The sequence below is a fragment of the Lynx canadensis genome, chromosome C2 (assembly GCF_007474595.2).
Source record: "Lynx canadensis isolate LIC74 chromosome C2, mLynCan4.pri.v2, whole genome shotgun sequence".
In the NCBI taxonomy this organism is placed as follows: Eukaryota; Metazoa; Chordata; class Mammalia; order Carnivora; family Felidae; genus Lynx; species Lynx canadensis.
This window is the reverse complement of record NC_044311.2, coordinates 106,710,296-106,782,384: the sequence shown is the minus strand read 5'-3', so window position 1 is coordinate 106,782,384 and position 72,089 is coordinate 106,710,296. Positions and strand designations below refer to the sequence as shown.

The following is a 72,089-nucleotide window of genomic DNA, read 5'->3' as shown; positions in this document are numbered from 1 at the left end:
CTCAATACACAATGCTACTTAATGCATTAGCACTGTGGTGATGTGAAGTCAAACTCAAGGTAAGATTGTTGCTTAAGGGACACCATGAATAAAATTCAATAAATTAAATGCCAGGAACGTATTTCAATCATGTATTGCTGCATGACAAATCACCACAAAATGTGGGTTAAAACACACACAATTTGGGCTGGGTGCTCATCTGGGCAATTCTTCTGCTAATCTCTTGTAGGGTCACTCAAATGGATGAAGTCATCAAGTGGCTGAACTGGGGCTGAAAGACACATGATAGCCTCAATCACATTTCTGATGACTGCTGCCGGTCTCAGCTGGTTCGTCTCAAATGCATTAGCTGCAATGACTCATCTCTGCTCCTTGAGGCTTTTCATCTTATGGTGGGCAAGACATCACATGACTTGACGGTAGTAGCATTCTAAGAGGTCCAGTGTAGAAGCTACAAGGTCTGCTGAGACCCAGGCTCAGGTGTTATACAATGTAACTTTCACCATATTAAATTGGTCAAAGCAAGTCATAGATGAGTCTAGATTCCAGAGGTAGGGAAATAGACTCTATCTTTTGATTGGTGAAGTGGTTAAGTCACATTGCAAGGGGGTGTGCATAGAAGTGTAATAAGGATTATTGTAGAAATCATTACAGGTAATCTAGTATAGAATTGATTAAAATTTCATCCTAAAATTTATAAGTATTAAGATGTCTAAAAATCAGGAACAGAATAATCACACACACTCACATACAGGCACGCACGTGTGCACACACACACACACACACAGCCTGCACACTAACACACAAACTGCTCTTTCAAATATAGGAAGCATTAGAGTCACCATTTCTTTTTACTTCCTATTCAAAGAGAAAGCACAAACCAATGTCATGCAGACATTCTTAGTTCATCTTTAACTCTGAAGTACATACTTAATGACATGGCATAGATAGGCATAGGTTGGATCACTCAACATTTTCAAAGATCGTTTCAAATGAATAGTTCAGAATTTTTACTAAATATACAAAACTGCACATGTACACATCTTTGGGTTTAAGAATTGTCCTCTCTGATGCTAAGAGTTTCTACTTTTTAAAACTCTATGCGAAGGCAGCTCAATAAATTTGTTCCCTCACCACCAGCAGAACCCAGCCACTGAGTTCCCTGCCCTCACTTCTCAAAGTAGATCACTACAGAGACAGTTTAGATTATAAAAAATGCTTATAAATATTTGTGGAATGAAGTCTTGGCCACTGTCTCTTCCACCACTCAGAGGAACTTACACTATTTACTCACCAAACTGTTCATGAGTAAAACCCTCAATCAAGGCCAATTAGCTATTTTTAGAGAATTCATAACACAGACTCCTTCATAAAAAGACAGAAATTAGAAACTCTAAGACTCAATTCAGAAAGCATCCTGTCAAGGTATACGTTACTGTATTTTTACTAATATTTTGTTTGTGTTGGCCTCTTAAGAGTCTGAAGCTACAATTCATTTTCTTGAAGAAGGTTTGTTCCAGAGAATGCTGGAAATAGATAAAATAGACAATGGGAAAACATTTTACCATATAGCTCTTCCTTTATTTCTCTATTACTGCAGTAATTTCAGTTTGAACATTGCTTTTTACCCTCACCATCTGGCATCTCTTTTTCCCTAAACCCAGGCATAATCATCTGTTTATAAAATGTCTACTGAAACGGAAAGGATCCAAATTCCAAATTCTGTGTTTATTTCCTAAACATTCCTTCTCAAGAGAGGAAATATAAAACTTAGACCTCACCTGATCCCAAAACATCAGAACAAGATTGAATCTGAAAAGCTAAATTTCTAGCAATGACCTGAAAAGGATGTATAAATACAAAGAAGGAGGCCTTGACACCTCCACCCACACATGATGACTCCGATCCAGTGTTAATATTATTTATTAAATATTAGCATGTTCTTTGATGCCATGTAATTCATAAGAGAAATCAGTCATTAGCCCAGGGCATGTATCTTCAAATTCTGCAAATGAATCCAGCACAGTGATAATATGAGTACAAATTTCTTTCCTATATGCTATATTGTGATATTTTCCTTTGTTAACATCTTTGATAAAATTTTTTTTCAAAATAAGAAAACAATAAGAAACCAAGAGTTTTGTGTTCTTAAAAAATTACATGGCTTTTCCACAGCTAGAAACACTGACTCAGAAAAATAAAGCTTGAGATTTTATATCTATTAATAAAATATTAGGGCCTGAGATGATGGATAAAAATCCAAAAGCTTTACTGATATTTCTAAAGTCAATGTAAGGGGCGCCTGGGTGGCGCAGTCGGTTAAGCGTCCGACTTCAGCCAGGTCACGATCTCGCGGTCCGCGAGTTCGAGCCCCGCGTCGGGCTCTGGGCTGATGGCTCAGAGCCTGGAGCCTGTTTCCGACTCTGTGTCTCCCTCTCTCTCTGCCCCTCCCCCGTTCATGCTCTGTCTCTCTCTGTCCCAAAAATAAATAAACGTTGAAAAAAAAAATTTAAAGTCAATGTAAAAGAATTAGCAAATAAGTTGTGGAATCATCATAGATTCTAACTGGAAGAGTTGACTTTGTTTTGTGGAATTCCCCTGCTTTCTCTCTTTGTCAAGACTTCAGCTCTGCTTCCTTTTAGAAGAGGAAGCTTCTGCATTGTATCATGTTCTGGGCACCCCTCCTACATCTCAAGAAGGAGACAGAACTAGCAGGAGTCTCAGAGAACAAGAATCTTTTTATAATTTGTCATGGTAAATGTTCTGAGTGAAGAAGAAAGATAGGAAATACAGAGACTGAGACTCTTTTTCCCTTTCATTATTCTTTCAAGTAATCACTAAAGAATCCTTAGGTATTTTCTTTTTTTAAGTTTATTTATTTATTAAGAGAGAGAGGGTGGGGGGAGAGAGGATCCCAAGCAGGCTCCACACTGTCAGAGCAAAGCCTGATGAGGGGCTCAAACCCACGAACCTGTGTGATCATGACCTGAGCTGAAATCAAGAGTTGGACTCTTAACCAATTGAGCCACCCAGGTGCCCCAAGAATCCCTAGACATTTTCACATACAAAGTAGGAAATATAGTCCCAAGGAGGTAGGGGTTGAGGTGACAGTTATGTGAAATAGTATGTGTTATTTGCTAATATCTCATTATATAGAAAATAATCTTCTATATTTTATACACAATCTGATTTTAAAGCAGTAGAACACAAAGATGGTATTTTTAAGTCAATTCTGAATGATTTCTCCCTTACACCCATGTGAAGGGTAATCTGTATGTTGACACTAATATTTACATTGAGTCCATATTATCCAGCAAAGTAACCAAGGATCCGAGGCCCATAGATCAGGCCCTAATCTATAAAAAGTTCTGGGCAACACAAGGATGGCTACAAATGTCCATAGTCCATCAGTTTCCATACCTCCCCCTAATAATGATAAGTCCTTTTGTCCTTATAATATTAGAAACATAGCAAAGTAATCAGTTACTAATTAGGATCATAACAGCATTATTTACATGCTATTTACCAAATATCAATTATATCAATAAACTGAAGGTACATACAATTTTGAGGTCTTTTTATTTTAATCATCGAATGCCTACTACTCTTTATCTTTGATTTGCTATATTTTGAACACGATATGCCTAGATGTACCACTTTTTCTCATCCTTCTGGGTGTTCTCTAAGCTTCTTGGATCTATGGTTTGGTATCTGAAATTAATTTCAGGAAATGCTCAGTCATTATTGTTTTGAATATTTCTTCTCTTCCTTTCTCCCTTTCTTCTCCTTCTGGTGTTCCCATTACACATATGTTACTTTTTTTGTAGTTGTTGCATTGTTCTTTGATATTGTTTTTTTTTTTTTTTTTCTGTTTGCTTTTCAATTTTGGAGATTTCCAGTGAGATATCTTCAAGCTCAGAGATCCTTTCCTCAGTGTTCAATCTACAAACAAGCCCATGAAAGACATTCTTCATTTCTGTTACAGTGTCTCTGATCTTTAGCATTTCTTTTAGTTCTTTCTTCAGACAGAGTTCTTTCTCTGTCTACATCATCCATCTGCTCTTTCTTGTTGTCTACTTTATTCATTAGAGCCCTTAACATATTAATAATCATAGTTGTTTTAAATTCCCAGTCCGATAATACCAACATCTCTGCCATATCTGAGTCTAATTCTGATACTTACTCTGTCTCTTCAAACTGTGTGGTGTTGTTTTTGTTTGTTTTTTGTTTGTTTGTTTTATCCATTAGCACACCTGTATATTTTCTTTATAACTGACCATGATGTACTGGATAAAAGTAGCTGCTGTAAATGGACCTTTAATAATGTAGTGTTGAGGTGTGAGGGGAGAGGGAGCATTCTACAGTCCTATAATTAGGTCTCAGTCTTTTAGCGAGCCTGTACCTCTGATTTGTGAACTTCACGAGTGCTTCTCAGGTTATTTTACCTTCCTTAGGTGGGACAGAGTGCCTACAGTGGGGTGAAGCTTTATTTTTTTCAGGTCAGTTAGGCTCTGATAAAACCCCAACAAACGACACAGGCTTTGGTTACATAGGTTCTCCTGAGGAAAGACCTTATAAAGAAGACTAGAAAGCTCTGGCATATTTCAAAATGGTTCATTTTCCCCTTCCCCTACTAAAAATTCATGGAGGTAAAACTCACAAAAATGTACCACCTGCCCCTATGACTCCATTCCCTGAACTTTGCAAGTCTCAAATTTATCCACACCGATCCTCCAGCAATTCATCAATTACAGTTCAGGCTTTCCTACCCCAACACTGTTTCTCCTGATATTTCTACTCTAGGGCTTTTGTTCCACTAAGTTCTGATCTTCTATATTCACCTGTTAGTCTCTCCAATTTTGGAAGCAGTGGTTTGTCCTGTGACCTAGTTCCCTTATGGGTATAAGAAGTGTTATTGACCTTTAACTTGTTCACATTTTCACTTGTTAGGACAGAGTGACAACTTCCAAGCTTCTTACATGCGAGACTAGCCTACGACTCTTTACTAAGCAATTTAAATACTTCATCTCAGAAAACTCTCACAACACTCAGTTAAGAAGTATCATTAGCCCCATATCAAAAAGGAGTAAACCAAAGTTTATGACAATTAATTATCTTAACCAAGATATCCAGGTGGCACCTGATGGAGCTCTCATCAAACCCAGGAATGCCTATTACTAAAACTACTACACCATTTCTTTGTATCCACCCTTGTCCAGCACTTCCACTGTCCTACTCCATCATTATCTTCTAGTTTCTTTCTTAAAGTGGTCCATGACTCAAGCTTTGGAACCACAAAACCTTCAAATAATATAGAGCTATATACAGCTTTAAGACTCATTGAAATTATTTCAAGCCCAATTTTCTTATATATAAAATGAGGAAAATAGTCATCATAAAGAGTCATTATAAAGATTAGGGAGAAACAGAGAGAGAGAGACCAATATATCAATTAAATGGATTCTTATATCTACATATCTATAATTATTTATTTTTTATATAATGTTTATTTATTTTTGAGAGAAACAGAGAGAGACAGAGTGCAAGCAGGGGAGGAGCAGAGAGAGAGAGACGGACTCTGAAGCAGGCTCCAGGCTCTGAGCCATCAGCACAGAGCCCGATGCGGAGCTCGAACTCACAAACCGTGAGATCATGACCTGAGCTGAAGTTGGACACTTAACCGACCGAGCCACCCAGGTGCCCCTATAATGATTTCTATAGTCATACGTGTGTATTAAGTGCTAAGTACACTTATGTTAGCCAGTATATGTTATATGCCACTTACTTACCCCAATCTGTATTGTTTTGAGAGCACTCATTTCCATCATTCATGCTTTTCTCCAAAGCAAAGTTGTTCTGCTATTACCTACTATGAGTCTTGTCTTACTGAGTTCAATGGCCTTTGGTAAAAAGCATTTCTTCTAGGCTGAGTGCTGACTAGAAGACAATTCTTTATTTAAAAAAGATAAATTTCTAGCTATCTATAAAAACCAAGACAGTTACTAACTGCCCAACCCACAGCTACAGAAGATCATATTATTATTAATACTATGTTTAAAAAATAATAATAATACTATGTTTAGTTAATTGCTGCCACTTATAAAGCACTTACTATTGACAAACAGAACGTGCCTCACTGAACAAATATTATCTTGCTTAATTTGTCCAGGCTGCTTATTGACTGATGGAGATTTTGCCATATAATCATTTCATGCCCACTTATGCTTGAATTACAGTAGAAAATCAAAGAGGAGGGGTAAGAAATAATGAACATTTTCATTCTCAGTAAAAAATCTTGGATCTAGAGCTTTAAGCAAGAAACTCTGCTTCTACTTTTGATGGACCAGATTCTCCAAAGGGCGCTGTTTTTTATTTTATTTTATTTTATTTTATTTGTTTATTTTAAAGAGAGAGAGAGAGCAGAGAAGAGGAGTGGGGAGGAGGGGAGGCAGGAGACAGAATCTTCAGTAGGCTCCAGGTTCAGTGTGTAGACTGTCACAGGGCTCAATCCCAGGACACTGGTGACCTGAGCAGAAATCAAGAGTCCAGTACTCAACCAACTGAGCCACCCAGGCATCCCCATAGGGCCCTCTTTTTACAAAACACTAGATCCCAGCTACATTGGAATAAACACAAGGTAGATTCTGGCTCCTGAAAAGAAACCTAAATTGAGAAACATGAAACTATGCTTTGACAATGACCCATGAGAGCTGTTCACAACCAGCCCTTATGATTACATCCTGCATTTGGTACTGGCCACATTTGTTGTCGTTTTGGCTCACTGAAATTCCAGAAAGGGACTTGGGTTTTATCTCTCTTACAACCTAGCCACCAGGTACTTGATTATATTTCACATGTCTGAAGTGACAAATTTGATTATGTGTCATCATATGTCTTGTACCCCTTTAAAGGCTGTGTGTTTCAACATTTGTCAGAGCTTTTATTTAATATATTGGTCAAATCATAATCTTCCTTTCCACAAAATTGTGTGATTGTTGGGCTTATTTTTTTTTAATTTATTTTTTTTTAATGTTTACTTATCTTTTAGAGACCAAGAGAGACAGAGCACAAGCCAGGGAGGGGCAGAGAGAGAAGGAGACGCAGAACCCGAAGCAGGCTCCAGGCTCTGAGCTGTCAGCACAGAGCCTGACACGGGGCTCAAACCCATGAACTGTGAGATCATGACCTGAGCCGAATTCTGTCACTTAACTGACTGAGCCACACAGGTGCCCCTGGACTTATTTTTAATACGTCTTTATTATTTCCAACTGAATTGCTTTGCTCTTACTTGATTAAAAAAACAAACAAAATAAACAAAAACCTGTAAAGCCTTAAACAGAAATCATTAAAGTCATACATTTAAGTGAAGGGATAGTCCCTAGCCCCTGGTTTAAAGAGAAAAGCATTTCCTTAAAGGGCAGTGCACTAACCAATTAGCTCTTCCCAGCTAGTTTGAATTTGTTAATCAGATTAAACAGGGCCACTGATTGAGGAGAAGGAGGGAAAGGGAAGAGAAAGGCAGAGAGAATGGCACACAGCCAAGAAGAGATAAAAACGAGGAGCTAAAATGTTAGACCTTTAGACGCTATGGATTGGCAATGTCAAAATAAAGGGAAGCACTAACACAAGATCCACAAAGATAATTCCAAATATTTCAAAATTTTGCCTAAGGCTAACTCTAAAAGACAAAAACATATCTCAGAAAGGTTGTCAACAGTGTAGGAGAATTTATACTTTATTTTACCTAATGGAAACAAGTGGGAAAAGGAGTGCTAAGCTGCACTGAAAGGATGTTTTCTTCCTCTACATCAAATAAATACTAAATTTTCATCCACCTTTTTTCTAAACATGCCCTAACTCCCTACTCAGGAGTCCTGTAGATTTCAAGCATTAATTCATAATTGTGGAGTCAATGCAATTCACAGGAAAAGCAGATGAGCTATCTTATTCTTATTAAGTTAATATCTTTAAAGAACAAGAAAAAATGGGGGTTGGCTGATTGTTAATACACATCATAAAGGCAAAGAGGTTGAAATAAGTTCTACTTTTGACAATGTTATGATGCATGTGGTTTGCACAGTATGTTGCTTTCAAATCCAAACACAGAGTACAGAAGGAAGGTGCGTTTCAAGATCAGAGGATTGTTAAGGGACAATCTGGTTCCTCTGTGTTTGCACTAACCCCAAATTAAATATCAGAAGATTCTGTCACATTGGTTTAAATTTTTGCTCAATTTTACCTTACTAGAAGGAATAGGCAGCTTGTTCTCAAAGTAAACCAGTAATGAAGAACACAGAAAAATCATAGATCTACTGATTGCCTACTGACTTAAAGACAAACTTCAAATTATAAAAAGTTATTTTGAGTCATGTTAAAAATTGTAATCACTTTCACATTTAGTAATGTAAGAAGTGGTTTTAACTTCCTAAACCAAAAGCATCGCTGGAGATTTCCTGACCCCTAACTTTAAGAGTATGTTTATTTCCTTTAAAAAATATTTGTTGAGTGACTACAATGTACTTAGCACTCTTATAAGTCTTGGGGATATGTCAGCGAACAAGAAAGTCTACATGCAAAGAATTTTCTAGCGGGGTGAGGCAGTGTGCTTGTGCATATGCATGTATGTGTGCTTGTGTATGTGTTTGTGTGGGTGTGTGTTTGTGTAGGAGTAACAGAACATGGACTGTAAATAAATAGACAAATGGGAAAAATACAAAATTTTAAAAAGTACTACTGAGGAGAGAATGACTCAATTACTAGTTAAGATTTGATGGACAGGGAAATTTAGATGCTATTTAAACTAAGATCTCAAGTGACGAAAGGAGTCAATGAGGCAAAGATTAAGTGGGACAGTTGGCCCATAAGCTTCTGGGTGGAAATGAGGGAGAGACATCCAGTGTGGCTTTATTGTATTGGCTGAAAAAAGGTGCTCCAAGAAAGCTCCTGGATTAGATGGGGCCTAAATTGTATAGAACTTTGTAGCTATTTGGATTCATTCTAATTGTGATAGAAAGTCATAGGGAACTTTAAAGGCTAAAATAACTTGATATATAATTTTAAAGCATCTAGTTTGTATGAATTGTTAGCTAAAGCACAATCAACATTTTATGATGAAAAAGGTACAGTAGCCTATCCATGGTGTCCATCATTTTTTGTTCATTCTCAAATAGTTGAGCGCCACTCTGGGGACAAACACTGTACTCCTTGCTAGAGATAAATGTAAGTTAACTCAAACATGGGTTCTTACTCTCATGGAGCTTACTTGCTAAGAAGAAACATAGACATTAATTAAATAGCCACACTAAAGATATATAATGACCATCTCCAAAAGTGTTCTGAAGAAAAGGAACAGCATTATATCTAAGCATGTAATAAAAGATCCAAATCCAAATAGGAAGTCATTGACAGCTTTATGTGGACCGTGATCAAAAAAATGAGTAGCAGTCAACAGATGATATTTACTTTAAGTGCAATGAAAGTTTTAAGCCAGCCTTAAGCAGAGGGATGACATGATTCAATGTGAGTTTTAAAGTGATCATTCACTCTGGCTTCAGTTGGAGGATAGATTGGAGGGAGAGCAGAATGAATGTAGAGGAGGCACATTAGGAGGTCCACTTAAGAGATAATGGTAGCTGAGAACAGAATGAAGGTAACAATGAAGAGAAAAATAAGATTCTATGGATATTGAGATGATAAAGGTAATTGGTCTTGGTGACAGATTAGATAGGAATAGTGAGCGATAGGAAGAAGGAAATGGCCTGAGCAAGTGGATAAATGGCTGTCATCTACTGTGAGAAAGATAGTGAAAGAGGAAGTTTAAAAAGAAAGACCATGAATCTGGTTGTGTACATCATGAATTGTGGTATCTTCAAAACATCCAAGTGATATGTCAAGTCAATAGTTGGATATACTGATATACCAGAGAAGAGCTCTGGGCTAGAGAAATAAATCTGGGCATCACCACGGTAACCAGAACTGGCAATGTGTTGAAATTTCCTAGCAAGATACTCCAAAAAAAAAAAAAAAAAAAAAAAAAAAAAAAGCCTATTTCTGACCTTTAAGAAACTCAGGATTTGATGACCCAGTAGAAAGAAACATCTTCCAGAGGGCATCTGATAGGCATGACAAGAGAACGTCAAATAATGTCAAATTTTTATCAAGAACTATGAAAGGTCTGGTAGTTCTCCCTAAAAGAAAGTTAATAAGCTAGTCTGTTACTGTCTTGTGAATACCGGCACAATACACAAGACTCCTGGGTTAGAGACAAAGGACTTTATTAGTCATAGCAAAAAGAGTGGTCGTAGGAGCAGCATGATTGTCATGCTGGTTCTCCATATGTTCTAAGCGTCATGGAGTGATGCGGAGTACCCATGATGGGTGCCGGCACATGCAGTGGGTTGCATTATAGAAGAGCAACACTAAGCTTGAAAGATTAATCACTTTCATAGTTAGATAGAAGCAAGCATGCTCTTTAACCGGAAGAAAATGCTACCTTATTCCTTAGCGTTTGCTGAAAACACAACCCTGAGAAACGTCACAAGAGTAGTCAGGGACTTGAATTCTTGGCAGAGTCAAGAAAAACTTCCAGGGGCACTCAGGCCTATGGAGACTGTATTTTCCAACAATGATCTGAAAAGACAAAACAAATTGAGGCCAGGAAAAAACGTCTCAAAAGGATTTAGCAAAATGGAGATCAGCGTTAGCTTGATCAGGAGCAATTTCATCAGCGTGGTGTAATGTGAAAACATATTATAGTGGAGTGAATGTGGGGTGTGGAAATAAGGTCACAAACGCAAAACTGTTTTTTTTAAGAAGTCCAACTCTTAGAATATAAAAACAGGAATGACAGCTTGAGGTGGTATATTAAAATGAGAGAGGATGTTTTTGTTGTAAGTCTGGTCTTTGTAACTGCTGATGGAAATAATCAATGAAATGTTCAAAGATCAGAATATAAGATGATGTTAAATTTTCATTAATCCTGTTTAGGATATTGCTTTGGGTTGAATTATGTCCACTGCCCCCCACCCCCAAAAGACACTGAAGTCCTTACCCTCAGTACTTCTGAGTGTTAACCTTATTTGGCAATAAGGTTTTTGTAGATGATGAAGTTAAAATGAGGTCATAGAGTGGGTCCTAGTCTCATATGACTTTTTATAAGCATAAAAAGGGGAACTTGGGACACAGAACAGACCCATAGAGGAAGGAAGATGTGAAGACATAGGGAAAATGTCATCTCTATAAACTGAGGACCCCCTCTGAGGCCACAAGATTAGGACAGAGTCATAGAACAAATTATCCTTCACAGCCCTCAGAAATGAACTTTGCTTACATTTTGATTTCAGACTTCTAGCTCCTAGGACTATGAGAGAATAAATTTCCACTGTTTAAGCCACCCAATTTGTGGTACTTTCTCAAAGCAGTCTTTGGAAATGAATATAGACATCATTTTCAGAAAGACTGAATTCTGATTATAAGAAACAAAAAACAAAGATTAAAACTTTCATACTGATGCATAGGGGCACTTATACCCCAAAGTTTATACCAGCACTCTCAACAATAGCCAAATTGTGGAAAGAGCCTAAACGTCCATCAACTGATGAATGGATAAAGAAATTGTGGTTTATATACACAATGGAGTACTACGTGGCAATGAGAAAGAATGAAATATGGCCCTTTGTAGCAACGTGGATGGAACTGGAGAGTGTAATACTAAGTGAAATAAGCCATACAGAGAAAGACAGATACCATATGTTTTCACTCTTATGTGGATCCTGAGAAACTTAACAGAAACCCATGGGGGAGGGGAAGAAAAAAAAGAAAAAAAAACGAGGTTAGAGTGGGAGAGAGAGCCAAAGCATAAGAGACTCTTAAACTGAGAACAAACTGAGGGTTGATGGGGGGTGGGAGGGAGGGGAGGGTAGGTGATGGGCATTGAAGAGGGCATCTTTTGGGATGAGCACTGGGTGTTGTATGGAAACTAATTTGACAATAAATTTCATATAATAAAAAAATAAATAAAAATAAAATAAAATTTGTTGGGATACAAATGTGAAAAAAAAGATTAAAACTTTCTGAAAACTTTATTTCACTGCATTTCAGTAAGACAACGATCACAGCATATGTCTTTTTCAAGAGTGAATCATGTTGAGAGCACTACTAAAATATTCATTCTTAGAGAAATCTCAAAAAAGGAAGTAAAAGAAGAAGGAACAAAAACTCTCATGGAAATCTTCCCTTAGCAAAATAAGAAGTCCCATTCAGACAGCTTAATTCATACTCAATTACCAACCACTTTGTATTTGTTAATATTTTTTTAAATGGAGAATACAACTTATTTTAAGTTGCCTGGAAAATGGTAAAGTGGTTAATTTTTCAAACTTAGTGTTGCTCTTTGGGAATTGGCTTTCTGAAATGGTCTAAGCCAGTAAGCAATGACTCCTCCAGACTTGAAAAAAATTACCCAACCACTATGGTTTTATGTTTACTCATCTTCACATAAAGAATTACATTAGATTACCTCCCAGAATGATTATAGGAATTATCTCAAAAACATATGTTTTTAGTATAAGTGCCTTTTCTTGTACAAATTGAACACATAACAGGCTTTCTTGCTGCTGAAATAATTCTTGATTACTTACCAGTAACCTTTATTCTTATATGTGATTCCTATGCTTTTGACACAGATGTCAAGAATTTTCTCTTTCTCTTAACTCATATTTTTTCTTACTCCAGTTTCCCTAAGTATGACTTTCTAAGGTCTGCCTATACTCATTGGGGCCCAGCTATAGTTAAAGGAAAAACACATTTGCACTGACAGCTGGTCAAGGGCTTTCCAGTAGGCAAACAATGGTCAATCTTATTTAATATAGCTCAGTTTATATGGTCTCTAGCTCCAAAATATTTTCTGTATCTTAACATTATTATTATCATTTTTTTGAGGAAGTGAAAATATCTCATACTTCCTCTCATGAATCAGTCTTTGGGATATTTCCATTTAGCTTTCCAAATGCCTACAGATATCACATGAGTTTCTACTTGTAGCAGGAATGAGACATAAGTCAAAGACTCTGACCATGTGATCACAGAAATATTCCAGCAAAACCACAGGTAAAGAAAATGCTCATGGAAAACCCAGAAGAATATCTACCCATTGGAGCAAATGGAGAAATAAAACTGGTCCAAATTGTTGAAGTCATTTCAAATTATTGCCAATTCCTCAGAACATACACTCCTGTGATGAAAACAAAATCAAACATTCATAGTATAGTTCACAATTACCTATCTTGGTCCCCTAGCTTTTTGGAAAAACATTCCAGAGTAGGCAGTGAAGGCTACACTCTCATTGTGCAGGTGAGTACTCATCAAATAAAAAAAAAATAGTTCAATCATCTGAAAAAATCTTCCTACAAAGAGCAAAATAGCAGGCATACCAGCCTAGCCTTGCACACTAGCTATGTGCACAGCATAATTTCAAAATAGCCTCTAGTCATAATAGTTCTGGAAATATGTTGTGGTATTATCAAGACAAATAAAACATGAAAAGTCCATTTATTTATAAAAATAAACCCATCTTAACTTTTCATTTATACAAGTATGCTTTTGTAAAGTGGTTTGCCTCTCAAAAAATAAAGCTTACATTTAAGAATTCTGCAATATCATTGGGGTGCCTGAGTGGCTCAGTCACTTAAGCAACTAACTCTTGGTTTCAGCTCAGGTCATAATTTCACAGTTTGTGAGTTCAAGCCCCACATCAGGCTCTATGCTGACAGCACAGAGACTGCTTGGTATTATCTGTCTCTCTCTCTCTCTTTCATCCTTCCCACCCCGTCTCAAAATAAATAAGCATTTTAAAAAAAATCCCTCAATATCAGGATCCTAAAAATTAGCTTTATATTTATTATTATCATCACTACTATTATTATCTAAAAGCTATTTGGAGTATTAGTAACTAAGAATGTAGTTACACACATATACACACTTCAATATAATTGTATAGTTTATAGTAAATTGTTTTAATTACATTATTTGGGTATAAATAAACTCCTAGAAACTAATATTAATATTTTCCCCCAAAGAGCAGTAGTTTGGCTTTGGGGGCAAAAAGAGGGGAAGGGATATTCTATATAAAAATTATTTAAATATTTGGGGGAAAAAACTTTTCACAGTTCAGTACCCTAGAGATTACACTCAATGTTCTTTCTTAAATTTATTTCTCTATAAATTAAATTCAGACAGTAAAGTACTATATCCATTATCAATTTTTTTCCAGTAGCTGAGCACATTCTCAAGAGAAAAACATACTATTAAAATTATATAGGGTATTTGATATATTTATTAAACGAAATGGTTATTTAATGCTCTTTTTAAATGCATGAGTTTTATTACTTAATTATGCTTATTTATAACATGAATATAATCAGTTTTAAGCATAGTGAAAGAATGTTTATAATACAATTCTATCATAAATGTTTTGAAATATAACTGAGGACTATCCCAGAGATCTTTTGATGTAATTAATAATAACATATTATCCTGAGATTTTTGGTTTTGGTTTTTGTTGCTTTTGTTTTTTAGCGGGGGTGAGGATTGTGATCTGCCTCTTACATTGTTTTCACTGAGAACTCCGACAAAAGTAAGGAATGAGGATCATTAAAATTAAATATACACTTTCTTAAGCTGTCCTGAAATGGAATCGGAGACGACTACCCTCACGTGTCATCATGAATACATTCCCTTTGGAATGTATTCAGCAATCAATTGAAAATGAAAAATCAGAATTAAGGAGGATGAAGGGACTGGGACAGATTTAAATGTCATTCAGATAACAAGGAATTGTTAAAACTCTGAAAAAGGAAGAAAAACCCCAAGAGAAGACATCATAGAAGAAAAACATTAGGCCAATGTATGAGGCTTGGGAAAATGTCACCTGAGTCAGGCAAAATGATATATCAGAATATGTATAATGTTTGGGGTATTTCAGGAAAATTTCCAGGGACCAGACTTCCATAACAAGTCAAAGTGTAATGAGTCTCTGAGGGAGGTTAAGCAAAATTGCCCTTTCTCCCTTTCTTAAAAAGTACAGATTTATTATTGATTTTAATTTTTAACACACAAATGCTACATTGGATTCATTTGGACAATGTCTACTAAGTATACAAAAACTGAAATTAATAAGATTATAATATTATTGTTTTTAACATGCCAGAATTGTGGATTCCAGCTCCATATGGTTATATTTATAGATGTCACATACATTCCAACCCTGCCACCAGTGCTCAAGATACCCTTAAAATAGCTCTCAAGCCTATAAGTACATTAAGTAGTGACAAACTTCCTTTTGAAGGTATGCTTGATCTTGGGGCACCTGGGTGACTCAGTTGGTTGAATGCAGACTCTTGATTTCTGCTTAGGTCATGATCCCACGATCAAGAGTTAGAGTCCCTCATTGGTCTTGGCATTGAGTGTGGAGCCTGCATAAGATTCTCTCTCTCTCTCTCTCTCTCTCTCTCTCTCTCTCTTTCTCTCTCTCTGCCCCTCTCCCTGCTCTCACTTTTTGTCTCTCTCTAAAAAATAAAAAATAAAATAAATTTTTAAAAATTGAAGGTCTGCTTGATCTTTTCAAACAACTATATAAACATAGTTTATAGTTTAAAACTACTATACACAAAACGCTTGTTAAAATCTTAAAAGTCCTCTCTTAAAAACTGAGAACAAACTGAGGGTTGATGGGGGGTGGGAGGGAGGGGTGGGTAGGTGATTGGTATTGAAGAGGGCATCTTTTGGGATGAGCACTGGGTGTTGTATGGAAACCAATTTGACAATAAATTTCATATATTAAAATAAATAAATAAAATCTTAAAAGTCCTCACCATTCCTTCTTCATTTCCCTTCTCATCCTGGTCTTTCTCCCCTTCAAATACCCAACTAGATGTTCTCAAACCTGGCTACACTAGAGTATTTAAAAAAAATACTTTTGCTGCAATGTACCTCTGGAGTCGGGCTCATACCCTGGTATTTTTCAAAAATTTCCACAGATGGCTCTTTTGTGCAGCCAATGTGGAGAAAAACTGATTTAGACAATTTTCTTCAATTGCCTCAAGGAGGGGATATGATAAAACCGACAAAAAAAATCTTGAGTCCTTTTCTACCTTTGTGCGTCAGAAGTCTGTGTCATTAAGAGAAAGGTTTAAAGAGTTGATGCCTCGCCTTGGACTAGTAAAAGATAGAAGATATGAAATGATGGTTCACACCTTCCCAGGAAGAGAGGGCTAAGACAAAAAAGACAAGTCACAACCAAAGGACAATGTGAGGAGGATAGAGCCAGCATTGGGGACTGTGTAGTCTCTTAAAATCAGTCTAGATCCCAGCTCCACACGATGGAAGCCCTTAATCACCCACAACAGGGATCACATTAGCTGTTTCCTCCCATCACATCCATTGGCAACAACCTTTTGTAGTACCTCATGCTTCTCCCGGATGAGCCAGTTTGTATCTTGAGAGCTGGGGTCTGTCCTTTCTCTTTCTAACTAAACCTTGCAGCTTCTACTTGTAAACCCCAGAGAACTGGATGTGATAGTCTTTTCCTATAGACTATCAAAATATCCTATTTTCAAAAGGATGAAAAAGGAAAAAAAGAACATTTCAATTTGGGGAACGTATCATGAAAGGTTTTTTTCTGTTTCTTTACTTCTGTCTTTAAAATGTATAGACAATAAAATTCTTTATAATTATTTAGTGCTTATATTACAACAGGTTATCTCATTTTATAGATGAGAAATATAGAGTGAATAATCAGGAATTATCCTTAGTCACAAAACAAAACAAGCCCTGAACCTATTCTTTAGCCTACAAAATCTCTCCCATTTGGGAACTGAATTTTATGCCATCTGGCTCCAAAATCCGAGCTTACAATGTCAGGCAGTACTTGGAGAAAACAGCTGCATACAGATCACTCTGAAGCCCTCATAAAAATATATGGTAGTAACATTTTTTTCTTTTTAAAAATGTTTTATGAGATCCCCCATAGTATCTTTTGCTAGTCTTGCTGTAAAAATAATGTTTATGGTGATTGAATATACTTTCAGTAAATAGCTTCTGTGGCTATCAAATGACTGTTTTTCTTCTGCATTTAATCACCTGGGAGGAAAGAAATGATGGCAAACAGATTTCACTGCCTTAAACAATATTTGTTAAAGAAAGACTTTTGCCCTGGAGCATCTTACTCAGAAAGTAATTTCCTGGTCACTGCTTTGGAGTCATTGCCTTATTATTTAGGATTTTCTTTTTCTTCTTTCTTTTTTTTTTAAAGCATGAATCAGCTCTCTTTTTTTCTTTGTCTTCCTCTATCTACATAGCTCTGAAGTGACATCATGGTCTCTTAATATCACAGTGAGTGAATAGCACTCCCAATTTGTTTGAGACTAACCAGGCTCAGATATTTCTGCACTGGTGATGTTGCAAGTATCATATTTTGTATTTTTAAGGGTCCAAAGATGTTTCAGTAGACTGTGGATTCATGTAGATCTATGTGGGTCAACTTAGTTATTTGGCTTTTGGTCTTTTTTTTTTAATGTTCATTTATTTATTTTGAGAGAGAGAGAGAGAGAGCAGGGAGGGGCAGAGAGAGAGGAAGACAGAGAATCCCAGTCAGGTTCTGCATTGACAGTATACAGCCAGACAAGGGGCTCAAACTCATGAACCCTGAGATCACGACCTGAGCCAAAATCAGGAGTCCGATGCTTAACCATCTGAGCCACCCAGGTACCCCTTAATCATTTGGCTTTTGAAATAAAACCTATCCTGAAACTTGTTATCCAGAATAAAATGTAATATCTTTGAAATTACTCATGAAGCAAATTGACACTAAACGTCAAGTAATCCATTTTTCAGTAGATTTAATATGTAAGTTTTCATGTAGACATCAGGTAGATTTTACAAGCTCTAGTAATAATATTAACAACAACAATGATAAAACTGCAGCAAATATTTTGGGATTTCATATAAAGTAGATTAAATATCATTAAAAGACAAAAATTGAGTTGGAAGAAAATATTTCCTAAGGCAAACCAAACGGGGTACCTGGGTGGCTCAGTCGGTTAAGCATCCGACTTTAGCTCAGGTCATGATCTTGTGGTCCGTGAGTTCGAGCCCCACGTCGGGCTCTGTGCTGACAGCTCAGAACCTGGAGCCTCTTTCGGATTCTGTGTCTCCCTCTCTCTCTGACCCTCACCCGTTCATGCTGTCTCTCCCTGTCTCAAAAATAATAAATAAATGTTAAAAAAAAATTTAAGGGAAACCAAACATTAGTCAAATGAAATATAAAATAAATGATAGTGTCCTGAGAAATAATCTGGCCTTGAAAAGAATGCTGTGAATATGCAAAATATTTAAATTAAAAGTATCGCTAATTAACCTTTGCAGTGGTAATCTTTCGGTTATTTGGATATTATCACTATTTTTCTGTACCAATTGCTCTATAAACACACTCTCAGGATGAGTTACAATTCTGCCCAGAAAAAAAATCATGAGAAAATTATTTTATTTATTTTATAGCAATATTTGTGAACATCTGGGTTGAAGAGAAACTTTACAATGATTTTATAGCCTTGATGATTCTGATCTTGGTTTGTCCTCTCTGCTACCCAGCTACAAAAATTAAATCCTGATTTTTAACTAAGTTCTTTCTCATCAAAAAATATGGGTTCACTTTTGCTCCTTATGAGTTTGCCCAAAATAATAGTAGAAATCCTAATAATTAGTGGCTTCAACTTGAGAACATTTATTACTTTTAAGAATACATGTAATGATACAGTAATATGTAAGGCAGAGTTTCATCCAGTGTTACAGTGACCTCTGAAGAATGCAAAGATCTTTACTAGCATTTCATTCTTTTTGCCATTGCTACACCATTTAAGTCTTGACATTCTGCCTTCGGGAAACAGCAAAGAGTTGGTTCTCTGTAGTGGTGACCCTAGCAATTCTTACAGTTGTATGGCTTTTGCAAAGCAATGAGGCTGTACTAAATTGAGTCCCCTGCCACATATTCATTGGTGCACTACATTTGCTCCTCTAATCTCTAGCAAGCAAGGAAAGGTGTGAAGGTCATCTGGGCACTAGTCTTTGGAGAGTAAGAAAAGTCAAAAATTAGCCACTGCCATTTACAATAGTGATTGGGTCACAAATGGACCTGGAAAGGAAGGATTTAGAATTAACAGGAAACAGGGTTTGGGGAAAATAAATCCTTGTTTCTTCTATTTCCCAATAAAGATAAGACGGTCTAAGAACCAAGTCCATTTCTGGAGTTTCAAAAGTGTAACTTTTAACTCTTATTTATTTTTGACAGAGAGAGAGAGAGAGAGAGAGAGAGGGAGAGAAAGAGACACAGTGTGAGGCGGGGAGGGTCAGAGAGAGGGAGACACAGAATCTGAAACAGGCTTCAGGCTCTGAGCTGTCAGCACAGAGCCCGAGGCGGGGCTTAAATCCACAAACCGTGAGATCATGACCTGAGCGGAAGTCAGACACTTAACTGACTGAGCCACCCAGCTGCCCCTCCAAAAGTATAATTTTTAATGAGGCAAAGAACAGAGTATTTGTGGCTTCCTAGTTGTTGTTTTTAAGTTTTACAGCATAGCATTTTAAAATGACAATCGCCAATCATACGTGTGTGTGTTTGAAATAGACATGCTTGACATTATTATACTGATCAACTATTACCACTTTTGAAAAGATATTTATTAGTCAAGTTACTGACAACTATTTTAATGCAAAATAAAACTGAGACTTTACAAGCCTGCTGTGTTTATACAGCACAATCAACATTATCTTATTTAGTTCCAAAATAATTCCTTGTGAGGGCAACACAATGCCAATTATCAATCTGTTCCCAAGTCAGTGTTTCAGTATCCAAAGCATACTTTAGGTAAGAGCCAGTATTCTCATAGGAATGTGTTTTCAAGCTCTACTTAAGAGTGACGATTGTGTTATGGTTTTTTTGCACATCAATATTAAACAGTAGCTACTAAAAGTAAAGGTGTGAGCAAAGACTAGTCATTAAAAGAATACACAGCTTGTGGTTGAAAGCAGGCCAGAGTTGACACGGTGACACTTATCATCAATATGAATAGTGCCAAATATGCTATGAAACACACAAATTAGCTATATTTTTCATTTCCACACTAGCATCTGACTTCTTATATAAATCCTATCCTCTATCAAATAATAATATATAACCAATATGGATTCACACTAAGATTAATGCTCATAAAATGCATTTTTTTACTTAAAAAAAGAATTTCTGAGGATGCCTAAGTGGCTCAGTTGGTTGAGCCTACAGCTCCTGAATGTGGCTCAAGTCATGATCCCAGGGTCATGGGATCAAGCTCTGCTCTAAGCATGGAGACTGTTTGGGATACATTCTCTCTCTCTCTCTCTCCTCCTCAGCTCCCCTCCCTCACCTACACTTGTGCACTGTCTTTAAAACATAAAAATTTTAAAAATAATAATAATTTCTGTAATTAAAAAAAAGACTAGGAAAGCTACCAAAAGCGAATTCCAATTTTGTAATATTTCTGCATATATTAATATTAAGTTAAGGACAATTGGCCCCATAAGCTTATTTTTCTTTCTTTTAAACATTCTACATTAGCCAAGATCACAGATAATGGTGTATCCACCTTATCATCAACCAATGTGTGGTGCTTGCATAGTCTTGAGGTGAATACAGAATGGAGTTTTAAAAAAAGTTCCTACAGGAAAGGGCATTTTTAAAATTAGGGATTAGGTTATGAATGATTTTATAGCCCACTTTAATTGTCTCAGAGATGTTATAAAAAGTTACATAAATTTGTAAAGCGCTTTCTAATTTTCCCTTTGCTACATTTTTTCCTCATAAAACTCTGTAAGGTAGGCGAGGCAGAAAGTGTTATCCCTAATGCACAGGTGAGTAGATTAAGAGTTAATAAATGTTTAATGATTTGCTTATCGTCTCCAGTTTTTTCAGTGTTGTCAAATTTGAATGCAAATGATAATAATGTAATACATCAACTTGCAAAAATATGACAGCATAACAGTCATTAACTTCTCATTGTCCACCATCCCAAGACTGTCAAATATACCCTCTTAGGTGGAATCATGGGTAAATTGACCCAGATTTCCTGACCCAAGAAAATATCTCAATGTATAACTAAGAGTTTATCATGAAGCAGATGTTCTACCTGATATCCTCAAAATGACTATGCTCTAATGAACAGATACAAAAAATTATTCAGAGAACATAAAACTATGAGGAGAATTATTAAAATAATTTTGGTGTGACCTTTCCTACCTTATTTACCCCTCTTCTCACACTTACGTTTCTACATTTAAAGCTCTCCTAGATGCTTGGCCACCTCACAGACAAAAACTGCTACACAGAATGCGCACCTGGGTGACTCAGTTGGTTAAGCGTCTGACTTCAGCTCAAGTCATGATCTCATGGTTCATGAGTTCAAGCCCTGCATCAGGCTCTGTGCTGACAACTCAGAGCCTAGAGCCTGGAGCCTGCTTTGGATTCTGTGTCTCACTGTCTCTCTGCCCCTCCCCCGCTTGCACTCTCTCTCTCTCTCTCTCTCTCTCAAAAATAAACATTAAAAAAAATTGCTATGCAGAAAAAATTGTCTGAAACATCCAGAACAAGTTTGTTCAGCCAAATTAAAAAAAAAGTGATAAACTAGATGTAAAGATACAAAAAGAATAAATGAGAACAAAATAAGTAAGGTTGTGAATACTTTGTGAGGGGAAATAAAAGTGTAAGAATGAAACAAAACAAAACAGAAAATCCTAATATCTAAATATCTTTCAGCATCCCCCAGTACTAACCTGCTCATCAAGACAAAATGGTTACTATTTTATCTGGATTAAATTACCTATCCCTTCCTCCACACCTTTCTCTCTCATCATTTTCCTTGTTTAGAATGTCCTCATGGTCATATTTAGGGATAGAAAATATGAAGCAGATATGCCACTGATCCTTTACCCTACACCTAGGCAGACGCAATGAAACATTCCTCTGTCTGCATTCTTAACCTAGGCTGTGAAAATAGCATATGTACATATACACATACACACACACACACACACACATACACACACACACACATATATATATATATATATATATATGCTTGAGAATAATAGGGAAAAATGCTTTTTCTTCAACCCCCACGTTTACCCCTTTCAAGAATTACTTGATCGGGTTGAGGTAAAAGACATTCATTGTTTATGCATGGCACAGCCTGTTGACTCCAGTTTTACCTCTGGAACTCACCTGCCTATAAAAGGAGTAGACTTCTTTTCTATTGTTAATATGTTTTTTTTTACTCTTGCTCTCTGAATTTCTTTATCTTACCTCAACAGGTTGTGAAGTATCTTGAGGCCCTCCAGGTAACTGGCTAGAAAAGGATCTGTTCTGTCTGCTCACGTTTCTCCATAGGTTAGGTTTTAAAGCTTAATATATTTTAAGTTTTTTTTTTTTTAATTTTAGAGAGGAAGCATGAGCAAGGGAGAGGGGCGGGGGGAGAGAGAGAGAGAGAGAGAGAGAATGAGAATCTTAAGCAGGCTCCGTGCTTAGCACGGATCCCAATGCAGCAGAGTCAGAGTCGGAAACTCAACTGACTGAGCCACCCAGTTGCCCTTCAAGGTTGAATTTTTAAGAAAAAAATTATAGGAAGTCATATTATGACCTCAAAGAAGACATATATTCTGCATTCCAATTTTCCTATTAATAAAGGTGATAGTTTTGCATATTGATTGAGTTAGTCTTACAATCTTTAATATCAGTCACAGGAAGCCACTACAAATTCTCACTCCAGTTAAATTTTATGTGTCAGTTCTGGTCTAGGTCATACTTTTCCTTTGAAGACCAATTTGTCTCTACCTTTTTAACAAAACATCCCCCAATACTTCAATTTATTTTAACCTGTCCCTACTAAATTCCAATGACCCTCATTGATGCTACCACTTATTTAGTACTTAGCACATCCTAGCTCATTATGTGAGCTATATTTTCAAATATATCTTCTCATTCTTTAAATGAATCAGAAGCCCACTCAAGGGAAGCCCTGCTTCTCATGCTTTTTATAACTCTGGAGTCTGACACGCAATGCTCAATTCATATTCTTTGACATTAATGATGAGATTCTAAGGAAATTACCACAACAGACTTTGGTAATAGTGATTTGTGTACTGAACTACCCTTGATCCATTTTATGCATATCTGCCTGGACTTCCAACCTTTTGGGCAGATTAAGTAAAGCAACATAAGGAAGACTTCTTTAGAGAAATCTCAGTTGTAAGGATGGCTAAAAGTTGCCTAAAATGGAAGAAGCAAATATATGTTCCTAAATATTTCATAGGGCATACACTGGTGTCTTTGAAATTAATGAATTAGAATTTCACTTTTATTCTGACATCTCTGGCAAATAGTAAGGAATATGATTTCCTGAGTATACGGACATTAAAAATGGAAAAAAGTTCTGATAAAAAATGAGTACATAGTTCTGAAATCTCTAGGCAATATCGTTCCATGTTTGGGCAAAGTTGTAAAAGAATGTAAAAATAAAACTTGATACAAGCTGCACTAAATATATCCAAATGAACACTTCTCTCGCTGACCTTCTCAAGTAAAATGTCATTTTAACTCAGATGGTCATTGAATTTGCCAATCCAAATCATCAGTTCTCCTACTAATTACTATATAACCTTGAGCAAGTCTTTCTACTTTGAGTTGATTTCTGTTATCTAGCTGTAACACAAAAATATTAATGCTTACTATTTGCCAGATTTCATGAAGATGATATGGACCTCAGATATTTTTCAGAAATACTTTGTGTTCTTCAAAAGAAATATGTTTAAATAATTACAAATCTTTGCTTTCAACTAAAAGATTAAGAGAATAATACTACCTATGAGAGATTAATATGTAAGCTAATTAGTCAATGGATTCAACATGTTCTAGAAATTTAAAAATTTAGTAAATATGTTTTGTCATTGTCATAACTTCTTCCTTAGTGGTTATCTTTGTAAATAAATCTATTGAATTCATTTGAACCCCTTTGTAGGTTTTCTATGGAAGAGAGGATTTATCCTGTAACTTGCATTAAAACAAGATAAGAGAAATTTGTGTCTTAAAAGCATAATAGGGTGCATTTTTACATGTTGACAGAACATGCTTCTGCATCTAGAATCTAAAGAATATTTAATATGCAAAGTTAGCGGCAAACAGAGAAAGTAAAGATAGTTACCAACCATGCATCACCTTTGGTATATTTAACTTGGATATTTACCCTTCTCTTAGTGACATGAATTCTTCTTGTGCAAACATTTAATAAATACTGTCCAAGGTTAACTCTAAACCTCACAAGCCAGCAGAATGAACTCACATACTTTTGCTCCTAAAATAAACCACATATTAATGCGATAGCAGAGGAGAAAAACAAAAAAATAAAATAAAATTCTTAACCACTAAATGAAAAACTCTAGAAACTTCACTCCCAGGTCTCTATAACCTAAATGATCTCAGAACATGAACATATCGACCCATACAAACATTAACAGAATGGAGAAAACCTCTACCCTTTAAAATTATGTCAGAAAAGTCAAAGTAAAAGACTTAGAATCAAATCAAGGAAATTTTGTAGCAAGATCTTAATAAGTTGCTTATTCATGGATTCTTTCTTTTTTATTCTCAAGTTAGTTAACATACATTATAGTCTTGGCTTCAGGAATAGGACCCAGTGATTCATCACTTACATTTAACACCTAGTGCTCATTTCAACAAGTGCCCTCCTTTTTTTCTTTTAATGTTTTTTGAAATTTATCTTTGAGAGAGAGAGAGACAAAGCACGAGCAGGGGAGGGACAGAAAGAGGGGGATACACAGAAACTGAAGCAGGCTCCAGGCTCTGAGCTGTCAGCACAGAGCCCAGTGTGGGGCTCGAACTCATACACTGTGAGATTATGACCTGAGCCAAAGTCGGACGCTCAACCAACGGAGCCACCCAGGTGCCCCTGTTTTCCTCTCTGTTTTTATCTTATTTTTGCTTCTTTTCACTTATGTTTATCTGTTAAGTTCTTGAACTGCTTATATCTGAGATTAGCATCCACCTCCTTCTGAAGAGTTACATTGTGCTCCTTTGCCCCCTTTTTAGTAGCTATTAAATTAATAACTGACCATTAATCTTTCTAACTCATCCTCATCCCTCAAAACAAAAGGGTTCTAATTTCACTCAAGTTGTTCTATAGTTGCAATGTTCCTAACCTGTTCCTTATCCTTCCGCCTCTTCTTCCCTCCCTTTCAATAAAATTATCACTTATAGCTGTAATTGACTTCCATGGAGGACCTACTAAGTGTCCAGTACTTGGAGTACTCAAATACTCAAATCATATAGATAGATAGATAGATAGATAGATACACAATCACATACATAAATCCAGTCACATATGCATATATATACATGCATGTACATATAATCACATGCATACCTTACATATATACATGCACATACACAATTATACACAATCCACAATCACATACACATATGCAAGCACTTATTTATCATAAGCACACACACAATTACACACATACACAATAACATAATCATATAATCACATATTCATATACAACTGCATACACACATACAATCATACATACATAATACACATTTAATCCTCCTATAAATCCTATGAGTTTGGTTCCTATTATCATTTTTCAAATAAGGAAGTGAGGTACAGAGACCTGTACAATATCAAGCAGCTTGTAAGTGATGAGGCCTGTTATTTGAAATGTAGACGTTTAACTCCAGGGTCCACATTCTTAATCAAAGTATGTTGCACCAACAAAGTATCTTTAGTATTTAACTCTAGTAACTTATTTCCCTGTCACTCTTCTGTGTTTAGCTCATAATCATTCATTGTCTGCAGTATATTTTAACCATGTTGCTAGCCCCCTATCATGACCTCTCAGATGGCTGAATCAGTTTTTATATAATTCCTTTTGTAAAATACATTTCCTTGCATTGATAAATACTTTGTTAAATGTATTTTGACCATTATTATAAATTTAGATAAAGGAACAATCATCTCTTAATGTTAAATATTTTCAAATTAATATTTTACTAAATTCTAAATATTAAATGATATGTATATACAAGCATATTCTTGCTTCTCCCATAATATTCCAGCTTTATCTTTTTCTTTTCTCACCCATTGTATTCTCCTCCCGTTTTGAGATCTACCTTTTCCATATTCTCTACTATTCCTTTTATTCAAGCGCAGAAACCTGGGAAACAGAAAAGGAATCATGTCTACCCTGAATCTTTGGATTCTGTGTCAGGACTGATTGATCAATTGATTAGAAAAAACAGTCAAACCAGTCCCTGGAATATGTGGTCCCATTATTAAACTGAAGGGTTTTTTTTCTTTGTTTTGTTTTTCTTTTTCTCTAGGGTAATTTACTAAATTGATTTTAGTAATTCTGGCTTCTTTTGTCTTATCTTTTTTTATAACACTTAAAGATTTTTAATGGCTGCCTTTATTGACATAGGTTTTCTTTTGAGCAAGAAACTCCCCTCCATTCCAAGAATATAATACATTTTATCAAATCATTTTACAAAAAGAAAATGGAGACTAAAAGAAAATACAACACTTTTTATAGGGCATTTTACCTCTCCAGCAATATAGTAAAAATGGCGGCAATAGGTTGTTAAAAAAAAAAAAAAAGGTCTTATCATTAACTTGTCTAAATTTCACTTATTTATAAAATTACCAATTGTTAGAATATTATATAGGCAATACCATAAAATTTATTTTCTAGCAAGAACAATTATATCCAAAAAAGAAGCCCTCTGAGTATCCATTTGGGAAGGAAAATATGTATTTCATGAGAGCAAGAAACTGTCAGATAACCAATTTGTAAACCTACAAAACTATGAAAAAGCATGAATTTAAGCTCAGTTTAAACCATCCCTCAGAAATTTACAATCCTATAAAAATAGACACTAAGCTCAAGTCATATTACTCAGCTCACTCTCCAGCTCTCTTTGTCAAGCCCCATTTTACAGACCAAGGAATCAATGTGCAGAAGAATGTATACCACTTGTGAATTTTTTAAGAAGTAGTCATCTATCCCAAATTCAATGTCATTATAGATTAAATTTCTTCCATGCTCCTTACAAAGCAAATCTTGCCTTAAAATAATATATATACAAATATATATAATATGTATATTATATTCAAACTACAAAATCTATAGAAAAGTCCAGATACTCATGAAAAAATCAGCAATGACCTCACTACAAACCTCAATGTAAATTATTAATTCATGACAATAATTTACCCCCACTAAATGTACCTTACTAAGGACACTAGAATTTTAACTGTTCTACTTATTGATACATATTTTTCTTCAAACAATAATGCATAAAGTTCCAGGAATATAATGCATTTCTTTCAAATCATTTTACCAAAATACGTGGAAACAGAACAATTCAAAATTCTTCATAGAGACAGTTACCTCTTTAGCAAAGTGGCAGTTGTCTTTAGTGTAAAAAAAGTCTGTAGTCGATTGCTTAATAAAAAGAAAAATCTTGTTTAAGAACTTGTGTCATGGGGGCACCTGGGTGGCTCAGTTGGTTAAGTGTCCAATTCCGGCTCAGGTCATGATCTCGTGGTCGGTGGGTTCGAGCCCCACATTGGGCTCTGTGCTGACAGATCAGAGCCTGGAGCCTGCTTCAGATTCTGTGTCTTCCTCTCTCTGACCCTGCCCCACTCATGCTCTGGCTGAACTGTCTCTCAAAAATGAGTAAAAGTTTAAAATAATAATAAAAAAATAATAATTTGTGTCATGGAAAACACTCAGGTTTCTAAGCTTCATGGAAATTCTGATCTATTCAAGAGCAAGTGATATTCTCTACCACCTACTCCTCTTTGGTGTTTTGGGTGTTTTCCCCTATGTCAGTCCAGCTAACAAATGGTTAAGAAACATTCTCTGGGCAAACATCTTTCTAGTTTAAGAAATTTCATTTCCTCTGTAGTTGAGGTCATGAACTTGAAACCCTTTCATAAAGGAAAAAACACTCTCAGAGCCACATAGGTGTGAATCTGCTTAATTCAGTGATAAAAACAAAAAAACAAAAAAAAAAACTAAACTCCTGCTTTGATACTATTTTTAAAATTTTTAATATTGCTCGAAATTTATGCTTATCACCCAGCTGGGTTTAGCAGAAAACTGAGGAGGTATACATTATTTCTTTCCAATACTTATTTTAAAAATTTACAAATTTTTTTTTGCTAATAAAGTTAATGTTACTCTTATTGGTTTAAAAACATTGAAATTACTAAAAAGCAAAGGGAGTTGAATAAAAGTATTCATCTTCCCACACTAAGAAAGCTTGTATTATTCTTTCAGTGGATTTCCTTCACAGTATGCTTATGACACAATGTACCTTCTAAAATAGAAACAACAACACAGAAGCAAAGAGATTCAGAAAAGGACAAAAAAACCAATAATTCAATTACAGCAAGTTTCCATATATGTGTTATTTGGGCACTTGGATTGTGACATCAACAAAATAAATTTTAGTCATTAATTCCAACTATCTTCATCAAACTTTTGGAAAAAAAAAGAGGTGGCATGAAATGGAGAAACTTTTATAAGCAAGAAAAGGAAAGTTAAAGAAAATGACATTAATGAAGCCAGGATAGTCCACACACTAATCAATCAACCTCTAGATTTTTAAAAACATGACATTATTTATCCTGTAGTGATTATTATGACTTATTTAAGTTTGAAGAGCTTCTTGCCATTTACATCCTAAACCCAGTTTTCTCTTAATGCCATAATTTCCAAAATATTCAGTGCCTAATAGCTAACAGTAAAATCTAGAATGATGTTTTTGTCATACTGAAATTTCTAGGTGCTATATTATTCAAGCCGCATGAACATATTCGAAATTTAGTTCACCGTTAACTTTTTAACAAGAGGCTTCTATTTTAAATCTATTTCAGAATCACTTCAACTATTTTTAACCGAAGAGTCATTCAGTTTTTGGTGTCACTCCAGCAGCATGGCCCTGCACTAAACAATGGAATAGGAGAGTAGCGAGTGTATAAAATATATGCCAAGAGTCTGGTCCATAGCAAAGGGCATTTAGTCTGTTTAGTATGTTCAGTAAATTCAGTTATTTTTCTTTCATCCAGTTGAATAGGTTTTCTTTCTGTAGACAAGGCCTGTCTTTCTTGTCTGCTGCTATTTTCTCTTCACCTAGCCTAATGCCTGGCACAAAGAAATAAATATATATAAGCAAACGAGTCAATTAAATGAGACAGCCATGTAGAGATTTAGTTTGTGTTAAAAGCGCCATTGTTAAGTCTTTTTCGTGTATCTTCAAAATTTTGAGAATTTATATTTTGTTTCTTACTAAATTGGTAGTTATTTTAAATGAAACTTTTAATTTATTGCCATAAAATAAATTGTCTAGGACAACGTGCCATGTTTGCACGAACTTTTCCGGTACCCACAGAACAGCATCACACAAATCTGTGCAGACATGTCCCAAATTAGAGAATATCTCACAGAATTTTAATAGTTCACGGAAAGATTATTACTCGCCAAACTTTACATAATGTCAAAATAATCCCAATTTTTAAAAACCCATCTTTGTTATTTAATGAGAAAAGATTATATAAAGGATTTACACATATTGATCAACCCAAAATGAATATAGAACATTGAATAATAAAATACAACTTTTATCATATTTTGAAGGCCAATCTTCACTCTGAGAGTTGTCTGCATGGCAACATTGACAAGGTGTCCAAAATCCACCTTAAAAACCTGAAGTCCACTTTTATAAATTTGAAGACCCCCAGCAATCTATTCTCAGGCAATCTTTGACACCACTGCATTCACCTAATAATTTCACAGCAGAAAAAAAAGACCAGTTAAAACCATTATTTCAATGAATTTTGATGGAAAACTTCCTGCCACAAGCAGCAGTAGATTCCACATGAGGTAGCAAATCATTTTTGACACTAAGTCAAACCATTGTTAAGAAGCAGAGGTAATGTATACTTTGGGAAAACCCATCTGCCATATTAGAGCGATCTTCTAAATCTCAGTATTAGTCATATCATATTCTTCTTCAAAAACTTCAATGACTACTCATCATCTAACAAATAAATCCAAGCCTGTGGAAGAAGTTAGGATAGAGTACAGGAGCATGGCTAACAAAGACCTGACTACCAAGGATTAACAAAATTGGCCTTTTTTTTTTCCCCACGTACCATGAAGTCCAGAAGTAAATGAAGGAACAGTAGAATGGCTCCAAAATGCCAGAACAGATTGAAGATTGTTTCCATTCACTCACATGAAACTTTTGTCCTCACAATTCTTATTCTATGATAGCAAGACTGCTACTGTGCTTCATCGCTGCACCCACAGTTCGTGCAGGAAAGGGTGGGAGGAAACTTTCATGCTTCCCAGATGTTTTTCTCTGTCCATTCATTTCCCTACTGCCAACCAACAAGGACTAGTTCATAGGTTCTCCTCTACCTAGGCATCCATACCTCCATAGCACGTCTTCACTTTCAGGTCATGACTTTGCCTCATGTTTCCCTGAGGAACGTGAAGCAAACAACAGCAATCTTGATAAACTTTCATTTCCACATCTTCTCAACTACCTCACTGGCTGCTTCTTCTAAATCTCCTTTGCTAATTCTCCTCCTCAACCTGAACTCTTGACGTGGGAAAGCCCCAGGATTTGGCATTGTATCTCTTCTCTTCTCCTATTTACATGCAGTCTTTTGACAACCTTTTGCAGTCTCAATGCTTTAAAACTGTCTACGCTGACGACATCCAAATAAATCTCTCCAGTCAAGATTTCTCCCCTGCCTAAATCTAAATGTCACTTTGACAGCTCTATGTGAATGTTAATAGGCCACCAAAATTTTAAAGGTCCCTAGAAACATAAATAACAAAAACAGAACAACAAGAACAACAACAACAAACACCCTGTTTATCCCAAAACTTTTGTATTTGGCTTTTTCAATTAATAGTCATAACATCCTATCATTAACTTAGAATAAACTCTCATAGTTTTCTTCAAATACTATGCATTTCTCACCCCCTATATACCATGTCAACAAATTCCCTATCTTCAAAACACAACATACCCAGACTTAGACCACTTCCTTCCACTTTCCCTACTACCACCATGGTCTGAGTCCTTAACATGGCTCACTTGGAGACTCTAATAACCTTATAACTTGCCTCTCTACCCTCAACTTTGATCCCTTACAGTCTACCATAAACATGACAACCAGAGAGATCCAGTAAAGAACCAATACAGGACTTGTCATTCTTTGGATCAAAATTTCTAATGGCTTCCAAACTGACACAGAGTGAAACACTTACAGAATTCTAGAGCATCTAGTTTATTTGTTTATTTTGAGAAAGAGTGAGCACAGGAGTGTGAGTGGGGGAGGGGTAGAAAGAGAGGAAGAGAGAATCCCAAGCAGGCTCTGCCCTGTCAGCACAGAGTCTGATGTGGGGCTCCATTTCACAAATCATGAGATCATTGCCTGAGTCAAAGAGCCAGAAGCTTAACCAACATAGCCACCCAGGCACCCTAAATACATGTTTCTGAACTTTTGTTCAAGTGGTTTTTTTTGTTTATTGTTGGTTTTGGGGGGTTTTTGGCAGAGGGGGGGCTGAAATTCATTCTCCATATCTCTACCTAGAGAAATCTTCAAACTTGCATGACATTCTCTACTCCTCTTTCTGAAGAACTCATATTTTCAAATGTGAAGACCCAGTTTAAGTATCACCTCCTCCAGAGAGCCTGTCCATTCCATCTATGGGCTTTCATAAAACTTGAAAAAATAAACATTAAATTTTTTTAAATAAAATTAAGTATTTTATTAGAAGGTGATAAAACTAACAAATAAAAGTGAAAGAAGGAAAGGAAACTGAAATTATTGTATTAGCCCTAGAAGAATAATCAACAAATGTTTACAAATGGCTATCTATTTATTTATGAGTACTTTCTCTTTTATACCTTTGTACATTATCCATTTTTTCTAACGTGTTATTTATATAAGAAAGCACTTAATCTCCTTGTTTATCGGCACAAACATAGCCTTAAAAATATAAAAGCAAATAAAATTTAAAAATTTCATTGTCACAGCTTTCTATAGAATTGAGGTTATCCCAGAACAAGACGATTTTCTGAGAATGGGAGGAGTCCCACTTCTGAGACATGAATCAAGCAATCACAGCAATGTGTATTGAGAAACTGACAAATGTTGAGAAGAATGCTCAGAGAATACCAGGTAAGCACCCTTGCTGCTTCCCTCACAGGGATTATTGGGCAACCTCCTCCCTACATATATACTACCTATAGATCTGAAGAAACTTGAGGGGAAAAAAAATCAAAGCAACATATTATTGTAAAAGAATGACACAATGAGGAAATCCTTCCAAACCATCAATTTTGCCATTTTACTTTCTAACTAAAATTGCTAGCTTCAATATTTTTAGCTTCTGTTCATTGCAACAGTTCCACACTCTGCTGTTGCTAAGTGGTGCCTTTTAATCTGACAAATATTTTGGTCTCATCCTGCTATCTCTTACTTGACCCTAGAAACAAGTACCACCTCTGAAGCCTAACATGCAATGCAGTGATTCACTTATAAATGTATAACAACACTTGGTCCTGTGTGTGTGTTTAGGAGTGTGGAGGTGTCCTAATTTGTACCATTTGCAGATTTCTGTAGTGCGAACACTCTCATCATAGCTGATTTCCTGGAGGTGGAAAGAGAGATATAATAGGCTCTCATGAAACAATTCAAACCAGTTCCAGCACACCACTAAGCCAAGCTCTCCATCATCTGTCCACTTCATGTGTTTAACCTCATCTTTTACTATTCCACACAGGAACTCTCTGCTCCTGTGATCATCCTTTACAGAACACCCTTTACACTCTGACCATGTTCCCTGGGCCTGAGCTGCTTCCCTCACTGGGATTATCAGACAATCTCCTCTCTGTCCATGTACTACCCATGGTTCCATAGATTATTACCCATAGATAGTCAATTGAATTATTCAAATTCAACCTATGTCACATGATGAAGATCTCTTTGTTCCCCCCATTTCTCTGTGCTATTTCCTTCTTCAAAACTCCTCCAGCTCATATTTCTTAAGGACTTGCACGTTAGGCACTACACGTATAAAACCAAACAGCCACAGACCATGTCTTCGTAACACACACTTTTAAGACAGGAATCAAGTAATAGGAAACAGACAAAGGTTGAGAAGGATGCTAAGAGAATGCCATGTCACAAATGACTTGATCTCTTCTGGGGGATCCTGTGTTCCACCTCTGCATCATACGTATCTTATTTCTAAAAGTGTATTGTGTTCCTCAATTTCAACATATACAATTGTTACGTCGACACTGGCTGTGCCTTGTCTCAGCATTATCTCTGCCTTGAGTATGTTTTCAGGAACAGACTTAGGACTTTAAAAAAAGGTCTTGCTCTGACTTAACCTGAAAGCAGCTGATGACGTTGAAAGGAGGGCAACAGGGCCTATGGATCTAAGAGAACACCAGAGGAAGAACAGGGCCAAGCAAGAAGTGAGGCTGACCAAGGACCCTGACCAGAACAATAAATTTGGTTGGGTGGAACTACCCAGGGAGCTGATAGCCAAGAAGAGGTTAATCAAGTCTAAAGATCACTGATAGCAGCTCACTGAAGATCAGATGAAGAAGGCTCTCCAGCTCTCGTTTAACCAGCTTCCCAAATTCAGAAGTGTAAAGTGGTCTTTAACTTCAATTCAGAAAACCGGTATCCTAAAGAAACTGGATATTAGCAAACTTACATCATTCCATTACTGATAATAAATCAAAAGGATTGGGGGCAACAGTAGGGTTTTAAACAATCAATAGGTGACTTCATAGTTTGAGGCATCTTCTTTACAAAGATATATTGATTGACCAAGGCAGGCTTTCCGACCTCTCCAACACTCACAGTCTCATTTAATATCCTTTATGGTTTGATTTAGAACAGAAAGGTAGACGCATTTGAAGAGGAAAAAAATCCTTTATAGGTAGAAAAGTTCTGATAGCTTCTACAAAAGAGATTAAAAAATAAAATCAGTGTGAAATTACTGGGCTTCCCTTCTTCCACTTTCACAGAAACATATGATATTGAAGTTTAACCCATCTGTAATATTTTCCTCCTACTTTGAACAGATAACATGTATATTACAGATGAGATGATAATGCAAATAACTAAGGTATTCTTAAAGACCAATTCTTCTTAGATTTAACATAATTTAAGTCATTTTTCCTTATGAATTCATTATAAAATGGATGTTGGGGAATGCAAGATGTTGAAGAACATGAGTAAGTTAGAATAAGACTTCCAGATAATTGTAACCAACTTACTTTTTTGCCCTCACTTGTCCAAAACAACTACTTTGAGAACCAGTGGTATACAACCAGCAGTGCTCACACTAAGTCTTGAATATATTTGCCAATATCCCTCTTCTATGCTAGTATCAGCAATGTAGCTCAAACTACCAAGTATAAAAATAACTTTGTCCAACATGAAAGTAGCTTGATTTTATAATTCCCCTTCACTGAAACATAATTATTTCCACTATAAAAAAATTGCTACCAGTATAAAGTATATAAAACATTAATATCTTTGTAATGAAGCAAATTCTTCTGGCTTCTTTGATTTTCTCAACCTCAAAGAACTAAATTAAACCTCAAGATTATCATTAATTTAATACCAAATCAAACTTTTATTTATGAAAACAAATGCTGAATGTGAGTGACACTTTCAGATGATCATAATCTGGTGACATGTGCTAAATCTTTCAGAATGCCCTGCACCCTTTCTTAGCTTTCATTTGTGCACAGAACAAATTATTAGATTCTAACATCTACATCTCAGCAGCAATCATATTTTCCTTAATGACCTCCTTCTGCTATTTTCAATACCTTATCAACACTTTAGGATTTCCCTGACTTCTTTCAACATTTTCAGTGGTAAAGTCAGCATAAGCAATCAATGTAGACTTAACACAAATCTCTTGTCTTCCTGTGAAAACATCAAAAAGTATATACACCATATAACATAAATTTTGCTGCCAAGTCTGAGATGGTTTGACTTCTAGGAGTCTGTCTTATTTTTCGTTTGTTCTAGTTTAGAGTAGTGGTTCTTACATATTAGCATATGTCAAAATTAGATGTAGAACCTGTTAAAACATAAATAGTTGGGCCTCAACTCCTGACTGAGTATGCCTGGGATAAGACCCAAGTATTTCTTTCCTAACAAGTTTCCAGGTGACAGTGTTTCAGGTTAGGGGACCATCCTTTGAAAGCCAGTGACTTAGAGATCACAGAGTTTCATTCTAGGATAACCTCTGCCATCCACTAGCTGCATTTGATCAAAAGATTCTTCTTTTTTTTTTTTTTTTTTTTAGAATTTTTGTTTTGTTTTGTTTTAACATTTATTTATTGTTGAGAGACAGAGAGACACAGAGCACGAGCAGGGGAGGGGCAGAAAGAGAAGGAGACACAGAATCCAAAGCAGGCTCCATGCTCTGAACTGTCAGCACAGACCTCAACGCGGGGCTCGAACTCACGAACCACGAGATCATGACCTGAGCCGAAGTCAGACAGCTCAACCGACTGAGCCACCCAGGTGCCCCTGATCAAATGATTCTTAAGAAAAGTTCATAGTCGTAACTGAAATTCCAATGTGAGAATTAATTTTCATCTATTTTTTCAGTCTTCTTTCTACAGCCCTGCTGGAAGGATAGTAAAAAGTATTCAGCCCAATCATAAACAAAGACACATCAAGGATTTTAATATTTCAATGGAAGAAGAATCAATGAGTGCACAACATATTGGTTAAAGGTTAACAGTCAGAGGACAGCTATTATTACCTTTTGCAATAAAGAAATAGAAGTGCTAATAGCTTAAGGGACTTACCCAAAGTCATTTAAAAAATTTCAGGTGTATTTAGAAGAGGCCCTGATCAACATTCCTTGTTTCTTATTTGTTGTAATCACAGGATAATCTGCTTCTCTTCCCTATTTCTTTGTTTTGATACTTAAAAGAGAGTGTTTTGGAAATACTCCATTTTTAAATTATGATTTTGAAAAGAATTTAACACAGAAAACGAAAATGTTTTAAAGTGTTGGTTGGCCATGCATATTATTAGAAATAGATAATAAATGAAGTTGTTGTGATAAAATGCTTGCATCAGATGTACAAATACAAAGGGCTTAAAATAAACATAACAAGGAGAACAAATTCATCTTCACCAAGTTGGATTCACCAGGCAAATGAGCAAGGCTACAAAGGCCTCTCACTCTCAACCATGCCTCCAAGGAGCATTTGTGAAAGTCAGGCCACCTCTCAGGACATAAGTATCCTCTTCTGTAACAGGGATAATACTGAACTATGCAAGTATCAAATTCATTCGAGCCCTAAGTTTATAGTTCACGTAACAGTCTAGCTAGGAAAAACTTATTTCTTTTGTTTTCTTCTCTTTAAATTAGGGGTGGCAATTAGTCCCAAATAAATAGCAAATTTTAAAAACTGTATTGCTCTGAGCAAGTACATTAAAAACAGACTCACCTCTTCAGTGAAATGATTGGTCCCAAAGTGAATCTTATAATAAAAACCAAATACATATATCCTGTTAAAGTTATTGCGCACTGTAAGAATGATAAAGAATAGATGTATCATAATTTTTAAAACCCTGCATAAGTTGTTATTATTGTTGTTTGTTAACATTTATGGGTAATTTTTTTTCCTGGTAAGCTATCAAACGCTATTTTAAAATATTGTCTTGTTTTTTCTCCTGTCTCTGTCTCCCACACACATGTGCTTTTTGTTTCCTCCATTATGTCAACTTCAAAATAATTATGCAAAAAGATCTAAACTGAAATTACAGTCAAGGTCTGCTTACAACCCCAGAAAATACTCCAATTGCTAAATTTAGATATCCAGGTAACTTCAGTAAAGGGTGCTCACCAGGAACCAAGTTGCTTAAATATTTATTAGGGATGTAACATCACCATTATATAAATATAAGCATTGTCTCAAAGCAATATATCTTAAATATGTTTCATGAAAACCATTAAGCTATTTTATCATCTAAACAGATACATGAACATTCTGTTTAATTTTTCTTTCAAAATAGCTTATCTCTTTGTGGACTCTAAGGCCAGAAATAATTACTAATGTGTCTCACATAAAAAGGCTTTTCAAATATAAATATTAGTCATAGACCTTTTTATTACAAGATGTTAAAATATGCAAAATAGATGACTTCAAAATCCACACTGACCACCACTGATTTGTACTATGTCAATTCATGTTGGCCAACATCGTTATGCTGAAAGCAGTAAACCTGGTCATAGAATTCACCCTGCCATTATGACTAGGGAAAAAACAAAACTCTCCATCCTAGAAAAATCTCTCTCAACTTAGCATTAGATTTGCTATTATGAACATTTTTAGAAAGCTACGCTTAACAAGTATTTTGAATGACCGTTGACAGTAAGCCAAACACGCTAGCAACTTGAAAGTCACATTGGTGGCTATCACCCCAATGTAGAAAAGAATTTAATTGAAGATTGCATCATTCTTAATGCATTAAGATCCAAATATAGTATTGATTTACTTTTACAGGTGAATGATGGATATTTCCAGAAATTATTTATATCATCATCCCAGATTTTCATCATTTCTTTATGGATTCCATATTTAGCAATTATCATGCCAGTGACGAAGACAAGTTTCAGCCCTTTTTTCCACTCCTCACTGAATGAATCTTGTGAGGCAGGTTTGTCTCTCTTTCTTTGTGATCCCTCCAGGTCAGTCATAAGAGAGGTGCATGTTCTCACTGGTAAAGAATGTAACAGGCAGGGCCTCCGTCTGCTGCCCTCCCCAGAGTATGTGCAACATGTTCAAATGTTCTCACAGTTCATTGCAGTGCAGCCCACTTCCTTCAGAATTTTTCCGAATTATTTCTCCAAAATGCATTGAAAAATTGGAAGAAAATACATGAAGACGGAACATGTGGTTTCCCTTGTTTATAGATCATAAAAGGTTTTTATTTTTTAAGACTTTAGTCACATTAGTTTTTAAATTATTATTTTTAGGATAAACATTTTAAACTACCATGAAGAACGATCTCTGGAAGGATCAGTAGAAGCAAGGGACTAAATCCTTATTCTCTTATATCCGTGCAGAATATATGTCTGCCATGACTTTTCAGAGGTCAGCAGAAACTCTGGTCAGGCAAGAAGTAAGTGTGTGCTAAGGGAAGCAAGTTTAAGAACAGAGAAATATCAAGAAATGGACACAGAAATGTAAGACAGAGAAGGAAAAGAAAGCAGAAAAGGTGATACTCTCAAAAATATTCATGATGTCCTGGATATTAAATTTAGTCACCAATTTAGGTATTAACACAAATATAAAGGTGATGATACTGGACACGAAGTGAATGGTTAAAATTACGACTTCATGATATGAAACAAGGGAACATTACAACCACTATTTAATAAAAGCATTGTTTGTTTATTTGTTTGTTTGTTTGTTTGTTCTCAGAGTCCAGCAACTTTCACTTTTCTTAGCTTTTCAATATATTTTAAAATTATGAAATGGGATGAAAAGAGCCACTAAATTTCTGATCTCCTTCAGTTTGGCTGTGTGCTAATGAATGTTACATAAGAAAAATTTTTTATTACACAAAAAACTTTATCTACATAGAATATATTATTAGAAATTCTATTTTTTTAACATAGGACTTATTCTAACTTTTGTGAAATGCTCTGATACACAGTGCCCCCCAATGATGAAGATGTGCTAAAGACAGACATTTATTTATTCAATTTCTAAAGTTATCAGAACTCATAAACAAAATCAGCCATGGCTTATTATTAAAATTCCATGAGCTACATATTCAAGATATGTCACAAACTACTAGATTGTGGTCGTATTTCTTGTCATCCATCATTCCAGAAAGTGAAGTAAGAAGGTTCCTGCTAAATTAAAATCCAAAGAGATTTTGGAATTTTTGTGTAAATATGTTGTCCCCATAAGTACAAAAATAAAATCATAAACGTGTGCTTTGGGAATTAAGCTTTTAGAGTAACTACACAAAACTTGTTCCAGAAGATAACAGGTTCTAATAGCTATATTAAAGTTAAGCCTAAATATGTCCACACGATGCTTATCCTTATACAGCCTTAGAATGAGTACAAAGACTGCACAAAGAAAACTGTCTTTTGATTTCAACCCACAACCAGCTTGGCGATAATATCCAAAGCAAAGAGGGATTAGATTTAAACAAAGTTGTTATTCTTATCTCAAATTTGCTACTTGACTGAAAACCTATGGAAGGAAACAACTCTATCTAAATCACCACTCCACCTGTAGCTACTGGCAAGGTGCTCAATAAATGTTTTCTAGTATATTCACTCATTTTAATTGAAATCATACTTAATAAATATTGGCTCTATGATAGGTAATAGTGATACCAAAAAAGGCAAAATATGGATCTCAGCATAATTTTAGTTATTTTGGCCTCCATTTCCATATCTGAATAAAAAAGATACTGGACTGAATTATTTTTAATGTTCTTCCCCACCTTTAAATGTTATGATTCTACTACCCTAATTATTAATTATTTAGCTGTTAAAAAATTCAAGGCCACATTATTATCAGCTTTAAATGATCTCTGTTAATGGTAAAAAGTAGTACAGGGTAGTGGTTTAAAAGCATGGAAATTGAGGTCAGACAGCCTTGAATTTAATCAAGAGAGAGTAATCACACAGTAATTTAAAAAGGGGAAATTTAATATAATGAACTATTAACTACAATGAGGGATTGGAATAAGAAGATATTGGCTAGTAAAAAGTAAAGAGACCTCTAAAAATTATAGGAACAACAGGTATAAGGAGCAATGACTACCCCTATTGCTGAGAGAGAACACTATCCCCCATCCCCCAGGGCTGAGATACAGACCTCATAGTAGAGGGTGTAGCTGTGACCCACTGAATGGCACAGAATTTGCTGTGATGCTTAGCTGGCAGAAATTGCTGGAAACGAGCTCTAAAACGTGGGTGAAAGCTATTCACAGAGAGGTGCCTCTCACTACCAAACCACCCAAGTGGTAGCCTTTGTCTACTAGGTGCTGCTGGCTGCCACGACCTGCAGGAGCCCGATGCTGAAGACTCTACCCACCACACAGAAGTTGGCTGCTGGAGGTGCAACTGCCCACCAGAGGAGTTTCAGAAGCTGAGCAGTAAAGAAGCTATCCATGCCATGGGATCAAACACTCCAAAACCAGAAAACAAAACCCTTTCTACCTACATTTTCTCTCCATCGCTCTTTAGCAACAAAACTTAACATTGTGTCAGTTGGCAAAAGGCCCAGATCCATTTTCACAGAGCAGGCAAAAAGGTCAATTAGAGCTGATAGGCAACAGATAGACAAAGGAGTACAGCCCACTCCTTTGACTCTGGACTTCCTTGCCCCTGGCTTTAGCTTCCATACAGCAACAAAACAACCTCATATAGCAAAACAACTTTATGTAACAATGTACCATTATCCTTCTTAAAAGATAAGGTTTTATTCTTTTCCCCCAAATGAGAAATAGTCTGACAAGTCATTGCATCCATTACTAGCTATATTAATTGTTCCTCAAATTCAGTAATAGTCCCACTGTTACCTGAAGTCAAAATTGTAAATGTAACCACCAATAGCAGGTGTCTAGTTAACATAAAGAGAAAGCAAGAGTCGAAGAAAGTGGTTAGCATACAAACGAACACACACACTCACGTACACCTGTCCAAAAAATCTTGTGAAGCTTCTATAGTCCTCATTTCTGTAACTGGTCATTTTAATTAATTAATGCCTTTAATTAATATCTTTGGCTTCCTTCTTCCATTACCCATTGGTCATTACCTCTACCATCAGCCAGAACCTCAATTAGCCAGGGTTTGAGCGACTCAAATCTTCACTGCCAAAGAGTCTGAGTCGTCAATTGTCCCATTCTTAACTTTCGTAAGTTGCTCGACCTTTCCAAACTCTTGTTACTTCCTTCATAAAATGGTAACAGAGGTACTAGTTCTCACTTCAAAACTTTCTGATGAGGACTAAATAAGTTAATACATAAGGAATTCTTCATACATAGTAGGAATTATTATGAAAGTCTTTGTTATATATATCAATTCTTCCTCTTTTAATAAAAGTATTAGGGCACACATTAGAAGAGTTGTATGTGTGGCAATATTTTCCTTTGGACTTCCAAAATAATTTTAAAGAATTACATTTACAGATACTTTCATCATGGTTCCTATTTTTCAGTATGATCTGAAAACTGTAGGGTAAATGTTGTATCTCTGAAAGGTGAAATCTTTCCAGGTTAAGATGGAGCACAATTTCACTTTTTCTTTATGTATATCTATGGTATTCAAATTTGTTACTACAAGTATGTATGATTTTTGTCCTAGCCCTGTGTCTGCAAATTTCCAAAATGTAATACCTGGAGGAAATCACTTAACCTACCTGGAGTTATTTTCTAATCTACAAAATAAGGGATGTAGAATAGATGTCTTCTAAATTTCTTCCATCTTTAACATATATGATTCTATTTTACAACGTCAGAGCTCTGTTCAGGTATACTTCACATATAGTGAACAAATGAAACTTTAGTTTATGTAAAGTTTATGTGTAGTCCACTCTTTGGACTAAGATAATATCAGTTCAAATGCTACCATTTACCAGATATATAAGTTTGAGTGATCTGCTTGTTTTGGGGGCCTAAGTTTCCTCATCAGTAAAATAGAAAAAAACTAAGACCTCATGCACATTAACATGTGGTAAGAGTTCAACTAATTGTAGCTATGCTATGTTTTCAGATTAAAGTCTGCATTGATTCTAAGACATATTATCATTATGTTATCATCCATGAAGAAAGAAAAATAAACAAAAGAAGGGATGGGGCACCTGGGTGGCTCAGTCACTTAAGCGTCCAACTCTTGGTTTCTGCTCAGGTCATGATCTCATGGTACGTGGGTTTAAGCCCCAAGTCAGGCTCCGTGCTGACAATGTGAAGCCTGCTCGGGATTCTCTCTCTACCTCTCTCTGCCCTTCTCCTGCTCGCTCTTTCTGTCTCTCAAAAATTAAATTAAAGAATTTTTAAATTAAATAAAGGAAGGGAAAGAGGAAGGAGAGGAGGCATGAAAGAAAGAAAGGAGGAAGACAGGGAGAGTTTCCAATTAAATTACTAGTAGATGTGTTCCAATATCAGAGATGGATATCCCAATGTATGTGTTTGTGGTGGAAGGGTGGGGTTAATTTTTAAATTAGTAAAATAAGGCATTACTGTTATTATTATCTTCTGCACATATACCACTCTGGTTGAAAAAGCAACAATCATTTTTCAATTCTCAATTCCAACAATTAAAATATTAAATCAATACTGTAAAATGTGGGAAATGTGTGTCCTTTCCAGAAGGGTAGGGTCAGTATGTTCTATGATGAATTAATTATTGAAAGATAGGCTGTTGGCTGATTGAAATACAGTAGCGAGCTAAAAGAGAATCCCTGTTCATATAGCAGCAGATAGCCTGGAAAGGGGGAAAAAAAAAGTATTCATGTAATTTGGTGAAGACAGAGTAAAGATAGAAGTATTTGCAAAATAAAAATGGAGGACAAAACTGCACTTTTTTCTCTTAAAATAGAATATTAAATCTTAAAAATGTGGACATTTTTAAGTACCTATTCTGGAAAATTTTACATGTGCAAAATGTAAAAAAGTATCTTACATTGAATCAGTGCAAAGCAAATGATTCAGTGACTAGAGCAAGGTGCTTCTAGGATTAGAATAAGAAGCCTAAAGCATTAGAAAGAAAGAAGCATTTAAAAAGAAAGTTAAAAGATCGATCCTCTCCAAAGAAAGAAGCATGATAATGAAAATTAAAACATCCATTTCCAATATACCCATTGATTTACGAATCTACTGTAGTCTTCAAGAACCTAGGGTTTTGATTCTTGAATCAGACAAATAAAATATATGAAAGAAAATAGATTTGCTAGTCCAAACACAAAGAGGGGTGGGAGGTGATTCCATAGAACAAGCTTCTAATCTGGAAACAAAAATGATTTGCTTTAAGTCATCTCACTCAAGAACAAGCAAACATTCTTTAACTAGATAATAGTGGTCATGGTAACACTGGGCTAGCAACAGAGCCAGAAGGCATTTAGTAATCTTTTATTTACTCAAAAGTATACCTTGTATGTCTAAGGCGGAAAAATCATGTATTCATTTTTCTTCTATCTTGTATAACTTGTTTTGTTTTCATTTAAAGCTATTATAGGATACGCATTTTGATCAGTGTTTTTCACAATAAAGCAAGTCATTGATAACATGTAAGTGATAAATAGATTAATGAGACTTCTAAAGGTAATTTTGCCAACTCTTTTCCCTACAGAGTTTCATAGGCAGAGGGATGTCAGAATGAAATTGTACGGACTTCTATAGAAAGGAATTCTCCATTTCAAGTAGTCCATTGGTATTTATACATGTAGGCAAATGCTTTACTTGTGTTCCATTAAAATTGGAAACAAAATATGCAATATACTCTGTCTTCTGGTCCCATGGAGATCAACCTCTTAAGGAAACACTGTTAGGTATGAAGTTTCGTATTTCATTGGTGACCTTGTAACAATATATATTATTTAGCAATATTTTTCCAACATTTCATTTTGAAAGAAGAAAAAAATTAAGACTATATATACTATATAATGTAGTTAAATGAAAATAAATATCTTTTTTTTTTTTTTTTTTTTTTTTTACCTCAGAAGATAACTTGACCTATAATGGCTACCGTGTTATTTTTTCTTCTATTCTTCTTTCTTTGCATCTCTATGCCTGATAAATTTTCAATCCCTAACCTTTCTGGACTCTTGTTTCCCCTCTATCTACATGTTTAATATTGACTAAACACTTAAAATTTGTTGTTGATTAAAAAGGAAAATAGGGGGATAGAATGCCTTATTTGTATAACTAATAATGCATAAAAGTTACAAAAATAGTATCTAACATATGCTTATTATCTTAAAACAAAATTATATTAGAAAGGAAATAAGGGGCGCCTGGGTGGCGCAGTCGGTTAAGCGTCCGACTTCAGCCAGGTCACGATCTCGTGGTCCGTGAGTTCGAGCCCCGCGTCAGGCTCTGGGCTGATGGCTCAGAGCCTGGAGCCTGTTTCCGATTCTGTGTCTCCCTCTCTCTCTGCCCCTCCCCGTTCATGCTCTGTCTCTCTCTGTCCCAAAAATAAATAAACGTTTAAAAAAAAAAAAAAAGAAAGAAAGGAAATAAAACTTCAGAGGGTGAAGAAAAAGAGGTATTTCTGAATAGATATTGTGGGAGAGTAACCTCAGGAGCACAGATTCAATTAATGTACTCCCCTAAGTTAGAAAATACAGAGCTAGAATTTGGAATGTGAGTGATGAGAGTTATAATCCTTTGTTAATAATGATCTTATCCATAGAAAAAGCAGTGAGGCCTATAAGATAAAATAATAACAATACATTTCTAGTACTGAGTACAGTAAAAGGAAAAGCAGAAAGATATAATTCTAGAATAAACCAATCCTAACAAATGCCAATTTATGAAGAGCAGATACATGAAAACACCCAGGGAGAGAATTTATACAATTCCAAATTTCCATTCCCACTATAGGATTTGGTATCCAATCTGCCCACGGAAGGATCTTTCAGTACCTTGATTTTTACTTACAAAGAAACCTACTTAGGGGCTCTTGGGTGGCTCAGTCGGTTGAGTGTCTGACTTGATTTCGGCTCAGGTCATGATCCCAGGGTTGTGAGATCAAGTCCTATGCTAGACTCCATGTTGAGTGTGGAGCCTGCTTGAGACTCTCTCTCTCTCCCTCTGCCCCTCTCCTCCACTCGTTCTCTCTCTCTCCAATAAAGGAAAAGGAAAACAAAAGAAAGAAACATACTTAGAATTTTCTGGTTAAACTTTGTGAATCTAACATATACATTTATTTCTGATCCATCTAAACTCAAAAAAATTATAGTAATTAAAAAAGGGTGGGCTCACAAAGTGTAAAATGAAAGAAAGAAAGAAAGAAAGAAAGAAAGAAAGAAAGAAAGAGGAAGGAAGGAAGGAAGGAAGGAAGGAAGGAAGGAAGGAAAAACAAAGAAAGGAGGGAGCAGGGAATGAAGGAAGGAAAGAAGGAATAAAAGAGAGAAAGAGAAAGGAAGGAAGAAAGAAACTGGAGCACTGTAGAAAAGAGACATTAAATAATTTTGGAAACTGGAAGCCAACTAGGCAGTTATTACTAATTTAGGAGACCTGAATGGAGATGTTTATGTGTGTGTGAGAGAAGAGGGATTAACAGCAAGAATGTAGCTGTTTCACACCACAGGAGCCTGAAGAATTGAAGGGATCAGTTACTTCAGTGAAGATGCAAGGCAGAGCAGAATGCAAGATAAGTGGCTAAGTCTTTAAAAAGAGCTGCTATATTTTCTTGTATCCCAAGCAGCCAAGTAATTATCTCTCTCCTACCTCTGCTAAAGATAAAGGGTTTAGTCTCTGGAAAAGCTGAACAATGGAGGATCTTATCTAAGGATATAAAGCATAGGTGAGGGAAGAGGTAAGTAATGTACTAAAAATAGAATGTGAGTGGTAACTTATTTACTAAACACTGAGTCCACCAGTCCCTTGACTATCCTGGTACCTGTAATACTAACATCCATATCTAAATCCCCCAAGCAGGAAAAAGAAGGAAAAACTAGATTAGGAAAAAAAAAAAAAATCCTGGCGTGCCTGGGTGGCTCAGTCAGTTGAGCGTCCATTTTGACCGCAGGTCATGATCTCGCAGTCTGTGGGTTCGAGCCCCACGTTGGGCTCTGTGCTGACAGCTCAGAGCCTGGAGCCTGCTTTGGATTCTGTGTCTCCTTCTCTCTCTGCCCCTCCCCTGTTCATGCTCTGTTTCTTTATCTCTCTGTCTCTCAACAATAAATAAATGTTAAAAAAAAATTTTTTTTTTTAAATCCTATCCATACCAACAATGGGAGAGCCCCTCAAACAAAACAAAAAGCCTGAATTCTCCCCTGGGTAAAATTCATCAGTAAACCAGCCCCACCTGAGAAAACGGGGCTCCAGTAAAGCTCTTAGTGCCTCATTCTTTTTTTTTTTTTTTTTTTTTTTGATTTATTTTTGAGAGAGAGAGAGAGTGCAAGCGAGAGAGGGACAGAGAAAGAGGGAGACACAGAATCTGAAGCAGGCTCCCGGGTCTGAGCTGTCAGCACAGAGCCTGAAACAGAGCTTGAAGTCAGGAACTGGGAGATCATGACCTGAGCCAAAGTCAGACACTCAACCCACTGAGCCACCCAGGCTCCCCTATTGCTTCATTCTTAATATAAGTGAGAGGCCAAGGACCACAAGCCAGTTGTAGAAAGTCTCCAGTATAAAACATGAAAATTAAAACATACAGAAAAACAACAACAGAGACAAGTGAATTTAAGGAACAAAAGTTTTAAAATATTTTATTGTCCTTAAAGAAATGAGAGAAACATTTATCTCTGGCCCCAAATCAGAATGCTACCATAAAAGGGGGTTATTTCAGATAACAAGAAGAAAAAAAGTCTTAGCAAATTAAAATATAGTAAATTAAAAATAAATATTGAAAAATAAAGTTGAGGATATCTCTCAGAAAATAAAACAAAAAAAGAGCAAAGAAAAATAGGAGAGAAAATATGAGAAAAAAAAAGATTGATTCAGTAAATCTGACATTTATATAATAAGAGTTCCAGATAAAGAAAGCAGAGAAAATGAGAGGGAAAATTATCAAAGAAATAAATTAAAACAAGAAAAATCCCCCTAATTTAACTGGTATACATGGATCTCCACATTGAAAAGAGCTTAAAGTACCCAACAGAAATGAATTGAAAAACAAAATAACTCACACCAAAGCCCATCACTGCAAAATTTCATCATCTGAATAATGAGGGAAGATCCTGAAAATTTGCAGGTAAAAGGGAGATAAAATTCACAGGCATAGGTCTGGGCATAAAAGTGCCATCAGCCTTCTCGGTAGCAATGCTGAAAGTAATAAAACAAATGTAAAAATGCTTTTAAAATCCTGAGTCTTGATTTGCAACCTAAAAATTTAAGTCTAGGGGCACCTTGGTGGCTCAGTCAAACGGCCGACTCTTGATCTCGGCTTAGGTCATGATGTCACAGTTGGTGAGATAGAGCCCCGAGTTGGGTTCTGCACTGACTGCACAGAGCCTGCTTCGGATTCTCTCTCTCTCTCTCTCTCTCTCTCTCTCTGTGCCCCTCCCTGCTTGTGTTCTCTCGCTTTCTCTCTCAAAATAAACATTTTTAAAAAATAAATAAATAAAAATTTAAGTCTAAACTATCAACTATGAGAATATAAAAAAAAATTCTAATATAGGTGCTCTCAAAAACTTTTCTCCTTCCATATAATTACTGAAAGTTGCTGGGGAATGGTCTCCAGCAAAACAAGGGAGTAAATAAACAAGGAAGGTGTGACATATCTCCAAGTTCTAGAGCAGCCACAGTTCCTAGTTCCAAAGAAGATGAGGAGCCTGGATAATTAATTGATGAAGAGTTTATCCAGAAGGTACGGATAATGTAGAGTATCATTGGAGGGGCTACAACACAAGTCATTCCACAGCACTGTCACCAGAGAAATGTAACATTTTACACCTCCTGAGCTGTGCTGAGGTTGGGGTGTGGGAGAGGCGCCATCATCAGCGTTGGCATCCTCCACAACAAGGGCCAAAAGGTTAAGGTTAAGAGCCCGAGAGCCAGGACACCGACCCACGGCTGTTGGTCAGGCTGTGCAGTTTTCTTCCCAAACAAACCAACTCCACCTTCAACCAAGTTGTGCTGAAGAGGTGGTTCATGAGTTGCACCAAACCAGCTGCTTCTGTCCCTTTCCTGGATGATCTGGAGGATGAAGCATCCTGACCAGGAAGACAAAAAAGCTGTGGGTGCAGGAACTGTAATGAGTGACCTCAGTGTACAGGAGGTACCCAAACTGAAAAGAGTGCGTGCTGCACCGTAAGCAGCTATGTGCGGAAACTTCATCCTCAAGGTGGGGGCAAGATCCTCACCTTCAACCAGCTGGCCCTGGACTCCCCCAACCGCTATGGCACTGTCCTGCTCTCTGCTCCTCTGAAAGGCGAGAAGTATACAGGCATTCTTACAAGGCCGGAGGAACCCTGTGCAGCCACGCTACACCCTACGTGCACTCCAAGGGCCAGAAGTTTGAGTTCACCAGTGTTCAATGGGCTCACCGTGGTTACAAAAACTACCCCTTTGTTATTTAAAAGATTTTGGATGCAAAAAAGTTAATTAATTAAAAATTTGAAAATGGATGAGTCCTTTTTATTTTGCACACAAAGCCACCAGAGATCTTACCTGCAGACACCTCGGGAATTGCAATGTAGATATACATGGCTCCAGACACTTGGTGCGAAACAAACGTGAGAAAAACTATTAGGGAGAAACACTTATTTACAGACTGGAGTTTCTGGTAGGGTTCCACATGGTCAAGCATGGCTTCCGTAGTGGTACTAAGAAAGCAGCAGGAACATCACAGGGATGGAAGAAGGCAATTAGGTATCAGGGGTCCCTGCAGGTATTGGCTGGGGACCTTGAGCTGTCCCTACCCACACCAAGAATCCCACATTACAAACACTGTTACCTCTGCTGCCTTCAGAAAGAGCACTCCCTGTCCCCTCTTTGACACATCATGAGCCAAGTTACTGTCATGAACATATTTTTTTTTAAGTTTATTTATTTTGAGAGAGAGAGGAAGAGTGAGCAAGGGAAGGGGCAGAGAGAGAGGAGAGAGCAAGAATCCCAAGCAGGCTATGCACCACCAGCATGGAGCCCAATGTACGGTTTAAACCCACGAACCGTGAGATCATGACCTGAGCTGAAGTCGGATGCTTAACCGACTGATCCACCCAGGCGCCCCTGCCATGAACACATCTGACTGAGCCATCCTAGCTCACACATTTGTGTCCTGGATAAAAGAAGGTCAGTGAAAATGAGAATCTAGCCTTTTCAGCTACTGTACAGTAAGTCAATCATTACTTTCTTGCATTGTCCATAAGAATGAGGATTTCCTTTATCACAGAAAATGCTTCAGATGCTAGGCGTGCAAAACCAACAACAAATGTCCCTTGTAAATGAAGTCCATGAAGTAATGGATCCAGCACAGGAAAGAGGTGAAGAGAATTTTCTGGAAAACAACAAGAAGGGTGAGGATGATGGACATATGTCCAACCTTAGAGAAAAACCAGGCAAACTGAAGCAGATGAGGTAAGACTTGAAGTTCTGGCAGGAATTTTCCAAAATTCCTATGACAATAAATAGCTTATTTGACAAGTTTGACTTCGTGGAAACTAGGACTGAGAAGTGAAGATTATGGGAATAATTTAGGCCAAGACTGTAAGAAAACTAAATTAACAAAATAATAAAGGGCAATTAACTCCACAAAACACCAGCCAAAAAGTTGTACAAGAAAGGAAATTTAGCAGAAAGTCTCAACTTGGTTCTGAATTAAACAGTATATGCATAACTATGATAGTTAAAAACTCTGAATACAGATTTCAATTTACATGTTGAAAACTGGGTTTGTTTGATGGGAAGAGTAGACATGTATCTGTGAGAGGGACATCCGAGTATGAGAGGGATTTTAAAGAGCTAAATCTTCAGTTTTTATAGAAGGAATACGCAGTACACAATATCTAAAACTTAGAAAGATATTCAAAATAAGTTATTTTGGAACTGGGCTAACCACCAGAGAAGACACTTGATGGCATCCACTTGGGGAGCAGAGAACCGTGGGGGGAAGGGACAGATAGGAGACTGCAGTTTAACACCTTCTATTATTGCCTTTTGATTTACTTTTAATTGATTTTTGATTTTTAAAGCATTTCTAAGAATTACTTTGAGAGAATGGCACACTTAATCTGTAAAAAAATAAAAATCTGTAACTATGGAGAGTGTAGTACTTACTGCTGATGACATTACAAATTACATTATTTAAAAAACTATATGTCAAAACATAGCAAAAACTATAAAGATTTTTATATGCTTTGATTCAGTAATTTCATTCAAGATAATTTATCATAAGGAAACAATTCAAAATAGCAAAATACTGTTCATTATAGTGTTATCTATAATAGCAACAAATATAAAATATATGTCCAAGAAGAAAGGATTTATAAATTATGGTAAGCTTAAGGACATAAAGGATTTGTAATTAAAATTTGTAATTATAAGTGCCATGTAGAAACATAGGAAATTGTGTGTGATATATAGCCAAATTAAAAATCATATGTACAATGCAATGGCTACTATTTAAAACTATGTTGCACATGGGGAAAGAACAGAAAGGATAAGTAAAGCAAGACTAAAAAGGAAAATTAAAATAAAGTAGATATGCAAATTAAAAAAAAAAACAACAGATTGTTTAGCCACCACTATAAAGACAATGTGCAAACTGGGCAGTGTTTGCAATACTTTAGGGAAAAAAAGCTGTCATCCGTATGTGAGTTTTTGCCACGTGACAAAACACCCCAAAATTTAGCGATTTAAGACAAGAAAAAATTAGCTCATGATTCTGAGATTGTTATTTTGGGGGTTTGGTTCTTTTGCTTTTTGCTGGGTTCATTCATGTTGCCGAGTCTAAGACAGGCTAAGCAATGACGGCTCATCTCTGCTGCATATGGACTTTCATTCTCCAACAAGGTCTTCAAGACTGGTCCACATGGTAGCTAAGTAGGATTCAAAGAAACTGAGAGAAGCACGCAAAATCTTTCAAGGCCTCAACTTGGAACTGGTACAAGGTCACTTCTGCTGCATTCTATTGACCAAAACAGGTCCCAAGCCTAACCTTCATACAAACCAAGTGGGGAAATGGATGCTAACTTAGAGAAGGAGAGAAATGTGTCCATTTAGAAATGGACACAACCGTTGCAACCAGCCATAACTCTTAATACATGAAAAACGTTTTTTTTAAAGAGAGAAAACAAAAAGCCAACAACTTTCCATAAAAATAGCTTGACGATATGATCGTATAGCTCACTGAAAAGTAAACAGAAAACCCATTAAACATGAAAAACTAATGTCATAATAAGATAAATCCAAATCAAACTATATGGGGATACCATCATTTTGTTTATCAGTGTAGTAAAATTCCAAAAGGTCAAGAATATACTCTGTTGGTGAAGCTGTGGAGAAAAGAGCATTTCCATACATTATAGGTGAAAATGCAGAATAGTGGAAAAGAATTTGCCACTATACAGCCAAGTTGAATATGCATTTATTCTTTGACCCAGAAATCTCACTTCTAAGAATCTATCCCAAAAATACAATGGCAGGGGTGTCTGGGTGGCTCAGCCAGTTGAGTGTCTGGCTCTTGATTTAAGTTCACGTCATAATCTCACAGTTTGTGAGATGGAGCCCCATGTCAGGCTCTGTGCTGAGTGTGGAGCCTGATTGGGATTCTCTCTCTTCTCTCTCTATCCCTCCCCCTGCTCTGCCTCTCTCTCTCTTTCTGTCTCTCTCAATAAATAAATAAACATTTAAGAAAAATATAATGGCAAAAATATGGGCAAAATTATGCACAAAGCTATTTATTAAAGCACAATTTGTAACAACTAAAGATTGGAAGCAAACACATGGTAATTAATAGGGAACTAGCTGAATAAATGATAGTAAATCCACATAATGGAATATAATGCAACTGTTAAAAAAAGAGAGAGAGAGAATGCTATAGGCAGTTATAATCTCCAGGATTTAATGTTAAGTGGAAAAAAAAGTCATGCTAACATGTATCTAACAAGTCATATGAATATATATTTGTTTAGTTTCAAAAGAGAATGAGAGGATAAATCATACAATTAGTAAAATCTTTGTCTATGAAGGAGAGAGGAACATGGTTGGGGAACCCATGATAGAAGTTAGACTTACCTTGAATATACTTGCTTTGTAGATGTATTTTGAACCCATTAAATATTATATAATTATAAGGTAAAAAGATATTAAAATAAAAAAACTGCAATCCTCAAAATTCAGAAGTAAAACCAAACTTACCATATATTTACTTAGTTTCTGACTTACCTAACAAAGAAAAATAATTTCAATTAATGAAAAACAGAGATCTACCTGCCCTTCCTGAGTGGAATTACCTTAAAAGAGTAATCTTTTAAAAGGGAATCTTTACTTTTTTAGCAAAAAGAGCTGCAGATAAAACAAGCAAACAAACACTTATATATATAAATGGTTAAAGCAACTATTTATAAATGTTAAATACATAAAAAGGAAATACAAAATTAAGAAATCAATGCAGTTAATTAGAACTCCATAATGAAATCTTATTATAAACTCATGATTTACTTTCTTTTAAAAAATGATATTTGGGGCACCTGGGTGGCTCAGTCAGTTAAGCATCTGACTCTTCAGCTCAGGTCATGATCTCACCAGTTCAAGCCCCTCATTGGGCTCTGCACTAACAGTACAGAACCTGCTTGGGATTCTCTCCCTCCCTCTCTCTCTGCCCCTCCCCCAGTCTCTCTCTCTCTCAAAATAAGTAAACTGAAAAAAAAATGATATTCATAAGCTTGTCAACTAAAAACAGAGAAAGGCCTAGAAACAACAAGCAACCACTGGTTAAAACCAATAAGCAAACAGAAAAAACCCTAGCTTGCTTTCCTTCTTTTCTTTCTGTTTTTCTTTTTTTTTTTTTTTTTGTCAATCACAAAATACCTTTTTGTGATTTGAAGCAATGGTTAGTTCCAGGTTTGGCAAAGGACATGTTAAAGATGATCCTGGTCATCAGGTCATACCTGATAGCTAAGAACCTATCAAAGACAACTTTGATAAGATTATTTTGGGGATGATTCCCAAAAAACGGGGTTATATCCAATGGATGGAGGGGCAAACTTGATATGATCTGAGACAAAGATGGACAATGTGTGTATCAACAAAGATGAAAACTTCAGTGGATTGATGATAATCAAACAGGTTAAAAATTCACAGTTCAGGGGCTCTTGGGTGGCTCAGTGGGTTAATAAGCATCCGACTCTTGATTTCAGCTCAGGTCATGATCTAGAGCCCCTCATGGGGTTTGGTGCTGACAATGAGGAACCTACTTGAGACTTTCTGTCTCCTTCTCCCTCTGGCCCTCCCCCCACCCAAAAAGTAAACTTTAATAAAATAAATTCAAAAAATCCACAAGTTCAAAATGATATTTAAAATAAAATAGTCACTTTGGATGATGGTAGATAACTACTTCATTACTTAGAAAGTGGTAAATAAAGGGAAACAACCAAGCATTTAGCCTGTCTCTCTCATAAAAGAAACAAATACTCAATTTAACAAAATACTTGACTGCTAATCTCAAGACAGAGGGAAACCAAACATTTTGTGTCTCCAGATGAAAGATACAACACCACATCAAAGTGTTTTTACCCAAAGCAACAAGTCTGAATCAGATAAAGATATATAAAACCTGGTTTTCAACAAACAAATTGCAAGAACAAAAATTAGTAGGAGAGGTAAACTACAGATTAGAAGATACTAAGAAGACATATCAAAATATATGCAATGCATTCACTTTATTTGGATACTGATTTAAACAAAAAGTTGTAACCAAGCTTTTATACAATTGGGAAAATTTGAACACAGACTAGGTAATACTAATAGGGTATTTCTCATCTTTTTTTCGATATGATAATATTGTGGTATGTTTAAAAGGGAATCTTTACTTTTTTAGCAATATATGCTTATGTGTTTACAGATAAAAATATATAATATCTAATTTTTTTTTTCAAAACAGTGCTATTTTGAGTTATAAGAGTAGGTAGTGATGCAGCAAGGTCACAGTCAAGAACAAGATCAAGTTAACATACCATTTGTAAGATGCATTTACCCATCCCCAAAGGGGACAAATGCTGGTAATGTTTTGTAAATTTTCTTCTCAAAATATATCCTATGAAGAAATGATTGAAATGAAATTTAGGGGGCACCTGGGTGGCTCAGTTAAGAGTCTGACTTTGGCTCAGGTCATGATCCTGTGGTTTATGAGTTCAAGCCCTGCTTTGAACTTATGAGTTCTTATGAGTCCTTATGAGTTCTGCGCTGACAGAGCCCCTCTCTGCTCCTGCGCTCTCTCTCTCTCTTTCTCTCCTTCTCCCTCAAAAACAAATAAACATTAAAAAGAACATTTTTAAAAAGAAATGTAGGATTGTTTTTCATTCAGTATATTAAAAATCAATGGTATAAACCAAAGAGAATTTTTGATGCATATTATATCTCATTCAATTAACAATTCAAACTAAGTAAAATTTTGTCTCTCTTATTCCATTGTTCCTGCCTTTTTTATTCACTTTTTCTTTTCTTTTCTTTTTTTTTTTTTGCATTTACTCTCTAGGTTTATATTTTGTCCTCTACTCTTTTATCATATTATTTACTTTTCTGTTCCCCACTTCTTTCTTTATCAGATAAACTTACCTATAAGGGAACTCCATTGTGGAAGTGCTTTATGAATGTCTAAGGTGAGCACAAACTTCAAAAAGTTGGAACTGTTAGCTGTAAAATTCCAGTGTAACCGTATCTTGCTGTATAGTTTTTCCATAGTTATCTACTGATGTATGTATAAAGATTTAATCACAACAGTAACACCAGAGTTCTCACATGGTCCAACTGTTAAATAACTCAGCATAATAAATTTAGCTGTTTTCACATGAACCACTGATGCGCAAAAATAATTTCCTGCTAATCAGTAATAATGACTATATACCCAGTGAGTCACCGTTACACTTTAAGAAGAAGACTGTGCTAATGCGTGAATAATTATTGACCTGATTAAGTGTCCAATCTTGCTCTTGGAAAAAAAAAAAGTGCACATCATTTAACAATTCAGCTCTATATTGTCTGTGCGATAAAAGCAGGAGGTAATTTGGATAACTAATGCACCAGCTCAATTCCGTGAGGCAGTTCCCAAAAGTAGATGATTTCCATCTCCCTTAAACATTTCAGGAACTTACATTTTTCTCTGCCTTGTGTCCTTAATATGCTGTCAACTATTTTCTAATTTTTTTTTTCTTAGAGGCAAAGGGAAAAAGAATTAGAGAAATGAAGTAGATGATAGGGTTTTATCTATCTCTCAGTTAAGAGGGCTTGGGGTTCAGAGAAAGAGCTATTAACTAGTTAGCACACAGAACATTCCTCTGCAAGGCCACTTTTTAATGCTGTTAGAAAAGAGGCGTCTTTGGGGAATGAGAAATGCGCATGATTCCATATATTTAGCAAAGACCAAGTCAGCGTGGGATGAAGAGCTAAGAGCTACTATTTGTCAGGTGACAGTTGTCTTTGATCAAATGCTTACTTGCGCTCGTTTTCCCATTAAATACAAAGATTATCTCACATTAAGTACAAAGAGAGCAGTTTTGCTGTCCAGAAATGTCTTGACATTGTAAATCAGGTCAGCGGCGTAAAGCAGAAAAGGAGAGTGCAAGCTGGAAAGGATACAGTGCTCCTTCATTTATGAATGAGTGTGGTGAGATCATGAATGCTACATTATTCACAGCTGGATAAATATACTAGGTCAGAAAAACTTTCTGGAAAATTAAAATCAGAAATAGTCTGAATCCTGGGGCTTTTGGTTGGCTCCATTGGTTAAGCATCCAACGCTTGATTTCAGCTCAGATCATGACCGTTCATGGGTTCTAGCCCTGTGCGTGGCTCTGCATTGACAGCACTGAGCAGGCTTGGGATTCTCTCTCTCTCTCTCTCTCTATCTCTCTCTCTCTCCCCCCTTTCTTTGCCCCTCACCTGCTCACACGTGTGCACACTCTCACTTCCTCTCTCTCTCTCTCTCTCTCTCTCTCTCTTTCTCACAAAAATAAATACATAACCTTAAAAAATATAGTTTGAATCGTGCAGCAAATCTGTTGAGACACCACCATAAGAAGACTCACTATATACCACTATTTAAGCATTTTTGCTCTACTGAGAGAAGAGGAATTAGTCCACAATCAAGTTAAGGGATATGGACAGCAAAGCAATGTCTTTTTCTTCAAAAGAGGCATTTGTTACCCACAATGATACTGTTCATCACCCAAACTACATCAGAGCTAAACAAGATATAAAGTATCCCTGCAACTGTCATTTCAAAACAATTTCAGTGATCCTGATGAGTGATCCAAGGGCCTTTGAGGAATAACTGAAAACAGACTGCAACTCTGAGAAGGGCAGAATATTTTCACTGAATGCAGCATTTGGGCATAATAAAAAATAACAGAAAACCTTGAGCCGTCTCTTTTTGGAGATGTTATTCTTGTATCAGTTTTGCCCACTTCCAACCATTTACTTTAATTTTAAGGAAAATGTGAAGCTACCTCAGAGGCACGTTGAAACAACAGAGTAATATTGAGTTTTGGTCTCATGAGGCAAGTATATCTATAAGTCTGCCCCTCAATATTAACTCCAGGCTTTAACCATTGAACCTTTCAACTTCTTATTACTGAATGGTATTCTCTCGTCTCGTGCCATAAAAATATGGATTCCCCACTGTACTACGCTAACGAGTCACTGAGAAGGATGCACCCACTTCAGACTATAAATAATACCTCTATATTATATCACCAAATAATAATTGTTCTTCATTCTCATGACTTTAGGTCATTAATAAAATGAGTATGTAATGATCATTATGCTCTATTTAGAAAGGTAAACCAGTATATAATACACTTTAGAATGACTTCTATCCCAAATGGCTAAAATATAAAGCTGTAATGAATAAGGATAATTTGTGTTATCAAGAAAATTTACTGGCCAGAAACCATTTACATTCCATTATACTGTATAAAGTACTGCTATAGCAGCATAATAATATTTATCAAAATGTTTATTTCAATATAGATTTTTCCAACTCTAAACAGACCCAATATGGTATTTCTTTCTCTGAAATAGATTTATCCATATTTGAGTGGATTTACATCAGGCAGAAGGATTCAGAAAGGTGCAGACAAAATGTTGATGAAAATAGTGTGATGTTTATGCCCACGGAGATAAAGTTTATGTTTCTCTTGGATTTATTCAGCAGGGCAGAATGGGTATTGTTTTTGAAGTTGTGCAGATTCTAGCAGTTTTCCCCTACCTTGATTCTGAATTCTCTCTTCAGGGATTTCACGTCAAGAGACCCGACATAGGTATCCTGCCTCTCTTGCCCAGTTAAGCCTCTTGATTCACTATCCTTCATCTCATCTCTGAAATAATAAATCTATTCCCCTTACTGGATTGCATTAACATTTTTATTTGTTTGAATTGAGTCACTGACTTGATGAGATTTGCCCCCATGATGCTGCAGAGAAATAAGGGGGTTCTTTGTGTCTCTCTTTCTGAAGGCCAGAGTAACTATGAGACTTCACTGAAATTACACTTTTGTAGGGGCTAGCCATGTTGAGTATATGGTCTAGAGCAGAGAAGAGGAGAAGTATGTTTGTGAAAAAAACCACTTCGATTGCATTTATGATTGTCTAGAGTGGGGTATCTGCTTGTCATCATAGGTCAAGATCTTTATAAAAAATTGAACACTTTGCTCTACCTACTTCCGGAAAAAAGTTTTGTGAAATTGAAAATCAAAGAAATAGTGACATTTACAATATGCTTTAGGGGCCCCTGGGTGGCTCTGTCAGTTAAGCATCTGACTCTTGATTTTCGCTCAGGGTCATGATCTCAGTTCATCAGATCAGGCCCCACATCCTGCTCTGAGCTGACAGCGTGAAGCCTAATAGGGATTCTCTCTCTCTCTCTCTCTTCTCTCTCTGTCCCTCCCCCACTCATGCTCACAATGCTCTCTCTCTCTTAAACAAATAATAAACATTTAAAAATATATGTTTAAAAAACTCACTAGACAAAACTGAATGGTTAAATGAAAGGGAGAAAAATAAAAATACATACCAGAAAACCTAAGCTCAAGAAAATCCTACAGTGGAATGAGAACATCCCTGTCTACCAAAAGAAGAAAAGGAAACAACCAGTTGTTTCATAATTCTGATCATCAACTTTAGAAAGTTCCTCAAATTATTGGGAGAGACTAAGTTTCCTTATGTAGGAGATGTGAAAGGAAACAGTAATTGACTAATTTATTCTCTGTACCAACACAGTTTGTTTTATTTTGTTTTTTGAAAATCTGTAACTGGGACAGAGGGAAATATGAGAGGGTGTGTTTCTCAAAATGTATCTGCTGACTAAGACAGAGATGTCTGACGTTTTGCTTAAATCTATACGACAATATTTCTTTAATATGAAGTATTGCTGAATATCTCTTTGGCTTCTGTAGTATTTCCAGACTGTGTGTATTTTCTCCATAAAAAGCAAAATTAGCACAAAGATACAATTAATGAGAATAAGTTCACTGATATAATAGCGAAAATTTTCTCTTTTTCTATCACAGGCTTTTGCCTTTGGTCATTGTGATTGGCACATCCAATTCTACAAGAAGAAAAAAGGAGATAAAAGTTAGGTTTATAACTTCAATGAGGCTCTCTTCAAAGATTTAGTGGGAAGAAGATTAGAAACATAGGCCTGGTTGAGCTTTACCATACACTATAGATTTCTATTTTCCATTTTTTTTATAGCTTCCTACTATCCAATTCATCAAATATTTATGGAACACCCACACATGATTGGCTCAGACAGTGTTAGGAGATAAGGGACTGAAAAGAAATATGTAGAATGGTTTCTTCCCTAGATAACCTTAAATTCTTGTTAGAGAAATAACACAGGGTGCTCTGGTGGCTCAATTGGTTAGGCATCTGACTCTTGATTTCGTCTCAGGTCATGATCTCATGGTTCATGAGATCAAGCCTTGAGTCAGGTTCCTTGCTGACAGTGCAGAGCCTGCTTGGGATTCTTATGCTTCCTCTCTCTCTCTCTGCCCCTCCCCAGCCCTCACGCTCTCTTTCCGTCTCTCTCTCAAAATAAATAAATAACATTAAAAAAAAGAAAAGAAAGAACACATAGATTTTTTTTTATATAGGTAACTTTTGACATCAAAATGATCAAGGTCATGAGTGAAAAATACAAAAAGAAAAAATGAGATTAGAAAAGAATGGTCTATAGAAGACTTATAACTTGGACCAGACCTTAAATAAATTGGTAATCTAGGCCAGGGAAGCAACTTCAGCCAAACAAGAAGAAAAAATAAGTCTGAGACTATTGTTGGAGATAGAGACCTGTATATAAGAGAACTGGAGAGCTGACAACATGAGATAAACATGGATGATGACAATTAACAGTAAATAGAAGACTAATGATATACAGTGAGCAAAGAATGTAGTCTACATGTGTCCTGAGTTTTGTAAAATTACATACTTTATAGTTAAATGACATCATGTAAATTTTTATATTATAAACTGAGACGTTGTTTTGTTTCCACATCTATGAGAGTCTGAGGAAATTGCAGAGGTAAATTTTATTTCCTCTCCACACTAACTGGCAGAGTGAGTCAGAAACCCTGGCAAGCTCTGAGGGCAAGACATGTTTACTTTTGCTTGAAAACATTAGCAGCTATTAAAATAATTCTCTTTCATTTCATCTGTTATACAATAGACAGGAAACGCATGGAAGAAAAACACACATACCCAGGATCCATTAGTCCTTCACAGCTGGGGAGAAATGAAACCTTGCTTTATCAAAGTAATTGGGTATTATGTGAGACTAACTTCATTCCAGACCCCCTTTCTTTCTGTGGAGGATACGTAAGTGATCACTGTGTCATATTTCCACCTCACTACACTCCTTTTAGGGAATATTTCTTTTATACCTCAGTAGATGATACATATATTTTTCAGCTTAAACTTATTATCATAAGCTTATTAATCATTCAATTATTATGTAAGGGCATGTCAGGTGCTCTTATAAGTACTAGAAATAAATGATAAAATAAAGACTAAGGTCCCAGCCATTGTGGAGCATACATTCCAGTGAAGGAAGACAGCAAAAAATAAGAGACAAAAAGTAGACATGATGATTTCAGGCTAGGTCAATTCTATAAAGGAAATAAACAAGGTCACATGACAGAGAGTGAAGGGAAAAGGATGAGGCCTTCCCTTGAACAGGGTGGTCATAGAAGTGATCCCTGAAGAGGTACTCTTGAGTTTAGCTGGAAAGATGTAAGGAAGGAAACAGTAGATAGAAGAGTTCGATGAACAGCATTCAGGCAAACAGAACTGTACTTGTGTAGTCCTGAAGTACCTACAAATAACCCAGTGTGTTAAGGGAACAGAAAGGGGGCAGTTGTAGCTTGGCTACAGGTGGTAAGGGGGAGAAGTAGAATAAGCTTGGAAGTCGAGGGGGGGACCCCACTGTGGAGAATTTTGTAGGGTTGGGAATTGGGAAGAAAGAGTGGATCAGGCAAGAAGTTGAGGACTGTGGGCGAGAAAAGGAAAATGGTCCTCTCACAGGGTTAAAAACAAATCTTCTAAAACATTATTGTCTTGACAAAAACGTACTCTTTAGTTTGCCAGTTTCTCAAACAGAGAATTTTACTTTTAATAGCTATTTGAAGCTGTGAGAAGCCAAGACAAGTGAATTGAAATTTCACTTTCCCTTTGTCTTGGACGTTTTCCAAGAATGTATATACAAAGGGAATCTAGTTAGAAAACTAGAAAACTTCCAAACTATTAGTCAATAAAATTAGACAAGTGTTTATTAATCCCTACTGTCTAATGTCCCCTATTCCAGGCGTGCCATGAATACAAAAGAAGGCAGAAATCATGGCTCCTGCCCTCAGGGAACTTAACCTATCTGAGAAAACCTGCATAAATGCAAACACTAGGGTTGTAGTCCTATCACAAATATCTAAATCAGCGGAAGGGATTAGAGCATAAGTTGTACCCTTCATTTTTTTAAAAGTTATTAGAATGATATTAAAAACCACGGTGAGGTGTATTCATCCAAGGATATTGTATGACGTAGTTGAGGCAAAGCCTGGTTATAAAAGGGGAAGGAAGTGGATTTCTAAACAAGGGATAACATTCACAAAGTTGGAATTGAATACTGGATTTCCAGAGGGAGAGTAAGACTGCAACTGAATGTTTATCTGTAGCTAAGGAGAAAGATTAAGAATAATTAGGCAAGGAAGGAAGATATAACAGAATTTCTGTAAAACCAGACTAAGCTATTTGTATGTCTCCAAGAGTTGGCAGAAAATGATTAAACTTTAATCAGTAGGCAATAAAATGGATTTTTTTTTTTTTTTTTTTTTTGGTAACACACAACAACAAAAATAGCCAAACACTGTAGTGTTTCTCATATGAAAGGTACTTTAAGTAAGTCTCCTTAAAATCCTTATAGCAACTCTCTGAGGTAGATATTAATTTCAGGTAACAGACAACATATTGATGCATGTACTGTTACCTAACTTCCCATTGTCCACCATATAATCTCTCATAAAACCAGACAATGAAACTCACAGAGTATGTCTCACAGCCCAGTTTTTTTTTACGTCCTCAAAGATTACACATTGTACCTATTCTATGAGCAAATATGGCAAAACAAAAAGGGACCAGGGGCAAAGACCAGGTAGAAGGGTTTGGTACCTATGAGCTGGAAGCCAATATCTCAGTGCTAACAGTGAGAATGAGGAGGAGGTATAAATCCAAGAGCTCTTGTAAAGGATGATTGTCCAAGCTTTCAGAAATATGCATATAACAAGGAAAAAGGAATAACATCAAAGAACTCAGGAAGTGGGGAGGAGGTTTAATAGTGTAATGGCACGAATATAGAAATTGGAGAAGAGGATTAATTAGTGGTAAAAAAGGATAGTTGTCTGGACATAGAGTTTAAGGAGATACAAGAACGTCACCGGGAAGGTACTCACAGGCAATTGTAAAGCACATAGAGAATCAGTTTAGATCTTCATGCCAAGTTGACTTCAAGTCAAAGAACTTTTCTACCACTGTCTTTCTTAGTTTTAGATTTGACTGCAAAAACTGAGATCCAGAGAAGATTCTGGTTTAATGCAGAATGAATAACTGTAGCAGCTGTGTCTAAGACTAGTCATTCTCAGAGGTGAGGGGGTCACGCTCCACAGTTAACTTGACATTTTGTTTAAACTGAGCTGCCCATCTGCTCTTCCAGACTAATAGAGCTGCGGTTCACAAAAAGAGAATATCTTTGTCACCTATGACTACATTTGGGAAGTAGACATACAAGAAATGACGGATGACCTTACTTTAGCCAAGTGCAGAGTAGAAGTGGGAGGAGAACAAAGGTGAGAGAGTTGAGGAAAGTTTATCAGGGCACTGAGAAAAAAATCCAGCTTCCTTTAATGAATCTTTGCTTCTTTACTGTTTCACCCTCTGGTCTTAGAGGTGAACCCATTGTGACTTTCCATCTCACTTTTTATTTAATACCATGTACCACAGTAATGATGCATAAAGCAGCCACATATTAATTTACTATTCTTCTCTCTCAGAAGACCCACGGCAACAGATGGTAATGGTGCAGATGGGCCTAAACCCCCAGGTGTATGAAAATCATTATTTTTCAAGAACCAGCTTGCTTATGAACTTTCACCATCATTTCCTTTCTTCTCCCAGAGAGAAAAAAATAGGGCATGACAGAAACTTAATTGTACATTAGCTCTGAAGAACAATCCGTTTTAACTCTTTGATGTGGCGCAGATTCCCATAAAAACAATTTACAATATGGCGTCAGAGAAAAGTATCCTTCCGCCTCAAGCCCCAGAGGCCATTTGTTCCACACTTCATGAAGAAAACCAAGTAGAATAAATCTTGAACAGCCATCCCAGTTTCATTTCAGTAAATCATCAATCTGAAAATAATAATTTGAATAAAGAATCATGGCACAAACCTAAGAAGATCTCATTTATTGATGTAGGACTGCAGTAACGCATATACTCTGGGGCCAATGTTTAATTTGTTACCAAATTTTAAGATAGGTATTTATATAGAGAAAAGGCAGAACCTTGCCCCACATGTGATATATGTAATAATTTCCTTCCCTGCCTAATAATAACATATCACGTTTGTACAATGCAAATGAAATCTATAAAAACGTGGACTCACAGGTTGTTTTTTAAACTCTATAGCAAGAAGGAGAATAGCGAACTCTTATCCACAATTCTCAAGTCAGTTCGTTGTTTTTTTCCCCAAAATAATTCAGGAGAATCATGTTTGAAAATCTTTCAGTTTCACAAAGCTTATTTGATTTTCTATTAGCTCCATAGATAGCCAGCCATCAAAATAAAATGTACAAAAACATCAGGTATTATTTTTATACCTAAAGAGACTACTACTATACAGTTCTATGAAACATAGTCACAGACAATGTTTTCCTTTTGTACTGACTTGCAATAAATTTGGCATTTCTTTTCTGAAACGCTTTCCAGGTTTCAAAATGGTTGCAATTTGAAGTAAAAAGTGGTTTACTATGTCTTTATAAAAATGTTTACAAAGACCCAGTCATCAGACTCTGTGCTATCCACAAAAGCAGAACATACTATTTTGAAAATATAATATCCTTTAATCTCTTGTGGCAGTCTTTGTCTGACAAATTCATGTGCTTAGTCCTGATTTAAGCTAAATAATACATAGATAACAGCCCTGAAGTCCTCTCCACCTTAAGGCAAGCTGAGAGGAACTTGGGTCCTCAGGAGTGCCTTGACAGTTCTACAGCCCTCTAATCAGCATTAAAGATACTGAGCTGTTTTATTTTGGGGGGCCTCCTATCTTATTTCTAAGTGTGTGTGAAAGTGACTCAGCATTCAGGGGTCAGTCTGATCTCATACAGAAAAGTTACTTTCCCACAAAGAGAGTGTGTGCATAGTGTATCAGAGAGAGTGTTAATGATAGTACATGCAGAGCAATTTTTCAATCAGGTTTGTTGTTTTGCTGTCAAATAATGGTAACAGTTCCACCCCAAGTAAATTAGTTTTCTTAACTAGATTGCCTCACTTGGTGGGAACAGAGAATAAAAGCTTACTGCAATGAACTTACCACCAGACATGTAAAGATGATCATATTATCATTTTGTTTCATATTAGGCCATCATTAAACATGGTCAGGTTTGTTTTGTTTCCTTTCTTTTCATAGAATACCCATTATTATGCATTCTAGGGCATATGCTGGTGCATAAAGGGTAGAAACTCCTTGTGGTTTTATCCTAGGTCATATGTTGATATAAAAACCTGCTGGTCATATGCCATATTATTTTAAGAATAATATTTGAAAAGCCTTGAATAAATTTAGATGAGTTGATGAAATGCTTTGTTCTTTTTTGTTCTTCCTTTCTTTGCATCCTTCAAGATTTAGGGGAAAGTGGTCCTATCCCCCAATTCCAGGGATGAATCTTAATTGAACTAAGCCAATCATAAAACCTCCATTCCCCTCTCAGCAACTAGTTTTAGTAAGGACACTTGCCACAATTTTGATGAATGAAACATGAGGGAAAGTCTGTTGGGGACATCTGAGGAAAGTTTCTTTACTGATATAAACGAAGACACATATGCTGAAATTGTCACATCTGCATCTAAGGCTTGGAGCCACAGCAGTCATCCTGTAATCATAAAGAGGACCCAACCTTTCCCCAAAGGGTCATCCTATTCTTTATTCAGTAAATATACTGAATAAAAATAAATACCCAATTTCCTATAGAGCCTGTCTGTGGAAGGTTGATGGATACTCAGATCCAAAGCTCTATCATGACCACCTATGAGAGTAAGGATATGCAGGGGTTCTGTAATAAACGGAGTCCTGACCCATGTCTGTTTTACACAGACCTGTAATTGCTTTACAGTTTCTGAAAGTGAAATCCAAATAGGCATGCTCTGTAGCTGATGAAACTATCACACTGGAGTCCATGATAGCTTGAGTGATCCCAATTCACCAAGTAATAATGTCGGATGAGCCCAATAGAAATCCATTGTAAAACACCAATAGTTTTCCTAGGATTGTACTTGAGCAGGTCTAGAGGGCACAAGTTAACTGCACAAATAAGTGTCCCAGACCTCCATGTTACCTATCACTTTTATATCTCTGTCTCTCCATCAGCTCATACCTGTGGCCTCATAGAAAGTTCCCTAATATCACCTATCAGAGAAGGAATAACTCAGCTTAGCTCATGGAATGAGTTTACTTCACATATAAATCCAAGCTATAAACTGTTACTCTGCTGTAGCCCCAATAAAGGAATAAACTTGAATAGACCAATGAGGAAAAGTCCCCCAGGTCACAGAGCTTCTGACTGTGTTCTGATCAGAGGCCACGTTTTTGTAAAGGAGAAAAAATGCCCTGGTAAAGGACTTACATAGATTCATTGGCAGTGACTCTTTACCTTGACTGTTCATCAGCAATCTGAAGAAGCAAGATGGGAAATACCGGGAATACAGTGGATAAGGGTGAATGACATCTGGAGGGACCAGATATCAAATACCCTTAATAACTGACTGGCCAGAAAGAAGAAGAATGGACTCTTAGAGTTGTTGTTAAAAGGGTGAACTTCAGTTTGATCATAAGACCTTGCAAATGATAGAGACTTTGTGGGGTGCATAGCCAATAGCAGTATCCCCATTAAATAGAATGCATGTGTCCATGAATCAAGGTGAGTATCAGGAGGGACCCTATTCATCTTATTCATCTTTAATCTCACAACCTATTTGGAATTGATGCTTCCTGTCATCTCAAATTTGGATTTTTAAAAAAAAATATTATAGTTGATATACATTGTTATTAGTTTAGGTGTACAACATAGTGATTCGACAATTCCAAATTTGGGCTTTTAAAGCCATAAGTCTCAGTTTCCAAAGCAATGGACAATGATGCTTCCACCAGAGAATACACTGGGAATCCAGCTTTAACAAAAACAACAACCACAACAACAAAAACCCGCCATGGGTACAGCCAGTTTGGGACCCTATTCTTGTAGGTTACTAGTCAAAGAAAGGAGTTGGAGTTTTATCATACTAATAGAGCAATTGACCCTGGTCATAATTAGGGGGATAGGATTAAGATTGCTGCTATATAACAAGGTCTAGGAGGAATATGTTTGGCACTGAGGCCTACACTGAGGGATCTACCCTAGTAGAGCAGCTTTGTGAGCTCGGAATAGGAAATAACTGTGCCTGACCTGGAGTAGAATTGCGTGTCAGTCATGATATATACAAAACTAGGAAATATTTTCCTAAATTTATGGACTAGGTAAATTCTGTCAAAACTCTTGGATGATCCTAGAAAAAGAACATTAGGCTTCGAATAACCATGACTGAGAGTCTATTTTCTGCTAACAACTGAAAAAGGGGGATCAATTCAGAAATTTTAATTAGGAAAACATCAAAATGTAAGATATTTATTTTTCTAAATATTGTTATGTTATGGAATGTATTCTTACCGGGTATCTATCTAAATACTATATATAGTGTTATTTCTTCCCTGGTACTAAAACCCACCAGATCCCTAAACAAGGTCTTGCTTCAAATTGTTAAAATGCATGTAAAAATACTAAATACTTTTTCTTCCATAGAATTTCTTAAGTATGCAATTCATTCATGTGTGTATATAGAGGTGTATATAATAGATACAGTGTAAAATGACATGTTATATATTTTAGCAATCAGTATTCAAGATTAATTATTTATAATTTTTGTTGGCATTAATGATTTCTAACAGGCTGGAAGTAATTGGCGTTTTTTATTCATGTGTTCACATGTTTCAACTATAGCAGATGCTTGGAAAGAGACAGACCTGTGTTTGAAAGATAGCTTGGTTATGATTTTTCTAGCTATGTGACACTGGACAAGTTACTTAAACTCTTCAACCCTCAGATTTTCTTATCAATATTATTTCTTATCAATTAACAATTCCTATCTTACAAGGGGTTCTTAAAATATTTATGCAAACATCTAGCAGGTTGGTGCACTAGGTGGACGTTATTCTTTTAAAAGAGAAGAAAATTACCCAACACATGCTATGATCTGAATTTTTTTAAAATATTGGACCAAGCCCCTGGATGGCTAAGCTGGTTTGAGCATCTGACTGTTGATTTCTGCTCAGGCCATGACCTCAGGATCAGGGGCTAGAGCCCTGGATCGGGCGCCAGGATAAGTCATGGAGCCTGTTTAAGATTCTCTCTCTCTCTCTCTCTCTCTCTCGCTCCCTCTCTCTCTCTCTCTCCCTCGCTCTCTCTCTCTCTCCTATCCTCTCTCGTCCTCTCTCTCCTCCATACTCCCCGCTCACCTCTCTCTCTCAAAAAAAAAAAAAAAAGGAAATAAAGAAAAATATTTGACCAACTGTTCCCAGAATTATGCCACATGTAAAGCACACAAGTTTATAGTGTTTCTCTGTTTCTTGTCAAGTATAAGCATCTATTGTGAGGCTGTCCTGGTTCCATCTCTAGGTATGCCATGCAGTCATTCTTTGCTGGCTTAGAAAGAGTGCAGGTTCCTTCTGCCCTCTTGGGACCTTACTACTTGTAGAGATATCTCTGGGGGCTGTGTGAAGAGTGCCTGATCTCCCGCTTGTTTCCGGATGTCCCCGCACCCGACATACCCACCTGTATTAATTAACGAATATGCTAAGCTGTAATAGAAACCCAAAATGACAGGTTGCTAATAAAATATTAAATACAATCTCTCTCATGCAAAAGTCCGAGTGGGCTGTCCAGGAGTGATAAGGGTGTAATCTGTTATAATAGCCAAATCTCTTCCTATGTTCATATTGTTCTGCCATGCATGGCCACCATTACCAATATTAACTCATGGTCCCAGATGGCTGCTTGGTTTCAGTCATCATGGATGCATTCTGAGTGTCAGAAGACAGATGAGACAAAGTAAACAGAGGCCAAGGGTACACAAAGACCTACCTTTGAAGGTAAATGTGGTATAGGACACTCTGTTTACATTTTTAGACAAAACTTATCCCCATGTCCACACCTGGTTTGCAAAGAATGCTAGAAAATGAATTTATTTTTCTGGGAAGAAATATCCTAAAACTATAAGTGGAACTATTGCTGTGGAAAAAGAGGAAAGAAATATGGGGGGAGAATTAACAGTATCTGACATGGCCCACCACAAGCCACTTGACTTAGTCCAAAAATATCTAAATCTTCCTTAAGGCTTGACTTAATGGAACATAAAAATCAGAAAGGTGTGCAGACTGTTTCCACCTTCTGCCCCTCTTCATATCTCCTCTGAGGCACTGAATAGAGCAGGCTTCCTTCATTAAAAGATAAAGAAGAAAATTCAAGGGAAATGAAGCTTAAATTAGCATCTGAAGTATTAGGGAATTATATATGTCAAGTAGCTGACTTAATAAGTACTCAACAAGTACTCAATAAGAGGTAGTCATCTTAAATTATTATACTGATTAGTCCATGGTATTATACATAGGGACAGATATTTTTCAAACTCTATACTCATGATGAACATTACCCTTCTCAGTTTTTCCCCAGTGTATTGTTACTATTATTTCATGTTTAACTTCAAAGAGGAAAAATAAATGATTCTATAATTCTACTTACAACTCACAAAATTCCCTTTTACAGGCATACTACAGATCATCTTATGACATCGGAACATACATTATTTTTTGTTAGTTTTATTTAGATATCAGTATAATCCACACACGTATCAACATTAATGACAACATGATATAGTGAGAAGAACCCTGGATTAGAGATAAAAAATTAATGACAGAAATAAAAGTCATATTTCTTTTAGTTATTTATTTATTTCTAAAAATTTATTTCTATTTTATTTATTTAGTTAGTTATTTCTATTTAGTTATTAATTCTCGACCTTGGGCAAGTTATTTGGTTTTTTATTTTCTGCATTTATTTTGTAGCAAAAGTAATATGTGATAAGAAAATTTACAAAAAGTTATATAACTTTTAAAGTTATCTCCCCTCACCAACTCCACTCTCATTGCTCAGAGATATTAATATCTTTCATGCACATCTGTCCATGCTCTTCACAATTACACAATATATATAAACATATAAACAACACGAGTAGAAATTGTGTATTTCTTTTTATTTTATTTTTTTTATTTTTTTTATTTTTTTTCAACGTTTATTTTTATTTTGGGACAGAGAGAGACAGAGCATGAATGGGGAGGGGCAGAGAGAGAGGGAGACACAGAATCGGAAGCAGGCTCCAGGCTCTGAGCCATCAGCCCAGAGCCCGACGCGGGGCTCCAACTCCCGGACCGTGAGATCGTGACCTGGCTGAAGTCGGACGCTTAACCGACTGCGCCACCCAGGCGCCCCGAAATTGTGTATTTCTACTGGAAATAAAAGAAAAGGTTGGTTGTATTTGCCTTTGTCACAAATACATTTTAGTCACCTTTCAGATACACATGTATCTGAAATATATATATATATTCAATGCTTCTCATTGCTGCATTAGCAAATACTGAATCATTGTTCTAGGTGAAACACAGGGTTAGGTTCCTGAAAGCCTCTAGCCACAAAATTTCCATCAACCATCAATATATAACCTTGTTTATGTGTGTTTCTGTTTAAAGTCACCTTATTTAATACATATGTGTGATTAATTAACATTGAAGTCACTGACAACAGCGTTATAACTCATGCCTGAAAGAAATCCTGGAACACACATACTTCGTCAATAAGATTCATCTCAACCTTTTGCACCTGGGAACACTACACGGCACTTCACTACATTGGAGGGCTATTTTAAAGAACAATATCACCGCCATACAGAACAAAATGCAAAAATCATGGCGCTAATAGACCACAAAAGAAACACTTGTTTACAGTATGAAAGTTTAGATATGAAGGCAGAACTATCTTGTATTCAATCTCAGCTAGAAATGTGTGCATTGGACAATTCAAACTTCTGCCATTCTACACATGCCTATGTCCACAAATGATTGTGAAAGTGTCATGAGTATTGATCTGAGTATTAGAAATAAATTTTAGGAAGGTAGGAGAATTTGCAAATACAGATGTCTGTAAATACACTATGCTACTCATTTACATGGTGATAGTAAGTATATACATGAGTATATTCCATTTGGGGGATATTTTGAATAAACTACTATGAACATTGATGTACATACAATCAGTGTGTGGTCATATGCTTTATTATGGAATTGCAGGATGGTATGATATATATATATATATATATATATATATTAACTTTATAAAAAATCTATCAAATAGTTTTCCCCAGTGCTTGTGCCATTTCCCATTCCCATCAGAAGTGTACAAGAGTTCAGTTTTTCCCATATCCTAACCAACCCTGCTAGAATTTTTAATTATAGCTCTGTTAATGTGTATACATTGGTGAAGGAGTTCAGAACGGTCTTCCCAAAATATACCACCTTGGCATGTGGACTATTTGAGCCGAAAGCAACATGACCCAACAGACTCAAGGAAAACTTTTACCTGTTCCTTAAGTACCTAAAAGAATTTAGATAGGGACCTGATCCAAGAAAAGAACTATCAGAGACAGTTCCAGAGACAACTACAAAGAACATGGGCTAGTTATAGTAAACTGTTGAGAGGGAGGAGGAATGGTTCGGTATGTCTTGAAATCAAATTCCTTCTGTGCCCATTGTCTGCATGACATGGCAAACATTTGTTTACCAAAAATTTGCCGTTCCTATCTTCCTGTGAATTCTCTCTCCTCCCTTTGAAGTACCACCCGCTTCTTTTAGCTGAGAATGGCATTTGACCTTCAATTACCTGACTGCCTGTGTCTCATATTGTTAGAGGACTCATCCACATTTGTAATTAAGTTTCTTTTTTCCCTGTTAATCTGTCCTATGTTAGTTTGATTATTAGACTAGACAAAGAATTAAGAAGAGTATAGGGAAAATTTTCCTCCCCAACAATTTTATTTCATTGTGTTTTAAATGTGCATAATCCTAATAACCAATGATGCTGTGCATCTTTTCATATGTTTTTTGGCCATTCATATATCCTCTTTTATGAAATGATCATTTCATTAGGTTTTGCCTACTTTTCATTAGGTTGCTTTCTTAGCACTGAGTTTTGAGAATTCTGTACATATTCTTTGCCAAATAAATATATTAGGAATATTTTCTCTCCTTTTGTAATAGTCTCTTTGGGAGACCAATTTTTTAAATAAAAGTCCAATTTATCATTATGCCCTTTATGGTTTGTGCTTTTGGTGTTCTACATTGGAAATATGTATTTGCCCTCTTTCTTTTCCCATGGAAATTTTATACTTTTAACTTTTACATTTAGGCCTGTGCTCCTATTCAAATTAAATTTTGTGAATGGTATGAGGTAAGGGGTAAGGTTCTTTTTTTTTTTTTTTTTCTTAAAGATATCCAAATGTTCCAGAATTACTTTTTAAAAAGAATTCCCTTTCTCTCATTGAATGGCCTCAGGACTCTTCTCAAAAATCAGTTCACTACATACCTGTGTGGATCTGTCTTTCGACTCCCTGTTCTGTTTATCTATATTTATCCTTTCACTTATACCACATTTATTTTGATTATTGTAGCTTTTATAAAAGTCTTGAAATCAGGTAGTATGTGTTGTAATATTGTGATTTATAACAAGAAATATATATCTGGTGCTTCTCCCCATTTCTGGCACCATCTCCTAAAATCCTTGAAATTTCCTGAGCCATAAGAGTGACAAGAAACATCTTTTGTGACAATGGTTGGTCTATTGTCCTCAGTTCCTGAAATTACTTTAGAGCCATAAAGGTGAAATGAGTGTCTTCATAAGAAGCTCCTTTTAACCACAACTGAGTTTATATTAATGAGGTATCTTTTGGAAAATCCTTCAAGATGGGGGTTGCTGGTTGCGAAGGGAGCCAACCTTGTGATTAGACTTTCATTCTTATCCCACCACCACTCTCTGGAAGAAAAAGAGGGCTGGAGATTGAGTTCAATCACCAATAACTAATGATTTAATCAA

General features: G+C 36.2%; 1 pseudogene; it reads left to right on the top strand.

Moving 5' to 3' along the window:
• The first annotated feature begins 32,290 nt into the window (after positions 1–32,290).
• LOC115522898 lies at positions 32,291–48,457 on the top strand (annotated as a pseudogene).
• Positions 48,458–72,089: the final 23,632 nt, after the last annotated feature.